Source organism: Sturnira hondurensis, unplaced genomic scaffold (assembly GCF_014824575.4).
Source record: "Sturnira hondurensis isolate 20B ecotype Veracruz unplaced genomic scaffold, ASM1482457v3 Scaffold0004751, whole genome shotgun sequence".
NCBI lineage: Eukaryota > Metazoa > Chordata > Mammalia > Chiroptera > Phyllostomidae > Sturnira > Sturnira hondurensis.
In genome coordinates this window covers 202312-274204 of record NW_028077382.1, presented here as the reverse complement: position 1 = coordinate 274204, position 71893 = coordinate 202312, and the positions used below count along the sequence as shown (strand labels likewise).

Genomic DNA, 71893 nt, shown 5'->3' with positions numbered 1-71893 from the left:
CAGCAGCAGAGCCTGAGGCCTTCAGCTAGGGCCTAATGGCCTCTGAGCCTCCGCTGCCACCTCGGAAAGGGTGTAGAGGCTTCCGTCTGCGGCCAGTGTCGAGGGCGTCTGCTATGGAGGACTCATTGAGAACCTGGCACCTGGCAGAGCCTTGGGCCGGCTGCAGGGTCCTTGGAAGAGAGCTGGCTCCCTCCCTCCCCATCTAGGCGGGGCTGGGTGGCAGAGACCTGTATGCCTAGGTTTGCAGGGAGGGTGGCAAGGACAGGGGGCCCGTATTCAGTTGTGAAATCTGTTGTCGCCAGCCCTCTGGCCTGCCAGCCCGCCGGCCCGCCAGCCCGGGAAATTTGAGAGAATTGTCTTAACTGGTCAGTTTGGGGATTGGACTGGACTGAGAGGCAGGCTTTCTGGAGAAGTTTTTATTGGAAAGTGGACTGAGTTGTTCTCTTGTGAAGGGAGCTTGACTTGCTTTTCACCCAGCCACAGGACTTGGAAAGACGAGTACCAGACCCCATGGGAGCCAGGCAGCCTGTTGGGTGGGCGGGTGCCCACACCCCAGTCTGGTAGCCTGGCTGGCATGCAGGTATAGCCTGCACCTACAACCCAGCCCACAGAGGGGTCCTGCTGAAACCAGATATACTGGATTGGACAGTTTGAAACCAACAAGGGAGAGTAGGGTAGTTTGTTTTTTCTTTTCTTTTTATTTCCCCTTTTTTTCTTTGTTTTAAACTTTTTTTAGTAATCGTATATTTTCTAAATTTTATTATTCCTTTATCTTTCAATACTTTGTTCCTCTCCTTTCTTTTTTCCTGTTTTAGTCCTTCTCCCTTTCATATCAAACTTATCACTTTTTCCACCCTCCTCCTATCCATATGCACATGGAACATTTTCAAAGATAGACCACGTGATAGGACACAAAACAAGCCTCAACAAATCCAAGAAAATTGAAATCATACCAAGCATTTTCTCTGACCACAAGGGACTGAAATTAGAAACCAACCCCAAAGAAAAAAAACCAAAACACCCAAAATCGTGGAGACTGAACAGTATGCTATTAAACAACAAATGGGTCAAGATTGAAATTACTGAAGAAATCAAAAAGTTTCTGGAAACAAATGAAAATGAACTCACAACAACCCAAAACTTATGGGACACAGCGAAAGCAGTCCTGAGAGGGGAGTTCATACCAATACAGGCCTATCTAAAAAAGATAGAAACATTTCAAACAAACAACCTCACCCTATGCCTGCAAGAACTTGAAGAACAACAACAAAGACAGCCCAGAGCAAGTAGAAGGAAGAAAATAACCAAGATCAGAGCAGAATTCAATGACATAGAGGCTAAAAGCACAATTCTAATGATCAATGAATCCAGGAGTTGGTTTTTTGAAAAGATAAACAAAATAGACAAGCCTTTAAGTAGGCTCATTAAGAAGAGAGAGGACACAAATAAACACAATGAGAAATGAAAGAGGAGAAATTATAACTGATACCACAGAAATAGAAGGGATTGTAAGAAATTACTATGAAGAACTATATGCCAAGAAATTTGAAAACCTAGGTGAAATGGACACATTTCTAGAAAAATATAGTCTTCGAAAACTCAATGAAGAAGAAGTAGAAAGCCTGAACAGACCAATAACAGCAGATGAAGTTGAAGCAGTAATCAAAAAACTCCCATCACATAAAAGCACTGGACCAGATGGTTTCATGGGAGAATTCTGCAAAGCATTTAAGGAAGAGCTAACCCCTATTCTTCAAACAGTATTCAAAAAAATCCAAAATGATGGGAAACTCCCAAACTCTTTTCATGAAGCCAGCATCATCCTAATTCCAATACCAGATAGAGACACAACAAAGAAAGAAAACTTCAGGCCAAAATCGCTGATGAACATAGACGCTAAAATCCTCAACAAAATATTGGCAAATCAAATCCAACAATACATCAAAAAGATCATACACCAAGACCAAGTGGGATTCATCCCAGGGATGCAAGGATGGTTCAATATTCATAAATCAGTAAATGTAATGCATCACATAAACAAAAGCAAAGACAAAAAACACATGGTCATATCAATAGATGTGGAAAAAGCTTTCGATAAGGCACAACACCTATCTATGATAAAGGCACTCAGCAAAGTGGGAATAGAGGAAGCATTCCTCACTATAATAAAGGCCATATATGAAAGACCTACAGCCAACATCTTACTCAATGGTCAAAAACTAAAAGCTTTTCCACTAAGATCAGGAAAAAGACAAGGTTGTCCACTTTTACCACTTCTATTTAATATAGTACTGGAGGTTTTAGCCTCAGCGATCAGGCAAGAAAAGGGAAAAAAAGGCATTCAAATCAGAAAGGAGGAAACAAAACTGTCATTGTTTGCAGATGACATGATAGTGTACATGGAAAATCCTATAGACTCTACCAAAAAACTGCTCAAACTAATAAATGAATTTGGCAAAACAGCGGGATACAAAGTCAATATCCAGAAATCAAAGGCATTTTTGTACACTAACAATGAATCAGCAGAAGCAGAAATCAAGAAAAAAATCTCATTCGATATAGCAAAAACAAAAATAAAATATCTGGGAATAAACCTAACCAAGGAGGTAAAAGACCTGTATGCAGGAAAGTACACAACACTGAAGAAAGAAATCAAGGAAGACGCAAACAAATGGAAACATATACCATGTTCATGGATTGGAAGGATTAACATCATCAAAATGTCCATACTACCCAAAGCAATTTACAGATTTGATGCAATATCTACTAACTTACCAATGGCATATTTCACAGACATAGAACAAACACTTCAAAAATTTATATGAAACCATAAATGACCCCAAATAGCAGCCACAATTTTGAGAAAGAAGAACAAAGTAGGAGGGATCACAATACCTGATATCAAACTGCATTACAAGGCCACTGTAATCAAAACAGCCTGGTACTGCCATAAAAACAGTCATATAGACCAATGGAACAGAATAGAGAGTCCAGATATAAACCCAACTCTCTACAGTCAATTAATATTTCACAAAGGGGGCAGTAACATAAAATGGGGTAACGATAGCCTCTTCAACAAATGGTGTTGGGAGAACTGGACAGCTACATGCAAAAAAATGAAACTCGAGCACCAACTTACACCATACACCAAAATAAATTCAAGGTGGATAAAAGACTTAAATGTAAGCCGTGACACCATTAAAGCTCTAGAGGAGAACATTGGCAGGAAAATCTCAGATATTCCACACAGCAATATTTTTACTGATACATCCCCTAGATGTATAAGAATAAAGAATAAAGAATAAACAAATGGGATCTCATCAAAATAAAAAACCTTCTGCAAGCTAAAGAAAACAGCATTAAAATAAAAATACAACCAACTGTATGGGAAAACATATTTACCAATGATACCTTGGACAAAGGTTTAATCTCCAAAATATACAAAGAACTCACACAACTTCACTCTAAGAAGACAACTAACCCAATTAAAAAATGGAGAAAGAACTTGAACAGACACTTCTCCAAGGAGGACATACAGAGAGGATCCAGAGACACATGAGAAGATGCTCGATATCGCTTGCTATCAGAGAGATGCAAATTAAAACCATAATGAGATACCACTTTACACCGGTGAGAGTGGCTGTCATAAACAAGCCAATAAACAACAAATGTTGGAAAGGGTGTGGGGAAAAGGGGACTCTAGTCCACTGTTGGTGGGATTGCAGACTGGTACAACCATTGTGGAAAAAAGGATGGAATTTTCTAGGAAAATTAAAATTGGACATGCCTTTTGACCCAGCAATTGCACTGCTGGGATTGTATCCTAAGAACCCTAAAACACCAATCCCCAAAAACATATGCACCCCAATGTTCATAGCAGCACAATTTACAATAGCCAAGAGTTGGAAGCAACCTAGGTGCCCATCAGTAAATGAATGGATCAAAAAAGGTGGTACATATACACAATGGAATTTTATGCAGCAGAGAGAAAGAAGGAACTGCTACCTTTTGCAACAGCATGGATGGAACTGGAAAGCATTATGCTGAGTGAAATAAGCCAGGTGTTGAAGGACAAATACCATATGATCTCACCTTTAACAGGAAGCTAAACAACAAAACAAACAAGTAAGCAAAATATAACCAAAGACACTGAAATAAAGAACAGGAGGACTGTGACCAGAGGGGAGAGGGGAGGCAATTTCAGGGGAAATAGGGGAGGGATTTAGAGGAACAAATATAAAGAATACATGGACAACAAATAAGAAGAGTGAAAAAAAAAGAAAAGAAGGGTGGAAATGGGAGGGAGGGGGGAGCATGGGGGGTGGGATGGGATGGGAGTAATAGACAGAAAACTGTACTTGAAAAATAATTAAATAAAAATTTTAAAAACACATAGGGTAGTGAAGTAGATGAGAAAACATGGCCCACATATATGCTATCTACATGAGACCCACCTCACAGCAAAAGATTTACACAGGCTAAAAGCGAAGTGGTGGAAAAAATATTCCATGCAAATGGACATGAAAATAAAAGGCTTAGGTGGCAATACTTATATCAAAATTAATAAACTTCAAAAACAAAAAACCATAAAAAGAAAGACTTCCGCCAAGATGGAGGCATAGGTGGAAACACTGTGCCTTCTCTCACAACCAAGTTTGAATACAACAAAGGTTTGGAGAACAAGGATACACCCAAAGACCAGAAAACTGAATCACACGGAAGTCCCACAACTACGAACCATTCAACGGGGACGATAAGAGAGGCAGAGCCAGCAGCAGAGCTGGGTCGGCAGGACAGATCCCCCGACCTTGGCGCGCAGGCAGCCCAGAACCAGTCGGGGTGTGGGGCAGACTGACCATGGTCGCACATTTGCGCACAGTGAGATGGACCACGCAGGCCCCAGGGGACGAACCCAGTGGTGGAGGGCTGAAGGCGGTGGCACACTCGCATGCAGTGGAACGAAACGCGTGGGCCTGGTGACAGTGGTGGCTGCGGTGCCGGTGGGGGCCTCAGCAGCAGGAGGCAGAGGGAAGCCATTGTCCCTCTTTGACCCCACCCCCACATACAATGTCACAACCCAGCGACTTAGTTGCCCTGCTTTAGTGAACACTTTAGGGCTCCAATCCTGCTACGGAACAGGCACGAACAGCCCAAAAGATGGCGCAAGAAGAACTCAAAGTCCCAGAGCCAATAACTCTAAGCGACCGAGAAATTGCAAGCCTCTCAGAAGCACAATTCAAAACACTATTTATCAGGATGCTCACAGAACTGGTAGATTATAGTCACAAATTAGAGGAACATATGAAGGCTAAACTAATTGAAATGAAGGGAGATGCACAGGAAACCAATAGTGATGGAAAGGAAACTGGGACTCAAATCAATGGAATGGACCAGAAGGAAGAACAAAACATCCCACCAGAAAGGAATGAAGAAATGAGAATTCAAAAAAATGAGGAGAGGCTTAGGAACCTCCAGGACATCTTTAAACGTTCCAACATCCGGATTATAGGGGTACCAGAAGGGGGAAAGAAACAGCCACGAGTGGAAAACTTATTTGAACAAATAATAAAGGAGAACTTCCCCAGTCTGGCAAAGGAAATAGACTTCCAGGAAATCCAGGAAGCTCAGAGAGTGCCAAAGAAGTTGGACCCAAGAAGGAACACACCAAGGCACATCATAATTACATTAGCCAAGACTAAAATGAAGGAGAGAATCCTAGAAGCAGCAAGGGATAAGGGGACAGTCACCTACAAAGGAGTACCCATCAGACTGTCAGCGGATTTCTCAAAAGAGACCTTACAGGCAAGAAGGGGCTGGAAAGAAGTATTCCAAGTCATGAAATCCAAAGACCTACAGCCAAGATTGCTTTATCCAGCAAAACTTTCATTTAGAATGGAAGGACAGATAAAGTGCTTCTCAGATAAGGTCAAGTTCAAGGAGTTCATCATCACCAAGCCCTTATTATATGAAATGCTAAAGGGACTTATATAAGAAAAAGAAGATGAAAAATATGAACAGGGAAAGGACAGCAAACTCACAGTTATTAACAACCACACCTAAAACAAAAGCAAACCAAGAGGACAGCTAGATCAGGAGTGGAACCATAGAAATGAAGAACACATGGAGGGTTAGCAACAGGGGGGTGGGAGGAGGAGAAGGGGGGAGAAGGCACAGAAAATAGCATAGATGGTAAGTAGAAAATAGATAGGGGAGAGGGCGAGAATAGTGGGGGAAATATAGAATCTAAAGAACTTGAGACATGTGGTTATAAACTAAGGGGGGAGAATGGTGGGGGAGGGAGTGTGCGGGTGGAGGGGAATGAAGGGGGGAATAAAACAACTGTAATGGTATAATCAATAAAATTTATTAAATAAATAAATAAATAAAAATAAAAACCATAAAAAGAAACAAAAAAGGTTACTACATACTACTCAAGGAAGCAGTTCAACAAGAGGATATAACCCTTGTAAACATATATGTACCCAATAAGAGCGCCTAAATATATAAAGAAAATACTGTAGGATTTTAAGAAACAGATTGACAGTGATACAGTAATTGTAGGGCATTTTAACACCCCTGTGTCAACAGTGGGTAGATCTCCCAGACAAAAATATCAAAAAAGATGTATCAGCATTAAATGAAACACTATCAAATAGCTTAATTTATATTTGCAAAACTTTTTATGCCAAAGAAACAAAATATACATTCTTCACAAATGTACATGAATCATTTTCAGAGATAGACCACATGGTAGGACACAAAATAAGCCTAACAAATTCCAGAAAATTGAAATCATGTCAAGCATCTTCTCAGATCAGAGGGCTTGAAACTAGAAATCAATTTCAAGAAAGTCAAAAATATTCAAATACATGGAGGCTAAATAGTGTTATTAAGCGATAAATTGATTAACAGTGAAATCAAGGAAAAACTCAAAAATGACCTGGAAATAAATGAAAATAAGCAGACAAAACCCAAAACATATGGGACACAGCAAAAGCAGCCCTAGGAGGAAACTTCATAGCAATTCAGGTCTACCTAAAGAGCTAAGAAAATCTCAAATGAACAGCCTAATTCTATACCTAAAAGAACTACAGGAACAACAAAAAATAGAGCCCAGGATGAGTAAAAGAAAGGAAGTCAATGTCAGAAGAATTAAATGACATAGAGACTAAAAAAATTGCAGTTGCTGTATCAAAAATTCAGAATCTACTTCTTTGAAATTGTAAAGAAATTGACACTTAACCAGACTCATTAAGAAAAAAAGAGAGAGGATCCAAATAAGTCAGAAATGAAAGAGGAGAAGTAAAAACTGATACCACAGAAATACAAAGGATTGTAGGAAATTACTATGAACAACTATATGCCACGAAATTGGACAACCTGGGTGAAATGGATAAATTTCTAGAAACATACAATCTTCCAAAATTGAATCAAGAAGAACTAGAAAAATGGAATAGACTGCTAACAATTAATGAAATTGAATCAGTAATCCAAAAACTTCTGGCAGAAAAAAAATAGACCAGATGGATGCACAGGAGAATTTACCAAACATTCAAAGAAGAACTAACTCCTATCCTTTTCAAACTATCCCCAAATAATTCAAGAGGCAAGACTCCAAAACTCTTTTTATGAGGCAAGTATTATTCTAATGCCAAAACTAGGTAAAGACACAACAAAGAAAGAAAATTACAAGCCAATACCTCTGATGAACATAGATGCTAAAATCCTCAACAAAATATTGGCAATCTGGATCAGATACATTAAAAAGATTATACACCATGATCAAGTGGGTTGTATTCCATGGATGCAAGGATGATAAAATATTTGCAAATCAGTAAATGTGATACTTCACATAAACAAAATGAAAGACAAAAATCATATGATCATATCAATAGATGTGGAAGAAGCATTGGATAAAATCCATCACCCATTTATGGTAAAAAAAAAAAAACACTCAGCAACTTGGAAACAGAGGGAGCATACCTCAATATAATAAAAGCCATATACAAAACACCTACTGTCAACATGCTACTCAATGGGCAACAACTAAAAGCGTTTCCCTTAAGATCAAGAAGACAAAGGTGTTCATTTTCACTGCTCTTATTCAACACGTGGTACTGGAAGTCCTAGCCAAAGAGATCAGACAAAAAGAAGAAATAAAAGGCACCCAGATTGGAAAGGAGGAAGTAAAACTGTCATTATTTGCAGTTGACATGGAAGTGTACTTAGAAAACCTTATAGGCTCCACACAAAAAAACTACTCAACCTGAGAAGTAAATTTGACAAAATAGCAGGATACAAAGTCAATGTTTAGAAATTAATAGCATTTTTGTGCACCTAACAGTGAACTATCAGAAAGAGAAACTAAGAACAAAAATCCCGTTTACTACAGCAACAACAACAAAAAAAATGAATTACCTAGGAAAAAAAATTTAACCAAGGAAGTAAAAGACCTGTACTCAGACAACTGTAGAGCACTGCAGAAAGAAACTGAGAGAGATACAAATAAATGGTACTGTATGCCATTTCATAGATTGGAAGAATTAATATCATTAAAATGTCCATACTACTCAAGGCAATCTATACATTCAATTCAATTCTTATTAAAATACCAATGGCGTGCTTCACTGATCTAGAGAAAATATTCCAAAATTTTATATGGAACCCAAACGGACCCCAAATATCCTCAGCAATCTTGAAAAAAAAGAACATAGTTGGAGGGATTGCAATTCCTGATGTCAAACTATATACTACAAGGTCACCGTAATCAAAACAATCTGATACTGGCACAAGAACAGACACTTAGATCAATGGAACAATGTAGACAACCCAGAAATAAACCCAAGTATTTATGGTCAATTAATATTTGACAATTTTGACTGCATTGTATGCACAAGCATACAATAGAGTAACGTCAGTCTCTTTGATCAGTGGTATTAAGAGAACTGATCAGTGGATTGAGTGCGGGCCTGTGAACCAGATGATCGCAGTTCGATTCCCAGTCAGGGCACATTCCTGGGTTGCAGGCCAGTTTCCGGCAGGGGCCAGTTCCCTACAGGGGATGCACAAGAAGCAACCATACATTGATGTTTCCTTCCTCTCTCCTTCCCTTCCCCTCTAAAGATAAATAAATAAAATATTTTTTAAAAAAAGAGAGAACTGAACTGGTACAAGCAAAAAAAATGAAACTAGACCACCAACTTACTCCATGCACCAGAATAAACTCAAAATGGATAAGACTTAAATATAAGTTGTAACGCCATAAAAGTCCTAGCAAAATTTCAGATATCCCATGTAACAATAGTTTTGCCAATATATCTCCTAGGTCAAGGGAATAAAGAAAAAATAAATAAATAGGACTATATCAGATTAAAAAGCTTTGGCACAGCTAAAGAAATCATCATCAAAAATGAAAAGAGAACTGATTTGTGCTAGAGCATATTTGCCAATGATACATTTTAAAAAGGTTTAATCTCCAAAATATATAAAGAACTCAATATGGCTCAACACCAGGAAGACAAACGATCCAGGTGAAATATGGGCAAAGAACCTGAATAGACACTTCTCCAATGAGGACATACAGATGGCCCATAGACATATGAAAAGGTGCTCAACATCACTGGCCATCATAGAGATGCAAATTAAAATTGCAATGAGATACCACCTCATACCTGCAAAAATGGCCATCATTAATAAGTCAAGAAACAACAAGTGCTGGCAAGGACGAGAAAAGGAAATCCTAGTGCACTGTTGGTGGGAATGCAGACTGGTGCAGCCACTGTGGAAAACAGTATGGAATTTACTCAAAAAGTTAAAGATGGAGCTGCCTTTGATCCAGGATTCCACTGCTGAGTATGTATCCTAAGAATCTCAAAACACCAATTCAAAAGAATTTATACTCCCCTCTGTCCATAGCAGCACTATTTACAATAGCCAAGAATTGGAAACAGCCTAAGTGCTCATCAGTAGCTGAGTGGATGAAACAACTGTAGTAAGGAATGGAATATGTGCAGCAGAGAGAATGAAGGAATTCCTGCCTTTTGGGACAGCAGGGATAGAAGCTTTCATGCTAAGTGAAATAAGTCAGTTGGTTAAAGGCAAATATTATATGATCTCACTTATAAGAGGAATCTAATGAACAAAATGAACTAATGTGCAAAATTGAACAAGAGGCATGGAATCATGGAATAGACTGACAGCTATAAGAGATGAAGGGGATGGTGAGGACTGATCGAAAGAAAGTGAAGTGATTAGTCAAAGAGCATATAGGAAGGACCCATGGACATGGAAAACTGTGTGGGGATTGACTATGGAAGTTGGGGGTGGGCAGAATGAAGGAGGGCAATTGGGAAAAATGGGACAAATGTAATAGCATAAACAATAAAAAGAAAAAAGGTGTTAGTGGGAGGATGGACTTGTTTCTCTTCCTGCTCCTCTTAAGAAAGTGTGCTGCAAGATCCGGTTATAAAATTGGAACAAAGGTGAAGAACTTCCAACTGTGTCTGAAACAAATATTCATTCTTCTGGAAAATCACAAGTAGTGTGGGCAAGGGAATGGGAAAAAAAGAAGGAAACCAAGGCCCAACGGATAAACATTGAGAAAGGACTGGTCACTCCATTGTTCCTGGTTGCTGTCAAGCAGACAGCTGGCAAAATGAGGCATTTTCTTTCATCTTTCTCTTTCTCTCCTAAAACCAATGCCCTGTTAGGAATCCTGCTTCCTATACCCAACCCAAGTGAATCCATAGTAGGAAATATAAAGTAGCAGGAGAGAAAAAGAAAAAAATACCAGAAGAATATACCAGGTAGGTATTCTTGAATTTTTTAGCTTCTAATCAACATTTTGCTAACACAATTTGAGGTAATGTAGCTTCAAACACCAGGAGTCTATGATGGAATAAAGAAAACTTGTGGTTAACAGGAAGGGACTGGGAATAAATAAACTGTTCAGGAAAGAGGATAAAAATGCTCGAGATTGAGATTCAACTAGATCTCATCTCATGGCTGTGTGCCATCACCATTACTCTTGACTTTAACCCCTGAGTAATTTTCTTTTCTGAACCCTGATGGGTCACACACACTCCAAATTCTGTCTGAGGTTACTCCAGCCTTAGAGACTAACAAGGTGGGGATTTCTTTTATATATGTTGGCTTCCCTTTATTCATTGGAGGGTGGGTGGGTATCTCTTAACATGAGCTCAATAAATATAAATTAGAAATAGAATAGACTTATTTCAAAATAATTTAGAATGGAATAAGTTTAACCCCGGCTGGATAGCTCAGTTTGTTGAGCATCTTCCCAATATGCCAAGGCTGTGGGTTTGATCCCCAGTCAGGACATATACAAGAATCAACCATTGAATGCATAAATGAGTGGAACACCAAATCAATGTCTGTCTGCATATCTCTCAAACTGATAAGTAAAAAACAAATTTAAGATTTTATTTATTTATTTTTAGACAGGGGAAGGGACGGAGAAAGAAAGGGAGAGAAACATCAGTGTGTGGTTGCCTCTCATGCACCCCCCCTACTGAGGACCTGGCCTGCTTGGAGATTCCCAGGTAAAGTGAAGCTGTGCCTCTAATCTAGCTGCCACTAGGGCTCACTAAGCCTGCTGTTGCTTGTTTGATAGAATTTAGGAGCTAAGACCAGTCATTCTTGTGGAAAAGCAGCTGCATAGGCCCACAATTGGGTGGGGTAGATTCTCTTTGGATCTCCAAGGTGGGTCACACAACGTTAGCTAGATTGATGGAGTCTCAGATATGGCACCAGCTTACCAGCTTGCGTAGGAATGGTTCAGCAAAAGGACAATGGCCTCTGTTTCCTCCATTGCCAGACACTTCAGTTTCTCCCTGTATAACACTGGTGCCCTTCAAGCTGCTACCCTAGTGCTGGAGCTCCAAGGGAGTGATTCTGAGTAGGTGAGTCCATGTGTAGGTTCCCCAAGAGGAACTGCTTAGGGCTCTAGCAGCCTTCTCTACCAACTCAATCCCCACTGGTTTTTGCAGTCAGAAGTTGTGGGAAATTATCTACCTGGCACTGGAATCCTGGCCTCAGGGACCTGGTGTGGGTCTGGAACTCCTTGCTCCCGAGATATCCCTCCCAAATTTTTATCCACATGGGTGTTGGGCCAGCCCATTATGTGTCCATGCCTTTCCACTAGTCTGGATGGATAAGGTTTCTTCAGTTCCATAGTTGTCAGTCTTCTATTCAACTTGACTTCTGATGTTCCTGAGTTATGGGTGTTCTATATTTTAGTTGTAACTTTGATGTGGTTGTGAAAGAGGGGAGCCATGTCTCCTACACCACCATCTTGACCAGAAGTCTGATTGGCTTTTATTATTGGTATGCTACATACCACCAAGTCCTTAGATGTAAGTTCATTGATGGATTAATATTTCAGTAAGTATAAATTCTGTACAACTCTGGTGAATGACCGTGGTATGTTGTTGACTAAGTACTTTTGCCATCCTGCTAAACTTCAAGGATCTTCCCTGTGCTTGCTGTGTCCAATGGCAGAGCAATAACTTAGTTTGACCATTAGATGACACTAGTTTCAAGGTGAGCTTAGGTCCCTTTGGAAATTGAACACTTCTCCTAGCTAAGGAGCTTTTCTAGGTTTGTTTTGTAACTTAAATATATATATATATATATATATATATATATATATATATATCATTATTAGCCATGGCTGGTGTAGCTCAGTGGATTGAGCTGGCCTGCAATCCAAAGGATTGCTGGTTTAGTTCCCAGTCAGGGCACATGCCTGGGTTGCAGGCCAGGTCAGGTTCCCAATAAGGAGTGCATGAGAGGCAACCACACATTAATGTTTCTCTCCCTCTCTTTCTCCCTCCTTTCCTCTCTGTCTAAAATAAGTAAATAGGCCCTGACTGGTGTAGCTCAGTGGATTTAGCACAGGCCTGCGAACCAGACTATCGAGATTCAATTCCCAGTCAGGGCACATGCCTGGGTTGCAGGCCAGTTCCCGGCAGGGGTCAGTTCCCAGCAGGGGATGCACGAGAAGCAACCATACATTGATGTTTCTCTTCCTCTCTCCTTCCCTTCCCCTCTAAAGATAAATAAATAAAATATAAAAAATAATAAAATAAAATAAGTAAATAAAATCTTTTAAAAAAATCATTGTTATAAAGGCCATATGCTCACTGTGAAAATACAGCAAACAGTATATGTCATAAAAAGGAAATCCCCGAGTCTGGTAAGCCTGCCAGTAGTTTCCTAACCCTGATTTAAATGCAATAGTGTAAGCCCTGGCTGGTATAGCTCAGTGGACTGAGCACAGACCTGCGAACCAGAGGATTGCAGTTCGATTCCCAGTCAGGGCACATGCCTGGGTTGCAGGCCAGTTCCTGGCAGGGGACACACAATACATTGTGTGTCCCCGGCAGAGGCAACCATACATTGATATTTCTCTCCCTCTCTCTTTCCCTTCCCCTCTAAAGATAAATAAATTAAATTAAAAATAATAATAAATGCTAAAATTCCTTTGTAATACAAAAAACAAGTATCTAAGTATCTAAATATAAATAAATAAATAAGTTAATTAAAAATTAAAAAAAATAAAAAATAAATGCAATAATGTATAGCCCTGATTAACCTGCTAGGCACAAAACTGTGCTGGGGTAGTTGAAATCACTGTAATGTCTCAAGGCTGCCCTGAAAGTATAATCACAAAACCACTGTGCCCACACTACCCACCCTCATCCCTGAATAAATACATCTTCACACTCTAAGAATTCTAAAAATTCTCACCAATTTTAAGGCCCTAATCCCCTTTGTAGCTTACTGGCTCCTTATAAAGTCCTCGTTTTTCTCTAGGGAATAGCATTAACCAAGTAAATAAGCTGGTGTTAGTAAGTCAGTAACTGAATAAACAACTTCAAGAAACACATTAAAAATCTTACAGTCGAATATATGAACAATAGCTTTTCCTCATTCACAACATTTTTTCTGCGATGAAACTATAACTACATATAGTTACATATGGTGACTTGGCAATACCAACCATTCAGAATGCTGCTGAGAACCAAGGGCAAATGGGAAACAAAACACTCCAGCTGAGTTGTTTTTTTTCTGATCCTCTATCTGCAGTGGAATCACCCCCAAGATGCAAATTTTTGTGAAAACTGTTACAGGGAAGACCATCACTTTCGAGAATGAATTTGTGGACGTAATAGAAAATGTAAAGGCCAAGATTCAGGATAAGGAAGTAATTCCTCCTGAACAGCAAAGACTGGTCTTTGCTTTCAAGCAACTGAAGGATCAACGTACCTTGTCTGACTTCGACATTCAAAAGGAGTCCATTCTTCATCTTTCACTAAAAAAGAAAGAAGTCTTATATTACTACCCAAAAGAATAAGCATGAGAGAAGGTTAAGTTGGCTCTCCTTAGGTACTACAAAGTAGGTGAGAATGGCAAAATCAGCCACCTTCATTAGGAGTGCCCTTCAGATGAATGTGGTGCTGGAGTTCTTATGGCCAATCACTTTGACAGACATTATTGTGGCAAATGTTCTCTGACCTGTTCCTTCAACAAACCAGAAGACAAGTAATTGTATATGGGTTGGTAAAAGACATCATCAACAACAACAAAAATAAACATTCTGGTTCCTCAAAGAGGTTATTCAACAAGAAAAACTAAGTTTGGTTCACCATGATTACACTTATTATTTTATTTTATTTTTAGATTTTATTTTTTATTTTTAGAGAGGGGAAGGGAGGGAGAAAGAAAGGAAGAGAAGCATCAATGTGTGGTTGCCTCTTGTTCGCCCCCTACTGGGGACCTTGCATGTGCCCTAGACTGGAAATTGAACTGCCAACACTTAGGTTCTCAGGCTGGCACTCAATACACTGAGACACAACAGCTGGGAAGTTTTATTATTTTAAAATCTGGACCTCAGTATCCTTATGTGGCACTTGAAGGGTCCTTGGGCAGCACCTGGGTGGGGTGCTGCAGGTGAGAAGCACCAATGTTCCCTATATATACACAAAGACAAATTTCCACTGGTGGAAAAACTTCCCTGGAACAAGAGGAAAGATGACATGACACAGAGAAAAGGACTCAGGTGCTCTGATTGTGAGCATCTTGGGAGCTGTGGAAGTGGCCATAGTGAATAACATTAAGAGAAGTGAACAGTGAGGGGAAGGGGAGAGAAGACACTGGCTGCAGACAACCCACCACTGGCCACTGAAGAGTGCCAAAAACAGCAATCAATGCCATTTTATCATAGGTTATCCCTGACCCCCAAGAGAGCTCCTGCCAGGCCAGGAGATGTCTGAAGTTCCTCATTAAAGCACAAAGCCGTTAATACAGAAATCCAGATCAAAAGTCAAAATATCTAACCTTTGAGTTAACTTGGTTGACCAAGTGGAAGTATAAATGTTGATCTAAAGGGATTAGAAATTAAGAAACTCCTGAGGGAGACCCTAGAGCCTGAAAGGGTGGAGCATGTAACAGCTGGGGATCTAAAGGTAGAATTGTATTTTGTCACCCAATCTTGTAACAAAGGCATTCTATTATGTATCCCTCACTCTTGCACACTGAGAAAAACCTTCAACAGGTAGCCCTGGCCTTATGGCCTAACTTCCCATGCACAGGCTCCACACAGGAGGTGTTATTTTAGTTTTTGATTGCCAGGCACAGGCCTAAGTATTTTATGTACTTTGTTACGTTTACTTCTCACATCAACCTCATAGTGGGTGGTTTAATCCTTATTTTATAGTTGAAGAAATTGAGGGTTTTTTTTTTTAGAGAAACATGTCTACAAAATTTTTTAAATAATTTTTTATTGTTGTTCAAATACAGTTGTCTCCATTTTCCCCTCACCACACCCCACACCCCACCCATCTCCACCTCCCATCCTCTACCCTTCTGGCTTTGGTTTTGCCCATGTTACTTTATACATGTTCTGTGATGGCTCTTCCCCTATTTCCCCCCATTATCCCTCTCCCTTCTTGCCTCTGGTTACTGTCAGTTTGTTCTATAATACAATGTCTCTGTTATGTTTTGCTTGCCTATTTGTTTTGTTGCTTAGGTTCTTCTTATAGGTGAGATCATTTGGTATTTGTCTTTCACCACCTGGTTTATTTCACTTAGCATAATGCTCTCCAGATCCTTCCATGTTGTAGCAAAGAGTAGGAGCTCCTTTGTTTCTGCTGCGTAGTATTCCACTGTGTAAACGTATCATCTTTTTTTTATCCACTCATTTACTAACGGCCACTTAGGTTGCTTCCAGCACTTGGCTATTGTAAGTTGTACTGCTATGAACTTTGACAGTGGGATGTTAAAATCCCCGAGATTATGTGTGTTGCTGTCTATCTTTCTTGAAGTCCTCCAAGATTTTCCTCATATATTTAGGTGCTCCTATGTTGGGTGCATATTTGTTTACAATGTTTATGTCCTCTTGATGGATTCTCCCCTGGAGTATTGTAAAGTGTCCTTCAGTGTCTCTTTTTATGGCTTTTGTTTTGAAGTCTATTTTGTCTGATATAAGTAGTCTATTTTGCTACCACAGCTTTTTTTTTCCAGTCCATTTGCTTGGAATATTTTTTTCCAACTCTTAACTTTTGGTCTGTGTAGGTTTTTTTTTTCTGAGGTGAGTCTTGTAGGCAGCATATATGTGGGTCATGTTTTCTTATTCATTCAGCTACTCTGTGTATTTTGATTAGAGCATTTAATCCATTTATGTTTAGGGTTATTATTGATAGGTACTGATTAATTGCCTTCGTACCTGTGTTCCTCTCTCACTCTTTTTCTTCCTCTTCTTATAGCAGTCCCTTTAACATACCTTGCAGTGCTGGTTTGGTGGAAGTGTATTCTTTCAGCCTTCTTTTGTCTGGGAAACTCCTTATTTCACCTTTCATTTTAATTGAGAGCCTTGCTGGATAAAGTCATCTTGGTTGCAGACCTTCACTTTTCATTACTTGGTATATTTCTTGCCATTTCCTTCTGGCTTGTAGTGTTTCTGTTGAGAAGTCAACTGCTAGCCTTATCAGGGCTCCCTTGTATGTCACTTGCTATTTCTCTCTTGCTGCCTTTAAGATTCTCTCTTTGTCTTGGAATTTTGCCATTTTAATTATGATATGTCTTGTGGTAGGCCTATTTGGGTTCATATTGATCGGGACCCTCTGTGCTTGAAATAACTGGGGTTTATTTAAGCCATCTGTCCAGAGTCACACATGGGTTTTCACACATCACAGTAAACTAGAGTCTGACATGTGCATTGATCAGTGGGGTGGAGCTGGAATTTGCATCAGAGCTTCTTATTACATGTGAAGATGCAGGGTCCTCCATGTTTTGGAATATAGGTATTACAATTCCTGAAGGAGCCCCAGGAATTCCATACTATGTAATTATTCCTCCATTCCTCCATTGAGCTTTCTCTTCTAGGCAAGAAAAAAAAGACCTTGAGTAAGGGCCTGTATGCATGGAATTAAGCTCTGTTATATAACTAGAAGGTAAGTATTGGCACCTTGCTGGCTTTGTGTACACTTAGTATATAAGAAAGCCGTGGGCTGGGTGTTTCTTACAGGTTCATTAGCTGTGACTGAGATTGCACTTCACCATGCAGCAAGGTTATGAGAGCTATAAGAAGGAGCAGACACCTTGGAGGCTCAGATCCCTGCCCTGGAACAAGACCTCAGGACAGAGGAATTGCAATGGTTCCCCTCCCTGATCTAGTGGACAATTTGGAGATGGGGGAAGAGTAACTGAGTTTCCTGAGGCCCCAGCCAGTAATGATACAGAAAATGAAATTACAGCAGCCTATGGTGCCTTGGTGGAAGCTGGCTAGCCCCTGCCTTGATGGTTGAGCACACAATGTACTGTCCCTATATGCAGTCTGAGCTAGAAGATCTGATGAAGCAGTTTCAGCAGCAGTCTGGGGAACCCTTGGCAGAGTGGGTCTTCTGCCTTTGGGATTTAGAGGTGGATAGTATTATGTGCACTGATAGTAAGATGGAATGGAATGGAATGGAAAGTAAGATGGGAACGTTGACTTCCATCACAATTCACCCCTCCCTATGCCAGCAGCTGCAAAATAACCAGCAGAATGGAAGGGGACAGGAATCTCATTCTTTGTTAGAATGGATCATGACTGCAATTCTAATGGTCTGGGTGAATGCAGGAGATGTGCCAGACACTGTAAGTAGAGGGTAGTCCTATGCAGGGCAGCCCCAGAAGAAAAAGGAGGTGAAGGAGAAACCTGGGGATGTGCCCCAGGAGGCTCATCCTGTGTGCTTGGAAGACCATGTGGCTGTGCCAACCTCCCGAGAAGAGGGAGGAGGTATCCTTTAGAGCTTTGAATAAAAGGAGGGCCAAGGAACCCATCTACGGGGGATGGACAGGGACCAGAGGCTGCATGTGGAATTGGCTGTGCATTGGTTCTCCACTAATGTCCAGTAGGCCCTGGCTCCAGTAGACACAGGGGCAGAATTTACTCTCCTGTACAGAAACCCTGACAAGTTTCTGGAGCCTGATGGTTACAGGTGCACAGTGTGGAAGTGAAGGTTGTGTGGCTCTTCCTGAACATTGGGTGATTGCCGCTCCCCGCCCTGACCCTGTGAGTATACTGTTTGTGTATATCATTCCTCAGTATATCCTGGGCATTGGGCTGCAAACCACTGCAAGGGAGTTCCACTTGCAAGTGCAAGTGGTAAAAACTATTCTGCAGGAACATGCTTATCATTCCCCCGTTCAGCTGTCATCCCCACAACAGGTGATGGTGGTCAAGCAGTACCAACTGCCCAAGGGACGTGAGGAGATCACAGCAACTATAGGAGAGTTGTGGCGTGTGCTGCCCTGCTGGTCATGGAAGCTCTAAAAGAACCTGCCCCCGTGACAGTAACAGAAGACCATGTAGTCTACTATAAAAACTTTGGAGTTACCTGCCACCTTAGAAAAGGTACAGGAAGCTTGTGAGACCTGTGTTGTCTGCTAACAAAAGCATCTCCAGAGGCCTGCAGGAACCACCAGGCAGATGGTACAGTGACAACTAACGCTAACCCAGTGGCAAGTTGACATGACTGAATCCCTAGCTATTTCAGAGGGGTATAAGTATGCAATCACATATGCGGACACAGCCCCTGGACTCTTGGCTGCATACCCATCACACCACCCGGATTAAAAAGCAGTGATCACTGTGTTGGAGCATTGATATGCTGCTTATGGGCAACACTTGATCATTGAGAGTGATCAAGGGACACATTTACAGGGGCCTAGTGCAACAATGGGCCTGAGACATAAAAATTGACTGGAAGTTCCATGTGGCCTATCAACCCCAAGCTGCTGGGATGATCGAATGGTATAACAGCTTATTAAAGCAGGACCTACAAGCCACAGCTGCCACCCCTATGATGGGGGGATGGACAAAATGCTTATGGACTGTCCTCCAAACTCCGAGAGGAGTCAGAGGAGGGCCATGCTTCAGTGGAAGTGTTACTCCATCAGACCTCAACTTCAGTTCAGCTACAAGTACAGACTAGGGATGCTTTGCTAAAACAAGACATGGGGAAACTAGAAAAATTCTATTGCCTGCACCAGAAGGTCTGGAACATGAACAAACAGCCACTTGGATGTGGCCTTGGGAAATAAAGGCCCCTCCGACATGCATTGGGTAACTCTTATTGCCCCTTGGAGACAAGGAGTAGAGAGAAACTTGCAAATAGTGCCCTGGGTGATTGGGACATGGCCTTCAGTCTTAAAGGTGACATACCTAGGGCCAGTAGACCATGAAACACTTATCTGCAGCTCCTTCTTGATCTCCCTGTGGCCCATTGAGTTCTCCACTCTTGTTGCAAGTAGATGCTGAACCCCCAGTCAAGGCACAAAAGGGTACAAACTAACACCCTAGTTGACTGGGTACATTCCTATGACTCAGTGGCTAGCTAGTCAGCATGCTGGATCTGCACTGAAATCCTCCTTAGTATGGCTGCTGGCCTCCCATGGCACATCTCTCTGGCTTCCATTTCCAATTAGACTTGGTTACATTACCAGTGGAACAGTACACATTCCTTGTGGGATGTGACCTGGACCAACATCTACACTGGGGCAGAGCAGCAGTATGACTGGCCCAGCTGTTAGTTGGCTACTCCATGTGGGATGACTTGGGGTGGCTCACAGCTGAGGCTGTGGAGTTGGGTGGACCAGCCCCACTCTGTATTGAGAACCCTAAAGGACAAGCCCAAGTGGACTGGAGTCCAGTAGGTCTGTGTCAGCAGCATACCCCAAAGCATTACTGGGAGGTGTGGAATGCATCAGCTGTAGTGCTCACTGGGGCCCTCTGAGGGTGTCACTCACATGGGTGGCCTTACTTGCCCAGAAAATGGACTGGTCATTGTACGTGGGAGTGGCCTTATCTTCCTGCTTAGGTTCAGAACACTATCACAATCTATCTAACCAATTGGAAAGCATTTAAGTCATGATACAGCAGAGTAAAGTGTAACCCCTGGTGGTACTACCCATTGGCCATTTTTTCTCCTCAAGCTGCTTTTATAATCACTGAGACTGAGATAACTGCTTTGGCTTTGCACACTGTTCATGCATTTGAATGAAACGCATGATTCATTAAGCCTCTTAAATGAGGAAGTATATCAACTGAGAAAAGTAGCCTTACAAAATTGCATGGCCTTAGACATGCTCACTACATCACAAGGTGGGGTATGTGCGCTAGTTGGGACTGAATGCTGTGTATACCTTCCAGATGTCTGTAGCAATGTTAGCCAAGCTCTACAGGCATTAGCTTCTGAGACCCATGCTATTGAACACCTAACAGGTTATCTATCCCTTGCAGGAATGGTGAGCATCCCTAACTACTGAATGGCAGTGAGTCCTTGCTGTCTAGGGCGACAGTGCTTGTGTCTTGGCGGCTTGCTGCAGCTTGTATTGCTGTTGCAGCATTTGAGTCAGGGCTCTGACCTCCTCACCAAGGGACCCTCAATGGAAGATACCCTCACATAAAATGTGTGGTAAGGAACCCTGAAGGTATGCAATGTAGGGATAGTGGAGTCAGTGAGGTTCCAACCTTGAATAAGGGTCTATATGCATAAATGATGCTCTATTAAATAACCAGAAGGTCAGTATTGGCACCTTGCCAGCTTTGTGTGCACGTAGTATATGAGGGAGTCAGGACTTTGAGGGGCACAAATCCTCGCTTGTGGCACACGTGGATAGTGGTGCACGTGGATCGTCCCACCTGGAATAAAGGCATGTCAGACATCCCAACAAGAATAAAGGCGTGCCAGATACCCTAACAGCTCCTCATATTTTCTTTCGTCTCCCCGAATCCCACGCGAACCTGCCCAGCTTTGATTGCTTGCAGGACATGAGTCTGAATTGAAAAGGATGAGAAAAGATTTGTCTTCGGGAACCTGCTGTCAGGGCGCCTCTCTCAATGGCCTGACTTTTGTGTTCTCCTCTCCGCCTTATCTTCTGCCCCGCCCCTCAAAGGCTCTTGGCGACCAATTCTCGGTGGGGAGCCATAGACATCAGCTGTTGTGGGGAAGAGTAGGAGTGCCTCCTGGACCCTACAAGATCCTAGAAGGATATTGGTGAAAAGTGAAGGTACCAGGGAAACGGAAAGAAGAAGAGGGAGAGCAGGAAAAAGATGGGAAAGAAGATTGTATATTCATACCATCCTAGATACAACTGGAGGGAGAAACCACGTTCGGAACCACGAAGCTCACTCCCAAAATCAGGTAGACTATTGTGATGCAAGGAAGATTTTTTTGTATTGAACTAACCTCCACCATTGAGGGCTTGTACCTAACTCTTCTACTGCACGAAGACCTACAAAAGAGCTAGCATTTTGGTCAAAATCAGAGCAAATTCATTCCATTTCTAGAAGAAAAAAAGAAAATATTCTAAGTGCCCGACTCACCTGGTTCATAACAAGCTGAACGTCGTGGGGGTTTTTTGTGAATGATGACAATATCAGTAAATTTTAGGGCAGTAACAAGAAAGACACAAAGATGGAAAAATGATAGAAAAAAAATTAAACCTGTGGCAGGGTATCATTGGTTTTACGTTGTCTACATTTTCTAGTTTTCTACATTGCATGGTTACTGTTTTGAACCCTGCAGGCCTGGAAGCTTCCTGCAGTGTGGGGGCCCAAAACTGGGTAATGACCTACCCAGCCAATCTATTCAACATCTGGCTAAATGGACAGAAATTAAAACATTTTTCAGTCTGTCCATCATTGAGTCTTCATGGAATATCCAGACAAATTTAAGCACACACATATTGTGAAAACCAGGCCACAAAATAGAAAGGAAAATGTTCAATGCTTCGTGATATTTGGTTATTAGATGGTGTTCCAGAATACAAAACACTGCATGCAAAGGCCAGGGACAGCATTTTCTGAGTGGTTACTGTGTGCCATTGACACTTCACATGCATTCATTCATGCAATTCCCATCACAAGCCTAATGAGATGAAAAGTATTCCCCCACCTTCAGAAGAGAAAGCTGAGGTACACTGACTGTGCAAGGATGAGCAGTGTAGTAATTACAAGTGCCAGTTTTGAAGCTAGAAAGCCTGGTGCCCTAGTGGTGTGACTCTGAGTAAATGTCTGTATAAAGTATACAAGTTTGTATAGGGGAGTTTATCAATATTTATTAAAATTACAAATGCACATGCTCTTTGTGCCAACAATTCCCCCACGTAGAAGGCAGAGTGAACTTCATGGATGTACAACCAGGGCAGTCACGTAGGGTCCCATGCTTAGAAGGGGACACTGTGTTTGGGTTTTTAATGATCTTTGTCACAGTATTGAAATTCTTAATAATTTCATTTTTCAATTTGTGCTTTCTAAGTGAAGTCCAAAGTGACAATAGAACATGTGCTAGGGGCTTGGAGCCTAGGCTCAAGCTTGGTCTTGCTTTTCATACCTCTCAGCCTGCCCAGAATTAATTTTCAGTTGTTCTCCCCACAAACCCCTGTATCCCACAGGAATTATTGCCACCCTCTGTGCTGCCCCCTCTCAGCAGGGACTTGGGCACAGGGGCAGGAACAGTCAGGCATGCATACCTGTATGCCCAGTGGAGGAATACATTAGCTCCCAACTATAGCTCTGCCTGAGGAAGTGAAACATTAGATAGGAAAAACATAAAAATAAACAAGTCACCATGACATTTAGAGAGTGAAATTGCAGAAGAAAGGAAAAGGCTGTTTTCCTACATTTTGCACAAAGGCCTCCATCATTTCATTTTGTACTGAGTCCCTCAAATTGTGTAGCTGGCCCCAGTAGACCAATATTCATTGCCAAATTATATGTAAGAGCAAAATATTTGAAAGTGATGTCTTGAAACTCATTGACTTGTGCCCTCAAGTAATGCATGTAGAATAAAGCTGTGGTAAAACTAGAATGTAACTTTCATAAAGGCAAGAACTTTGCCTTGCTGAAAGTTGTATAATCAAGGCCTAATATAAAGCTTGATACATGGCATTTACTATTAAATATTTATTAATAAAAATTAATACAGTTTCTTTTTTTAAATATATTTTATTGATTATACCATTACAGTTGTTCTATTCCCCCCCTTCATTCCCCACCACCCGCACACTCCCTCCCCCACCATTCTCCCCCCCTTAGTTTATAACCACGTGTCTCAAGTTCTTTAGATTCTATATTTCCCCCACTATTCTCGCCCTCCCCCTATCTATTTTCTACCTACCATCTATGCTATTTTCTGTACCTTCTCCCCCCTTCTCCCTCTCCCACCCCCCTGTTTCTAACCCTCCATGTGTTCTTCATTTCTATGGTTCTACTCCTGATCTAGCTGTCCTCTTGGTTTGCTTTTGTTTTAGGTGTGGTTGTTAATAACTGTGAGTTTGCTGTCCTTTCACTGTTCATATTTTTCATCTTCTTTTTCTTATATAAGTCCCTTTAGCATTTCATATAATAAGGGCTTGGTGATGATGAACTCCTTGAACTTGACCTTATCTGAGAAGCACTTTATCTGTCCTTCCATTCTAAATGAAAGTTTTGCTGGATAAAGCAATCTTGGCTGTAGGTCTTTGGATTTCATGACTTGGAATACTTCTTTCCAGCCCCTTCTTGCCTGTAAGGTCTCTTTTGAGAAATCCGCTGACAGTCTGATGGGTACTCCTTTGTAGGTGACTGTCCCCTTATCCCTTGATGCTTCTAGGATTCTCTCCTTCATTTTGGTCTTGGCTAATGTAATTATGATGTGCCTTGGTGTGTTCCTTCTTGGGTCCAACTTCTTTGGCACTCTCTGAGCTTCCTGGATTTCCTGGAAGTCTATTTCCTTTGCCAGACTGGGGAAGTTCTCCTTTATTATTTGTTCAAATACGTTTTCCACTCGTGGCTGTTTCTTTCCCCCTTCTGGTACCCCTATAATTCGGATGTTGGAACGTTTAAAGATGTCCTGGAGGTTCCTAAGCCTCTCCTCATTTTTTTGAATTCTCATTTCTTCATTCCTTTCTGGTGGGATGTTTTGTTCTTCCTTCTGGTCCATTCCATTGATTTGAGTCCCAGTTTCCTTTCCATCACTATTGGTTTCCTGTGCATCTCCCTTCATTTCAATTAGTTTAGCCTTCATATGTTCCTCTAATTTGTGACTTTGTTCCTCTAATTTGTGACTATAATCTACCAGTTCTGTGAGCATCCTGATAAATAGTGTCTTGAATTGTGCTTCTGAGAGGCTTGCAATTTCTCGGTCGCTTAGAGTTATTGGCTCTGGGACTTTGAGTTCTTCTTGTGCCATCTTTCGGGTTGTTCGTGCCTGTTCCATAGCAGGATCAGAGCCCTAAAGTGTTCACTAGCGCCGGGCAACTAGTTCGCTGGGTTGTGACGTTGTATGTGGGGGTGGGGTCAAAGAGGGACAATGGCTCTCACTGGTATTGCAGGGCAACTAAGTCGCTGGGTTGTGACGCTGTATGTGGGGGCGGGGTCAAAGAGGGACTATGGCGTCCTGTCTGCCGCCTGCCGCCAAGGCCCTCACCGGTGCTGCAGTTGCTGCCATCACCTGGGCCCACGCCTTTCGTCCCACTGCACGCGAGTGTGCCACCGCCATCAGCCCTTGCCCCCTGGGGCCTGCGTGGTCTGTCTCACTATGCGCGAATATGCGCCCGCGGTCTGCCCCGCACCCCAACTGGTTCCCGTCTGCCTGCGCGCCTGGGTCGCCTGGGTCGCCTGGGTCGGGGGCCCTGTCCTGCCCGACCCTGCTCACTGCTGGCTCCGCCCCTCTTACCGTCCCTGTTGAACGGTTAGATGTAGTCGGACTTCTGTATAATTCAATTTTCTGTCCTTTGGTTGTGTCTTTGTTTCTCCAAACCTTTGTTGTATTCAAACTTGGTTGTGGGAGAAGGGACAGTGTTTTCACCTATGCCTCCATCTTGGCGGAAGTCTAATAGTCAAATTAATACAGTTTCAACCCACTAAAATAGGTACTTAAAAATTAAAACAACCTAAGTATCCTGTGAAACTAGTTAAATAAGTGATTCATTAATGCCATAAAATATTATGTAGTTCTATAAAATAATAAGTATGTTCTTTAGGCACTGATATGGGAAGATGTCCAACAGGAAATATTACCATGTTTTTTAAAGAAAAGGAGGAGGTTTTGGGGAATGCTATCATTAGTTCTTACTTGCTCCATTTTCTCCTGTCATTCCTTTTAGTTGCACATAAGTGCAGGGATTCAGAGGTAGCATAAATATGGTCCAGATGGCTGGGAGGTATATTTTCTTCTTTTTATTTTCACATATTTCATATTATTATTAATACACTTTTCACCTTTGGCATGTTTTCCAATTTTTCTTTTCTATAAAAACATTCACATGTCTGTTGTTCCCTTTTCATTTTTTATTTTTATTTTTTATTGTTATTCTATTACAATTGTCTCAATTTTCCCCCTTTGCCCTTCTCTGCCCAGCCCACCCCCCACTACCACAATCAATCCCCACACCATTGTATATGTCCACGGGTCATTCATACATGTCCTTCAGTTAATGCCTACCCCTACAATTTTGCACCCCCACCTGTCCACTGTAAGTCTGTTCCATGTTTCCATGCCTATGGTTCTATTTTGCTCATTGGTTTATTTTGTCCATCAGATTCTTCTTATAAATAAGATCATATGATATTTGTCTTTCACAGACTGGCTTATTTCACTTAACATATAAGATTCCAGTTCCATTTATGCTGTCTCAAAAGGCAAGAATTCCTTCATTCTTTCTGCTGCATGGTATTCCATTCTGTAAATGTACCATAGTTTTTTGATCCACTCATCTCCTGACGATCACTTAGGCTGTTTCAAATTCTTGGCTATTGTAAATAACACTGCTATGAATATAAGGGTGCATAAGTTCTTTTGAATTGGTGTTTTGGGATTCTTAGAGTTCATTCCCAGCAGTGGAATCACTGGGTCAAATTCTATACTGTTTTCTACAGTGGCTGCACCAGTCTGTATTCCCACCAACAGTGCACTAGGGTTTCCTTTTCTCATCCTTGCCAGCACTTGTTGTTTCTTGGTTTATTAATGATGGCCATTTTGGCAGGCATGAAATGGTGTCTCATTGCAGTTTTAACTTGCTGTCTCTATGATGGCTAGTGATCTTGAGCATCTTTTCTAATATGTCTGTGGGCCATCTGTATGTGCTCCTTGGAAAAGTATTTACTCAGTCCTTTGCCCATTTTTTAATTGAAATTTTAAAGATTTTATTTATTTATTTTTAGAGAGAAGATAGGAGAGGTAGAAAGAGAGGGAGAGAAACTTCAATGTGTGATTGCCTCTAGCATGCCACCACCTGGGGACCTGGCCTACAACCTGAGCATGTGCCCTGACTGGGAATTGAGCCTGTGTCCCTTTGGTTCACAGGCCAGTGCTCAATCCACTGAACCAGTCAGGGCTTTTAATTGAATTTTTTGTCTTCCTGTTGTTAGTTATATGAGTTCTTTATATGTTTTGGAGATCAGACCCTTGTCCCATGTATCATTGGCAAATATGTTCTCACATAAGTCAGTTTTCATTTTGATGATGGCTTCCTTAGCCGTGCAGAAGCTTTTAAACTTGATGTAGTCCCATCTGTTTATTCTTACCTTTATATCCCTTGTTCTAGGGGACATATTGGTGAAAATATTGCTGGGTGGAATATCTGAAACTTTCCTACCTATATTCTCCTCTAGGACTTTTATGGTGTCATGACTTATACTTAAGTCTTTCATTCATTTTGAGTTTATTCTGGTGCATGGAGTAAGTTGGTGATCTAGTTTCATTTTTTTTTGCATGTACTATTCTAGTTTTCCCAACACCATTGATTGAAGAGGTTGTCTTTACTCCATTGTATGCTCATGCTCCCTTAGTCAAATATTAATTGAACATGAAGACATGGGTTTATTTTTAGACTCTCTATTCTGTTCCATTTATCTAAGTGACTGTTCTTATGCCAGTATCAGACTGTTTTGATTACAGTGGCCTTGTAGTATAGTTTGATATTAGATATTGTGATGCCTCCAACTTTTTTCTTCTTTTTCAAGATTGCTGGGGCTATTTGGGATCTTTTTATTTCCATATAAATTTTTGGAGTATTTTTTCTAGGTCATTGAAATATGCCAGGAGTATTTTAATGGAATTGACTTGAATCTGTAGATTGCTTTGGGTATTATGGACACTTTAATGATTTTAATTCTTCCAATGCATGAGCATGGTATTTACTTCCATTTATTTGTATCGTCCTCAATTTCTTTCCCCAGAACTCTATACTTTTCTGAGTACAGATATTTTACCTTCTTGGTTAAATTTATTTCTACATACTTTATTTTTCAGTGTTGCTATAGTAAATGGAATTTCTTTTCTAGTTTCTCTTTCTAATAGTTCAAAAATGTCATTGATTTCTAAATATTGACTTTGTATCACACTACTTTGCCAAATTCACTATTTGGTCAGTAGTGTTTTGGTGGACTCAATGGGGTTTTCTATGTACACTATCATGTCCTCTGCAAATAATGACAGTCTTACTTCCCCCTTTCCAATTTGGATGCCTTTTATTTCTTCTTATCTGATTGCTGTGGCTGGAACTTCCAGTCCTATGTTGAGTAAGACTGGTGAGAGCAAACACCTTGTCTTGTTCCTGATCTTAAGAAAAAGTTTTAGTTTTTGCCCACTGAGTGTGATGTTAGCAGTAGGTTTTTCGTGTATGGCCTTTATTAGGTTGAGGTATGCTCCCTCTAGTCCCACTTTGCTGAGCATTTATATCATAATTGGGTGCTGGATTTTATCAAATGCTTTTTCACCATCTATTAATACAATCATGTGGTTTTGTCCTTCATCTTATTTATGTGGTGTATTACGTTTATTGATTTGTGAATATTGTATCACCCATGGATCCTCAGGATAAATCCCACTTGATCGTGGTATATGATCTTTTTAATGTATTAATTTAATGGATCCAGATTGCCAATATTTTTTTTAGGATTCTAGCATCTGTGTTCATCAGAAATACTGGCCTGTAATTTTCTTTCTTAGTTGCATCTTTACATGATTTTGTAATTAGGACAATACTGGCCTCATGAAAAGAGTTTGGGAGTCTCTTCTCTTCTTGAAATTTTTGGAATAGTTTGAAGAGAATAGGAGTTAGTTCTTCTTTGAATGTTTGGTGAATTCTTCTATGAAGCCATGTGGTCTAGGGCTTTTTTCTGTTGGAAGTTTTTGGATTATTGATTCAATTACATTAGTTGTTATCAGTCCATTCAGATTTTCTGCTTCTTCCTCATTCAGTTTTGGAAGATTGTATGTTTCTAAAAATGTATCCATTTCACCCAGGTTGTCCAATTACTTGATATACAATTGTTCATAGTAATTTCTTCCAATCCTTTGTATTTCTGTGGTATCAGTTTTTACTTCTCCTCTTTCATTTCTGATTTAATTTATTTGAGTCCTCTCTCTTTTTTTTCTTGATGTGTCTGGTTAAAATTGATGTGTCAATTTTGTTTATGTTTTCAAAGAACCAGCTCCTGGATTTGTTGATCTTTTGAATTGTTTCTTAGTCTCTATGTCACTTAATTCTTCTGATATTGACTATTTCCTTCCTTCTACTCTTCTGATAGTGACTATTTCTTCTGATATTGACTATTTCCTTCCTTCTACTCTTCTGATATTGACTATATTCTTCTGATATTGACTATTTCCTTTCTTCTACTCTGGGCTTTGCTTGTTGTTTTTCATCTAGTTCTTTTAGGTATAAAGTTAGGTTGTTTACTTCAGATTTTTCTATCTGCTTTAGGTAGGTCTGTATTGCTGTGAACTTCCCTCTCAGGACTGTCTTCAAAGTGTCCCATAGGTTTTTGGTTGTCATTTGTTCATTTTCATTTGTTTCCAGACAAATCTTTTTTATTTCTTTCTTGATCTCATTGCTAACCCATTCATTATTTAATAACATATTATTCAGTATCCATGTATTTGAATATTTTTGAGTTTTTTCCTTGAGGTTGGTTTCTAGTTTCAAGGCATTATAATCCAAGAAGATGCTTAATATGATTTCAATTTTCTTGCATTTATTGAGGCTTGTTTTGTGTCCTACTGTGTGGTCTATCTTTGAAAATGATCCATGTGTGTTTGAAAAGAATATATTTCTGCTTCTTTGGGGTGAAATGCTCTGTAAATATAAATTAAGCCCATTTGATCTAGGGTGTCATTCAATGCCACAATATCCTTGTTGATTTTTTGTTTGGAAGATCTATCCATTATTGACAATGAAGTGTTAAATCCTCTGCGATGACTGTATTGCTGTTGATCTTCTTAAAGTCCTCCAAGATTTTCCTTACATATTTCAGTGTTCCAATGTTGGGTGCATCTGTGTTTACAAGGGTTATACCTTCTTACTGGACAGCTCCCTTAGGAATTATGTAGTGACTTTCTTTGCCTTTGTTCTGAAGTCTATTTTGTTTGATATAACCATTGCTACCCCAGCTTTTTTTCATATTCATTTGCTTGGAATATTTTGCTTCATCTGGGAGTGGTGTTTTCAAATTATGTTACTTTATACCTTTAAATTTTGAAACAGGGACTTCTGGCCAAGATGGAGGCATAGGTGGGAATACTGTGCCTCCTTGCACAGCCAAAATTAAGGAAAACAAAGATTTAGAAACAAAAACACAACCAGGACAGAAAATTGAACTGTACGGAAGTCCATTTGACCAGATGGAATGGTTGACCAGTCAACCGTTCAACCAGACCGGTAAGAGGGGCAGAGTCGGCGACCAATGGAAAGGGATTGTGGCAGGAAAAGATGTTGGCTGCCAGACCCAGCAGTGCAAGAGGCACAGGGCTATCAGACCCCAGGTGTGGGGAGGAAATGAGCAGAGTGTGCAAGGCTGACTGTGGTCATACATTCACATACAGATAAACTAGACAAAAAAAAAATGGGCAGTAAGACAGACCATGCCACTCAGGGCCCCAGCTATAGGAAATAAAGCTTAAAAGCACCAATTGAAAAGGTGCCGGGAAAGACTCCCAGCCTCACAGGAGAGTTCGTTGGAGAGACCCACAGGGTCCTAGAATGTACACAAGCCCACCCACCCAGGAACCAGCACCAGAAGAGGCCAATTTGCTTGTGGGAAGCAGCAGAGGGGACTGAAATTCGAGAGAGAGCAGAACAAGTGCCATTGTTCCCTCTCTGACCCTGCCTCGACATACAGTGTCACAACCCAGTGACTGGGTTGCCCTACCCTGGTGAACACCTAAGGCTTTGCCACTCACACATAACAGGCACAACCTGACCAAAAATGGCTTAATCAGAATAACAAATCAAAGCCCCAGAGCCAATATTTTTAAGCAACCAAGAGATAGCCAACCTAACAGATGCACAGTTCAAAACACTGGTGATCAGGGTGCTCACAGAACTAGTTTATTTTGATTGCAAATTAGATGAAAAAATGAAGGCTACACTAAGTGAAATGGAGGAAAATGCACAGGGAACCAACAGTGATGGGAAGAAAACTGGGACTCAAATCAATGGAGTGGACCAGAAGGAAGAAAGGAACAACCAAACAGAAAAGAATGAAGAAATAAGAATTTTTAAAAATGAGGAGAGGCTTAGGAATCTCCAGAACATCTTTAAACATTCCAACATCCAAATTATAGGGGTACCAGAAGGAGAGAGGAACAGCAACAAGTGGAAAACTTACTTGAACAAATAATAAAGGAGAACTTTAGGATGGAAAGGTCTTTAGGATGGAAAGCCCAGGGTGCCTAGCAACAGGCAATACTGGAAAATAAGGACTTCAATACCCAGGGTGACCTTTCCTCCCTTAGCATATTGCTGGTCATGCAGTTTAGACTCTATTGCCTTTCATATTGCTTGTCCTGTGGTACAGACCCTCCCTTGATTTTTCTACCACTGGCATATTGCTAGTCATGTGAGTTAGACTTCCTTGGAGCAGGTACAAACAAGGAGGATGGAGAACAGCCCTTAAGCATTAAGCTCCAGGACAGGGAGCTTAATGTGGGTCAGAACCCACATCAAATACATCTAGGCCTCAATTGCATTTCAACTCCAGGCCCAGAAAAGCAGCAAAACCAGACAAGTGATGCCAGGACTGACATAAGGACCAGCTGCACTGAATAATGACCCCCTACCTTGGTACCAACCAATCAATGCAGACCACGCCCCTGAAAGAACACACCTGGAAAGCTGATGAATATTATACTGAGATCCTCTCCTAAGATCTGCACCCTTAAAGTCTTTTAGGAGGAACAATCCAGCACTCTCACTCCCAGGAGCATGCCCAAGCCCTTCCCCTAACTCAACTTGCCCCCTGGGGTGCTACCTTTACTCCCCTCTTTTCTAAGCTCCACAGACCCTTCTTTTGCCTTTGTAATTTGTTTCCTGAGCCCATTTCTTCTACTACTCACTTCTTCTACCTCTGTAACTTTCTAAATAAATTTTTTCTTATAGTTAGTCTTGGCTCTGAACTCTTTCCTATCCAGAACTCAAGTACCGAGGTTGCTGAACCAAGATCCAGTGTGACCCTACCAATCTAACACCTGGTGCCATTCTTGCCACTAACACATGTAAACAGCTTAGGATGCTGACACATGGAAGTGTTCAGTCACATGAGTTTTTTTGTGTTTCTTTTCAGAGATGCTGTGATTTCTCCAAATTGACTTTGATTGTCTAGCTCCTGACCCTCTCTGCTTCCCCGACCCTCCCACCCTGATCTCTTACCCAGCTTTTGACAACTGGACTGGCGCTGGATGATTTCGCCACCCCATGACTCCCAAACACTACCCAGGAAAACATCTTGTGCAGAACACTCCTGCCTAAACCTGAACATGCAGCACAGAAGAGCGCTGTAGAACATTTTAAATTCTGGAAGGAGAGAATCTTCTCTACTTTAGAGGAATTCAGGCCTGCACAGAAGCTCCTCTTTCCTCCTGACTCAGCTCTCCTGACCTTGATTTTTACTCTCATACCTTCAGTATCCAACGTGCATGTGCTCAAACTCTAGCTGCTTTGGGAGAAAAAATAAGCAACTCCTAGCAGACTAGGGTCTTTTCTTCTAGCCCCTGGTGCTCATCTCAGACAAAAATCTACATACAGTCATGTTCCTAGCCCTTGAATGGTATTGCCCAATGTAATTTTTTTAAGATTTTATTTATTTATCTTTAGAGGGGAAGAGAAGGAGGGAGGGAGAGAAACATCAATGTATGGTTGCTTCTTGTGAGTCCCCTCCTGGGAACTGGCCTGCAACCCAGGCATGTGCCCTGACTAAGAATCAAACCGCAGATGTTTGGTTCACAGGCCCAGGCTCAATCCACTGAGCTACACCAGTCAGGGCTGCCCGATGTAATTTTTTGTGACGATGGAAATGGTCTATATTTGTGCTGTCCAATGTGGTAACCACTAGTCATATATGTGCTACTGAGCATTTGAAACACAGCTAGTGTAATCAAGGAACTGAATTTTTTATTTTATTTCATTTTAATTTAAAATGGACACTGTGGCTAGTGATTACTATATTATACTATATTAGACAGCATGGTTTAAATGGTCTGTCTGACACATTATATTATTATTTTTGTTGTCATTTAATGAGACAGTCTTGTCTTAAGATTAGGAAATCTATTTTTCAAGCTTAGTACTAATTCTGGTCTCATCCTTCAGTAATCAGCTGATCTCAGAAGGTGAGAAAAAAACTTCTATTTCCATTCCAGATCTCACTTTCCCCTTTGACACCGAGGAAATCAGAGTGGTGCCAAGGCTAAAGGGTGTATCTGGTTACTGGCTTTGTCCTCATTGGCTATGTTGTCTGACAGCTGCTGACCTTGCTAGTCTTCTATGCTTTTGTCTCTAAGCATAGGTGGCCATCAACTTCTGATGTTCAACTTGTAGAGGATGAGGAGTCACTGTAACCAAACGCAAGTCTAGCTGCCTGTTGTTTCAAAGGCTAATACTTGAGAGACAGGAGCTGCTGTAAAGGAAAGTGGTTTTATTCAGGTGCCAGCAACATGGAAGATGGACTCCCATCTCAAAGCCCATTTTAACATCTCAATGCAGGCGGGGGTTTTTATAAGGAGGGAGAGGGACAAGGAGAAGAAAGAGATCAGGGAGGAGGCTGTGGACATGCAGGCAGTGTCCTTGCAGGTCCCAATATGAGTCTTTAATGCCAGCATACTGGAGCGGGTCAGTCCCAGCCAGATTCCTGCAGCTGGGTGATCTGTGTTGACAGAAGTTGTGGTCAAGGCCATTTCTTGTATTGAGTACGTGCAGGAACTGGAACTGCTGGTGCTTGCAACGTGCTTTAAAAAAACTGTCAGGATGTGAGTTGTTTTTATCAGTTTGTTAGTACATCTTATTCTAATTCTATTTCATGATAAGCCACAGTAATATAAAGTTCTTACTCCCTGTTACATCACCACCAGATGTGCCTCTAGTGTGTGTGGACTGTTTTGACCTAGAGGCAACCAAGACTCTGTGGGCTCAAGAGAAACTTCTGTCCTCCCCCTTAACTACCTAGAAGTATTTGAATTAGGGGTTGTGTCCAAAATAACAGATTATCAAAGATAACCTTTTTTACCTATCTATAGGGCAGGGTAAATTTCTGATTACTAAATATTTGCTGTTCTTACCATCCTGCCATAACCCTTTAAAGTCCCAGAGGCACCTTACCTCAGCCCTAGCTCAGAATGCCATACACGTCTCATTTTAACTTTTTGCCCCTGAACCTGTCACATATACAGGGTCTCTGGCTCTCTCATGTATACAGGATTCCCATACCTGTGAATGTAATTAAACTTTGTCATTTTCTCTTGCTAATCTTCTCATGTTGATTTGATTATTAGCCCAGCTGAAAGAACCTTGAGGGTAAAGTTTACTCCTCCCTACAAACCCATGACTTTCCTAAATGTATTCTTTGGAATCAAGAAAGCTACTAAGCTTATGTGGCCCATCATGCATCTGAACATAAAGAAGGGAAGTTGGACTTAGGAGACCTAAATTCCAAGTTAGGGGAAAGGAAAGATAGACATGAAGAAGAATGACTGGGCAGTTACAGTTATGTGGCAGTAGAAAGAAGAAAGCAAGAATAAAGGTTCTTTCTCTTTTAAAGGCCAACAATGCTCCCTCTCCCTTGGGTAATACTGAGAGGACAGGGGTTGAAGCAGCCTTACACACCACCTGGACAAGTCTGAAATCCAATGAGTCCTGATTCCAAATGGTCAGATCCTAGGAGCCCCTTCAAAGACTGGGTCACTGGGAGGGAGTAGGGGAGGAAGGCCTGGTACCAGGCAGCCTCTTCTCTGTAGCTCTGAGGGGGTGGGAAGGCAAACCCTGGTCATTGCCTAGGTCTGTAGCCCTTTTGTGTAAGTGCCTGGCAAGGATGACATGGGAGTGTTCCTCTGAGCACAGCTGCAGCATGTCAGGAGGAGGCGAGGCCAGAGCACTGCCCACCCAGATCCTTCCTCAGGTTTTTCAGCAGTGGGGAACATGTACCCCAAAGTCTCTGCTTGTCTTGACCCTGCTGCAGGGGGTCTGTGTACCCAGTGAGAGTGGAAATGGCAAGTTTCTTGAGCTCCTCTCTGCCCAACTGCCTCCCCTGCCTCCTCCTCTTCCTCCAGTTGTCTTCTAGTGATGCAGGTAAGGTTGATCTTTATTCCTGCCCTGGGAGTCCCTGAGAATAGAAAGGCTAGTTTGCCTAGACTCACCTCCTTCAATTTACCTCAAGTTACCATGCAAATTATCTTTCTGAAACACAGATGTGCTGACATTGATCCCCTCCACAGAAAACTTCCATGGTTACCTATAGCTTTCAGAGTAGAACCCTAATTTAACTCCAGGCTCTCCTCGAATTCATTCTTACCCATTTTTTAGCTTTGATTTCTCACCTACCAAATAGGGATATAATAACAATTTCTTGGAGTTGCTGACAGGGTTCAGTGAGATGAGGTACATAACATGCTTAGCAATGCCTATCTCACAATAAATTTGCAATTTATGTTTATTGGATTATAATATCTTCTCACATTTGAGAGGTCTGTTCCACATGATCAGGCACTAATAAGTTTTTGGAGAGGTACCCTGTGCTCATGTGCTGGGGAGAAATAAAAGAAACAGAGGACAGATTTCCAACTTCAGAGAGCCCCTAACAGATGAGGCCCAGTCCCTGCACTCCTCCCCAAGGGAATATTTGCAGGTGAATGGGGAAACTAGCCTTATCTTCCAGTAGCCCTGAATCTAACTGAGGAGACACATTCCATGTCAGATGAGACTGGGAGTGTGTACAGGGTGGGGTCCAGGAGCTGTAGCGAGGGCTGGAGGTACAGAAGAGAAAAATAAAGAAATGGAGCCACAGCCAGGGTGCAAGGTCTCTGTGGAGAAGAATTTGGAAATACGTTGGGAGCAAGGACAGAGGCCTGAGAAGTGGTAGAGAGGCACCAGTAGAGGAATGACAAAAGTAAAACCTCTAGCAGAGAGTAGGGATCAATTTGGCCAAGTCCAAGCAGAAAGGCCCACAAAGAATTAAACTGTTAGAAACTAGACCATGGTTCAAGGCTGGGTTGAAGAACAGGGATGGACACAGTTGGCAGAGAGGTAAGCAGCAACTGTCAAGGTGACTACATGCTAGAATGTTCTGTTTAGGGCACTCATGATAGCTCTATAACTAGAGATCTTTTATTTATATAAATATTCAAGACGAAAAATCAAGCTCTTTCCTTGTTCTAGAATACCACTTAAAATATTTAGTCAAATTTTAAAAACTAAGTATCTTCTTTTCCTGCTGTGAACCAGTCCTTCCCATGACAGGCTTGTCAACGTTCCTGCTGATGCTCAGTTTCTTTTCTTTGATGTCTTGGACAGGACAGTTCAGAGTAATAGGACCAGGGTATCCCATCTGGGCTCTGGTGGGGCATGAAGTGGAATTGCCATGTCACTTATCTCCTGGAAGGAATGCTACAGGCATGGAGGTGGGATGGTACCGGCCCCCCTTCTCTCGGGTGGTTCATCTCTACCGAAACGGCAAGGATCAGGATGGAGAGCAAGCACCTGAATATCGGGGCCGGACGGAGTTGCTGAAAGACAGAATCGGTGAGGGGAAAGTGACCCTCAGGATCAGGAATGTAAGGTTCTCAGATGAAGGAGGTTTTACCTGCTTTTTCCGAGATCATTCTTATCAAGAGGAAGCAGCAATGGAATTGAAAGTGGAAGGTAAGTAGTGCCATATATACTACTGGGTATCATCTGTTGGGTGGCCAAGACCTGCTTCTGAGATTTTAATCATTCTCTTACTTGATATGAACTCCTTCAACCCAAACATCTCTCTCCTGACAGTCAACTTTATAGAAATATGTACATCAGAACAGAAGCATTAATGTACTCACAGATGTATGCTGAGTTATTATTCAAAATGGTAGAGGACCCCAGGATGAAAGTCAATTCCCACAAGTAGGGAAGTAACTGAATAAATGTTCTTATCCATACTGAGAATATTATGCAGCTGTTAAAAAGATTGTTTTAGGTCTATAACAGATGGCTCACAGGCATTCCACAAGGTATTGTTGAGTGACAAGAGCAAGCTACAGATATAGGGAACAAAAACAAAACCTTATGTTTGTGAATATATTTTGTATATTTCAGAGAAAAATATGAGGAGAGATCCATAAGAAAGTTAACATGGTTCACTTTAGGGAAAGAGAGGAGAAGAAAATGGGGTGTGGTCCAATCAAAGATCATAAAAGAAAAGACCATAATTATCCTTATGATCATATTTATCCACTCATATAAAATGTATATAAATGTACATTTGTGGGTACATATAAGAAAAATTAAAGAAAATATTTTAAAGAAACAAAAACAAAAATAGAAAAAAGTGATAAATAGAAGCAACAAAATCCAAAATAATTAATTCCTGATTAGTGTGTGCTATTAGAGGGGAATATGAATAACCTGAAAGTTAATCAAAATTCACCAATGGACTTTTTTCTTTCTTATTCGCTTTGTTTATTTGTTATAAACAAGAGGATTATTCCTGAAGAGTCAAATTGACCAAATCTATTACAGTGAATTCCAAAGTTGATGTGTTTTGTTAGATGAGAAACATTATTGAAAAATATGTTCTTGGTAAACATAGTTGAACTGAATAAACAAGTAAAACAAATATCTGAATATAATTTGATACATATAAATATATCACCTATAGATTTTACTCCCATACTCCCTTTATCCAAATTTCATTTTCAGTATGTTTTGTGTGATGGATGACTTTGCAATATTTCTTGTTTGTTTGTTTTATCCCAGGATGATTAAGTTATGGACAAGGTGAAGTGGGTGAAAGGGGAGCTTTCAAAGTTAATTACTATTTTTAAAAATTGTATTTATTGACTTTAAAAAGAGAGGGGAAGATAGAGGAAAAAAACATTGATTTGATAATCCACTTGTTTATACATTGACTGGTCAATTCTTGCATGTGTCCTGACCTAAAATCAAACCCACAACCTTGGCTATTTGGGTGAAGCTCTAACCAACTGAACTACCAGCCAGGGAGAAAGTTAATTGCCATTTAACTGAAGGACAAAAATGTTCTGAGGGCCCATACAAAACATCAGACAATAGGCCAGTTTTGTATCTCAAGGCTGACTGCTACAGCCTGGAACCAGATGATGGCATTGTATGCAGGATAACAAAGCACTATTTCTAGAGATAGACTGCAGGGATATGAATAGCTTTGTGTGTCACAGAATGTTCTTCATACAGCAATTTTTTCTAGAGGGGAGGAGGGTGTGGATTTTTACCTGCAAAGAAGTGTAATACTGAAGACCTCTCTAGTTTGCAGATTTTCCTCCTTCCTGTTCAATAACTTCCTAGTTCAATAACTGCCCCCCAGGACACCCTCATTTCCAGCACACCAAAAAAAAAAAGTAATGTAAAAACTGTGCCTCAGGGGAGAAATTTTTCCTTTGAATTGGTTTCCACATTCCAGCCCTCTCCTCCCATCTCATAGTCTGCATGTCCAAGAGCCTATAAAAAAGAGTGTTTCACAAGTAAACAATGGACCACCTAACCTGGGAAGCCAGAAAACTGAGGCAAATTTAGGACTAAAATGCAATAACTGTATTATTGCAAGTTTCAGATGTCATTACCTCCCCCCCTTCACCAAAGAGTTTTGTTGTCTCTCTGACCTTATTTTTTCTTTTTTGTGATTTTATTAATAGTTTTCTCTAATCCTTTCTTTAAATTCTTCATTATGAAACTTTAAAACATATACAGAAGTGGAGAGAATAGCAATAATGAGCTTCCAAGTACCCATCACTGCCTGCAACAGTTATGACCAAAAGACAAATTGTTTCACCTGACCCCTCTCATTACCTACCACCCTCCCCAACTGAATTACTGAGGAAAATCCTAGGCAGCATTATCATTTCATTGCTAAATCCTTAAGTGTGTATCACTCAAATATAAGAATACTTTACTGGTGTGGGGGCAGGTAGGAGAGAGTAAAGGGGTGAGATAAATGGTGACAGGAAGAGCCCCGGCTGGGTAGCTCAACTGGTTGGAATATCCTTCTGATACATCAAGGTTGCGGGATTCAATCTCTGGTCAGGGCACATGCAACAATCAACTGGTGAATACATGAATAAGTGGAACAAGAAATCAATATTTTGCTCTCTCCCTAAAATCAATAAATAAGTAATGTTAAAAAATGGTGACAGCCCTGGTGGCTCAATTGGTTGGATCATAGTCTCATTCACCAAAGGGTTGCAGGTTTAATTTTGATCAAGGCACATACCCAGTTTGTGGGTTCGACCCCTGATTAAGACACATGCCTAAGATGCAAGTTTGATCCCTGGTTAGGGCTGTATGGGAGATAGCTAATCCATGTTTCTCTCTCACATTGATGTTTCTCTTTCATTCCTCCTTTCTCTCTCCCTAAAATCAATGGAAATATCCTTGGGTAAGGATTTTAAAAAATGATATAACCACTTAAAAAATACATACATACATACATACATACATACAGAAGGAGACTTGACTTTGTACAATGCAATGTGTAGACCGTGAGAAACACTATGGGGAAAACACCAACTGTGGACCTTGTTTGGACTCAACTCAAGCCAATTATAAAAATATAAAATATAAAAATACTTATGGAACAATCAGAAAAATGTGAACACAGACTGAATATTCATGATATTAAGAAATTTTGTTAATTAAAAATGTGATAATAGTGTCGTGGTTATAATTTTTAACATATTCTTTTTTCTGTTTTACTCTTTTTAAAAACAATTTATTGGGATGACATTGGTTAATAAAATTATACAGGTTTCAAGTGTGCAACACCATAGCACATTATCTGTATCGGGCACATTCAGGGTGGTATGGCCATAGACAAAAAAGGTGTGAGAAAAAAGAACTAATAATGTATATGCTTGCTAACCATGCCATTACAGGTAACTTCAGATAACAACTTGAAAATAGACTTTGCTGCATTGTCTTCTATGCTTGTATTTATTTATTTTTTTAAGATTTTATTTATTTATCTTTAGAGGGGAAGGGAAGGAGAGAGGGAGAGAAATATCAATGTTTGGTTGCCTCCAATATCAATGCGTCCCCTCCCTGCTGGGAACTGGCCTACAACCCAGGCATGTGCCCTGACTTGGAATCCAACCATGATCCTTTGGTTCCGCAGGCCTGCGCTCAATCCACTGAGCTATGCCAGTCAGGGCATGTGCTTGTATTTATATTTAAGAAAACTACCTGGCCCATTTATTATTTTTTAAACGACCTTTTTTTATTATTGATTTTAGAGAGAGAGAATGGAAAAGAGAAAAAAACATTGATTTGTTAGTTGTTTCTCATGTTTCCTGATCAGAGATCAAACCCACAACCTTGTTGTATCCAGACAATGCTCTAACCAACTCAGCTACCTGGCCAGAGCCCTCCTAACCCATTTAATGTTGCTTACTGTGACTTAATTCTTAACTTTGATGGCAGTATTTTATCCAGCCCCCCTAAAGTAGAAAGCAAGATGAGAAAGTTTGGACTGCAGTAAGGCCCATTGAGACCAGCAGCTGGGGGCGCTGCTGAGCAGACTCTAGAATGGGAAGAAGGCAGGGACTATAGATCCGAACTGTCTCTCTCATTATCCATCCCACTCCACATATGCTCAGTTACTAAATTCTGTGGATCTTCCTTTCTCAAAAGCTCTGGAAAAGAGGTTCTTAATCCTTGTGTGTACATTGCACCCTTTTGGCAGACTGCGATGATGGACCCTTCATAGTAGGATGTCTTGAATGTGTAAAATAAAACACATTTGTACTAAAATAGTTACCAAAATATTAAAATAACAAGATATGAGATGGCTCTGATAATTAGTGCAATTTCAAAGTGATGATGAACATAGATGATATTTTGAGATTTCTATAACTCAATGTGATTTGAAAATATTTGTGGTTTTTGTTCATATTATTGTAGTGTGTTGCTTATAATCGAAAGAAACACTTAATTTCAGCTTAAATGTTACTAAAAGTAAGGTTTTTTTTCTTATTTAAGTTCACAGACCCCTTTACTTCCTCCACCTCCACCACTGCCCTAGTTCAGGCTCTGGTTTTTACTGTTACTATTACCACGCCCTCTTAACTGACTTCCCTGGGGTCTCCCCTCCTTCTGTACTCAGTAACCAGGTCTTATCACTCCTCAGCTTGGAATCTGTCAGTTTACTCCCTAGGCCTTAACAATTAGCTGCAAATCCCTTAGCTTGTTCTCAAAACTCTCCAAGACTAACACAATATGAAACCTTGAATGCTGTTGTTCTAACCTCCAGCCCTTCTTAGAAACCCTCTTTTCCTTTGGAACTAAGCCCAGGTATCAATTTTATGCCATCTTCTTTGAATCTTGGTGACAGTCATTCCTTTATTCAACTTGATTTATCTCACTGTGGGCACTGTACTGGGGGCGGGGGGGGTGGGGATGCAGCACTGGGCCATGCACTTCTGCTTTCAGATCCCTTCTATTGGATCAGTCCTGGAGTGCTGGTTGCCATGGCAGTCCTTCCTGCGTTCCTCCTACAGCTGGCTGCAGGCCTGCTCTTCCTCTGCCTGCAGCATAGACTGAGAGGTACAGGTTGGTGGGGACAGCTTGGGGCCCATTCCTGAAATGAGCTGGCCTCTTAGAGCTTGATCAGCTAACATTTACTTTTAATGACTTCTTGGTTTAGAATTCCATAATGACAGGTTTTACACAGTACAGAATACTTCTGTGTAAATAATAGGACCTTGCATCTCCCTATGAGGTAGGATGACATATAATAGCCCCATTTGACAGAGAAGGCAACTGAGGCCTAGAGTGGTTCCCTGATTTACTCAACCTGACAGCTTGTAAGTAGCAGAGCTCAGGCCTAAGCTCCATCTTTTGCCCCCAGCACCATGTGGAGCATTTTCACATACCTGGAGGAGTAAGCTTCAGAGTCAGACAGGTCTAGGCTATTAGGGGGTTAAATAAAAATACTGAGTAAAAATCCTTACCACATACTAGGTTTTCACCAGTTCCTCCTTCTTTATTCACTGAAAACTCTGTTTAGCTCTCAGTGAAGCTCCTCTTATGTGCCCAAAACTTCCATTCCCAGCCTTATCCCCACCCCCCGACCCCAGAAATGTTCTCAAAGCCAAAGGGCGCCAGGACCCTGAATTCTTCTTTCCCCTCCCACTCCTAAGAGCACGAAGCAGCAAGGGGGGCTTGAAGTGAGGGGGAGAGGGGATATTGGTGGCATCAAAAATGGGGGCTCTTTTCTTCCCTTGAATTCATCCCACATATAAAAGGCCTTCAGTCCACGTCCTGAGCAGAAAGAACCTGATCAATGACTTGTGCAGCCTGGGTTTGAATCCTAGCTCAGTTGTCCCACCAAGTACACTCACATCCTCCCTCCTAAACGGTAAGGGAGGATTAAAGGGGGCAATGTTATGTAAAGTGCCTAGAAAAGAGCCAGTCAAAAGTAGCTCTTCAACTAAATGTTTAGTTCCTCACTTCCTTGTTCAAATGGGAAGTGGCTTTACATTTACAAAGTGACACCCCAGCAGGGAGGAGTGGCAACGAAAACTGAAAAAAAAACAAGAAAAGGAGCAAAGAGGGGTGGGGAAGATAATAAAACCTTGTTGATTTGCCACTCTGCTGTCCACCTAAGGCTCTCCACATTCTTTATCCCAATATCTAATCCAGACAATAGCTAGGAAAACAACCTGAACTCGTGGCTCCAAGTCCGGTGCTCTTTCCATCCAAAGGATGCTCCTGAGCGAGGCAGAGCCTGCACAAAGGCCCAGGGCACTGGGTATGTAAGGGCCCAACTTGTGCCAGAGCAAGAACTAAAAATGTTGCCTTTTTCTATTTTAGGAAAACTTCGAGCAGAGATAGGTGAGTTCCAGGCATTTCCCTCCTCTTCGTTTTTGGGGATGACAAAAATGGTCATTTTCTTGGAACTCTTTTGCCTCTGTCCCAACACTGTGAGTTTCCTTCAGGCAAACTATTTACTATTTAAAAATACCAAAGCAACTCAGAATGGTAGAAAATTTCATTTATCTTCCCTGCTGAGCCAGGATAGACACAAAATCCTAGTTTGCCTCGTATTACATAGTGCCAGCTAGTAACAATTTTAAGTGATTAAAAAACAAAGACTCGGGGGAAAAGGTATCACTTTTGAATGCTTTCTAAATCTCTTTCCATTTGTTCCTTTCAGAGAATCTTCACAGGACTTTTGGTAAGTGCTGGGGTACCTCGTTTTCCCAGGTCAGCTATTTCACTGGTTCCAGTCACCTGGGGAAGTAAGGATCCCGGGTTCCTGGTTGGTCTTCTGCCACTCTTTCTTTGAATAAGTCACCTGCATCTAGGATAATAGTAAATATGTACACCACACTTGTGTTCCAGTGTACTAACTGCTTCACCTGTTAATTCACTCTGTAGGGATAACATTGTGTACACAACTTCTCTCAGGAAATACAAAGGAGAGATAAACAGGTCCTTTGAACAAATACTTGATGTTTAGTTGGGAGGTGATACATATACATGAATTAACTGGAGAACGAAGTAGACGTATATAACCAACTGAACTCTTGGGGTGGTGTTATTAGTACAGAAAGAACTGTACATGATTAATCAGGGAAGGCTTCTTGGAGGAAAAGTGAGGACACCAAGCCCCACTAGAATGTTGCTCAAGTTGATAAACATATGCAAAACTTTGAGATTTATGCAATGTCTCGAGAAACCCAATATGTTATGGAGAGGGGTGTGCAGGGCATAGGAGAGTGGTTAATCCTGTTTGTTTTCGGTGGACAATTCAGATCCCCACTTTCTGAGGGTGCCCTGCTGGAAGATAACCCTGTTTGTAATCGTGCCAATTCTTGGACCCCTGGCTGCCTTGATCATCTGCTACAACTGGCTACATCGAAGACTAGCAGGTGCAGTGGTGGGGTGACAAACAGGACCATTAAACTGTGGGGCATCTAGTCAGTCCAGAATGGGAAACAGAAAGATGAACTAGGGCTCCAGATGCAGGGATTTCCTTCCTTTCTACCCAGGGCCAACTGCAGGCTTCTCAGAGAATCCAGTCTGTTGGTGAAAAGGGAAGGGTGGGTCCTTGTGGATCTGCACAGGGAGGGTGTAGAGAAAGAGCTAGTCATCTTCCACCAGTCACCTATTTCTCTTTGTTTTCAGGGCAATTTCTTGAAGAACTAAGTAAGTTTTCTCCTCCTTCCTATTAAGCTGAACAACACACGCGCGCGCGCGCACACACACACACACACACACACACACACACAGAAAAGCAGCAAGAGGGGGCTATGGAGGGATACAAATCCCAGAGGAAAGGGGGGTCTGGGCTGCATGGGTGGATGGGGGATTCCTGTGAGGTAGGAGCCACCTTTGCCAGCCTTACAGGTGGCAGGCATGGAAGCTGGGGGCACTGCCATCTTTAGTGCCCCTGGGCAAAAATTTCACTCCTTGGGCCAGCTACCCTATGCCTTGGCTCCAAGATCACCCATTGAGGCAGACAAGAGAGGATGATCCCAGGATTTTTCCTTGGTTTAATGGTTTCATTATAGAAACTACTAACAGATTTTTCAAGTTATTTTCTCCTTCTAGGAAACCCCTTCTGAGTGATTTCACATCTTGGCAAAAGTGGAGAAAAGCCTGGCTGGTCCAAAGATTGATCTTTGAGGATGTTGCACTCGCACTTCCAAGAATGGTCTAAATTCCAAATAGGGTGTCGTTCTTTCTAAACATTTTTTTAGATAAACACTGATCTGTTGTTTCACCTTATCTATGCACTCATGGGTTTCTCTTTTGTCATCTACCCTTTCCCAGCTGCTTTCTTTCCCCATTTTTTTTTCTACCTGCATCTTTCCAACTCCTCTGTCTTCCATCTGGAAGTCAGGCAGATGCTCTTCATCAGAGGACAACTGTGATGGGGAATAATGAACAGGAGGGTCTCTGACACTGACTGAAGACCAAGAACTTCCTCTGTGGAAATAGAGCATGGCAACTTTGCAAATGGTGGTTGTTACTTCCAAGACCTCAGCCCCAGAGGGCTGAGTAGAGGGTAGAAGAAAAGAAACGTGATGAGCCCCAAACATCAAAGAGCTGTGTAAGCTGTAGAGTGAGGACGTAGGGAGAAATCCACAGACACTGGCCAGAGCTTCATCTTGTCCCTGAAGCCCAGAGGAGCTGGAACAAAGAATGCAACCTGGGCTACCCACCTGCTTTAGAAGGCTTCTCTTTTGCTCCCACAACTTGTACAGATAAGTCCCTCAGACCTCCCTTCTCTCACCCCTTTCCTCCCATTTTCATACCTACCAGGGTACCCAGTTTTATTCAACAATGACTGCTTGATCTTTTTTGAGACACAAATAAACAAGCAAGGTGCTAATGTACATTTCCATGTGCCACTTCCTGTCCCCTTTCCTTTGTGCATGTCCTTTACTGTTCTCTCTTCCTCTACACCAGCCTCCATACTCTATAGGTCATCAGGAAAACCAAACACAAGGAAAGGCCTCAGTCAGAAAGGCCATTTATTTATGTTCTGAGACCCTGCCTGCCTCGTTTCCTTTTTTTCCTCTGTGTACATTCTCCCTTCCTTCCTGCCCCTCTCCTGGGGGTATGGATCCTAGGAGATCCATTTCCTTTCCTGCCATAAGGGAGCCATTGTGATAAAGGCCAAGCCACTGGCCCAGGATAGCCCAGCATTTATGTGGACTTGCCAAGCACAGCCCCTTGCCTTTGTACGTCCCCCAGTGACCCACAAGATCCTCCCTCTCCCCAAAGCAAACGTCGCAGATAGGGCAACGGTATATCTTCTGCTTCCAGTGAGTCTGCTGGTGTATGACCAACCCAGATAATGAGCTGAAGGACTTGCCACAGTAGAAGCAGCAGTTTGATTGTTCTGTGAGGTGGGCCTTCTGGTGCCTAGAGAGATAGGCCTTCTTACTAAAAGTCAAAGGACAATAAGGGCAAGAGAAGACCTTGAGTCTTGAAGGCTTTGGTAGGTGAGACTTGGACCTGGTATTCAGGCAGAGGACCCTACAGTTGGCTGCCTGAGTCCTGGTCACAGGCCCTGGGGTTGTAGTAACTGGTGTCTGACTTCTCACAGTGATCACCTGGTTCTTGGCTGCAGGTTCCTGGTTTCTATTTATGGATGGCTGGGGGTGAGCTACAGGATCCTTGGTTTTAAACATGGGTTCTTGGTCCCTGGTCGCTGACGTGTGGAGCCCAGCCACAGGCCCCTGGCTCCTGTTAGTGGATTCCTGGAATCCAGCTGTGGTACCTAGAATCGTCACAAAATGCTTCTGGTTTCCAGACACTAGCTCCTGGTTTTGATGTGTCTTCTGGTGGCGTTTGAGCTCAGATTGGTCCCGGAAGCCCTTCCCACAGAAGGAACATGAATGGGGCCGGTAACCCAGATGGACACGGCGATGACGACTCAGTCCAGAAGCATCACAGTAGGTCTTGTCACAAAGTGAACAACAGAAGGGCCTCTCCCCAAGATGTATGCGTCTGTGGTAGCCGAGGGCCTTGGGGTTCCGAAATGACTTCCCACACTGGCTGCAGTTGTTTGTCCCCTTAAGATTGTGGACAAACTGATGGTAATGGAGGTTGGAGCGCTTACTGAAACACCTACCACAGATGTGGCAGGGAAAGGGTGGCCCAGCCCAGGATGCTGGAGACTCTGGGGTCCTGCCCATGGACCCAGCCAGAACAGATGATAGGCCTGACCCCTTGTATCTGATGTCCTCATCTCTCAAACTCTGACTGTATTCTTGAAGTTCCTCCTTCTTGCTTCCTATAATGAATAAGGAAGAATAGTACAATAAGATTCACCCTGAGAACCCCAACATACCATTCAGTCCAAGCTCTTTCCCTTTTCCTGCCCTCACTCTTCTAACGAGCACATTCAGCCTCACTCTTGGATCTCATGGGCTAGAGTTAAGAGTAATTTTTTGTGCTTTTCAAATTAAAAGCAAATAAAAATTTAACTGCGATTTTTCAACAATATCAGATTAAAATTTTAACCTATTACCACATATTTTGAAAACCATTTCCTCTCATTTTCATAACATATCATGTAAACAAGGGCATGCGTGAAAGGAGGTGCTATTAAAAATCAAGCTAAGATGAGAGGTGTAAACTTGGGTGTCCTGGCATCCAGGAGGTAATCAGCCTGGCATTCATTCAGTTTCTCTCAAGTCCTTACTCAACTCTCAGGAACAAGTCTCCTCTACTCCAGCTTGGCATCAACTTCATCCCTCTTTCTTTCCTTTTCTCTTGGAAAGGACTTTCAACAAAAGAGTATCACTGACCTAAGCAACCTACATGTAGTGCCTCAATCTCTAGAAACTGGAGATAATTCACTTGTCTTGATGGCTTATATATTCATCTTCTTGAAGCCAAGGGACTCAAGCAGATGATCTCTTTCTTACCTGAAGAAAGGCCCTCTCCATTTGGGGGACAGAGATCTGCTCTCCACTGTTTCTCTTCTTGTTCAAGCTTGGTGATCAGATCTAGATTAGACAGAAAGATTCTAGTGAGTGAGTGGGAAGGAGAAAAGGAACTGAGGTCCCAGGCTTGGCTTCTTTACACTGAATGGGGACAACAGCCTACTTCCCTTTGCATCTTTGGTTTAAGAACCATAATCTGGGACATGTAGATGCAGGGGAAAATACTTGAAAGGCAAGCTCCTAACTAAGTGCCTAACACTTTAAGTGTCTTAACAGGAGTTACTCGGTAAGTATTGATTAGATGAATCAATACTTACTGAGTAAATCTGCACATTTCGAGAACACTGTTATCATGTGACAAGTGTTACCTTGGCCTTCTTCATTTCTTCTCTGACCCAGATCTGTCACACTTGAGAACCAAGGGTCAGTGAGGCTACATGTAAGCTGATTGGTCTGCCCAGGGAAACCAAAGGTCACAAGGTCCTGGGATAAGAAACTTGTTGAGAGAACCCCAGCTGCTTACCCACAGACACCAGATTTTTGAAGATCTCTGACATAACATCCTGGTAGAGGACCCTCTGACGGGCATCCAAACATTCCCACTCTTCCTGGGTGAAATTCACTGCCACATCCTCAAAGGTGACTGGCTTCTGAAAGAGCATAAGAGATTCAAGGAGTCTGTATACATAAAAATAGACATATGGTTTCAAGGTTCAAAAAACAAAGAGAAAAGCAGAACCATGGAAGTAGGGGAGAAATATGAAAAACAGGAATAAAGCCAGCAACTGTGATGCATGTAGAAGAAGGAGAGAAGAAAAATATAGGAGACAAGGGAGAGGTACATACTGAAAATAAATAGGAAGGGGAAGCAAAGGGAAAAAGGTCACCACTCTGACAAATTTCAGGAAGTACTCCATGAAGGATGCCCGGGTGGTGCAGGGGACAGAGAAAGGCCTTGCAGCCCCTTTCTGGGTGTTGTTCAGCTTGAAACAGCCTGAGATTCCATTTCATCTGTAGACAGGGAACAGGGGAACAGATGAAAGAGCTGCTGCCAGGACCTACCCCTTCTCTACAGCTTGGTCTCCTCACCTTTGCCCAGGCTGTCCACCAGCACTCTCTCTTCACAGCTGCCTGCAGGGCCTCCCTGACAGTACCAGTGCTGGGGAGCAGCCTCTGCACAGGTTCCATCTGTTTCAGCTGGCCAAGCACCTTCTCTTCCATGGCGTCTCTTCTTCACTTTATCCACTTCTGTCCTCGTTCTCAGGGCAGACTGGAACCTCCCTTGGCTATCTACCACCCTGGGACAGCACAGAAAAGAAAGAGAAGTTTTATAAAGGCCCAAAGTTTGAGAAAGCTTCCTGTGACAGATGTATCTGCTTCAAGGGGTTGTCTTCCTTTGGTTCCCTCAAAGCCTCGGCTAGAGTTCAGGGACCTGGTCACCCCTGGCTCAGCTGCCCTTGTCCAGTAAAGCCAGGTTGGGTCTAGGAAGGCATCTGTATTTCTCCCTGCTTCTAACCACCAGCTTATGCATACCTCTAGGAGCCTGAGGTAAGAAAGAAATAAAACATATCAGTAACAGATGGGAGTAAGGAACAACAGCTTCCTTATTTGGTCAAGGAACTTCAAAAGTTATCCAACTCCTGCTCTGTGCCCTGGAATCCTCTCAGTACTGACTCGCCGGGCAACAATTGACTACAATTTTAAACAAGCTAAACTGTAGAGATGTTAAGTTGCTTAAGGATACTTTTGGTCCACAGTAGAATCAGTGTTCCAAGCCTAGGTTCTGTATCACTGAAGACACAACACCCACTGTCCCAAAGCACTCTCTAGAGCAGCATGTGCCTAGGCAACCAGCCCTGGGCTGGCACAACCACCTGCACAATTCTCTTCATTCTGATCTGGTTTCATTAGAAAATGAGGTTAACGGAGACACTATCAAAGATCCCATCTAGAAGCAAAACAGTATGATTCTTTGAATTTTTAATGTATACAAAACTTTGTGAAGAAGAATAGTGATAACGACCCCAAATCAAGCACTTACTCAGGACTCAGAATGAGCCCAGCACAGGGTTGCCTGCCCACCCAGAATCTCCTGTTCTGAGCAAACCTGGCTGAATTCCCCTCTGCCTGTTGACAGTCACTCACTCCACTTCTTTTCCCTCTTGAGATGGGATGAAAAGAATAAAGACATAAAAATCTGTTGACCTTTTTTCCTTTCAATTTTTTGGACTGGTGATAGAACTGAAAATACCAGCAAGGAAAAGGGCATTTCACAACAGAGTTAATAAATCACCAAGAAGAAAGCTGACAGGAAAGGCGCATTTCTAGGATCTGAAGTTGAATCCGTCTCTCCTTCCTTTAAGACTATCCACAGTCACTCTGTGAGGTGTGTAGATCTGGATTATTCACCTACCCCAGCGATTTTCAACCTGTGTGCTGCAAGAATTTTTAAAACATGCAATATCTGACCATTTAGTCAGGGGTACTGACTTCTTTTCCCTTAGATTGTCAAAAAAACGTCAACAGTCAATACAACAATAGAAGTCTGGTGTAAATTAATCAAAATTATACTTTGTTTTTTGTCAGACAATTGGTGGGCCACAGAATTTTAGAAATTAGCCTATGTGTGCCATGAGATGAAAAAGGTTGAAAATCATTGTTCTGCTCTCCCAGAGAACACATTAAAGGTAACATGTCCAAAAAGTACCAATAGTATCCTCAAGGTTCTGGCTTCCCTGTTCTCCAGCAAGAAAGACCCGTCACTAGTCCTCAAAATCGCATTTGCTGGGGCTGGTGCAGACTGAACGAACTCTGGTAGGGGCAGCGGGGAGGTGGCTGTGAAGCTGGCTGGCACAGGTTCTGCACCCACGGCCGGTCAGTGCAGGCAAAATGGGGAAACTCCGGAGATTGTTCCCGGCTTGTCCCGCCCTTCCAGTATGTCAGTCCCTGAGGGAATGTGTCGCCATTTTCCAGTCCTGAGTCCACCCAGTCTTTCTCCAACCCGAAACCGACCAACGGTTTCCCAGGGCACAGCCGTGGGATCCGCCCTCCTGCCCCCACCCGGTGTTCCAGCCACTAGTTTTCTGTTCTTCAGACGAACAGAACTGTCTTCAGGTCTCTGCTCTGTCCCTCAACGGCCCAGCCCTGCCCTCCAGATCTTCGCCCCTGCTGGGTGCGGGCCCGACCCTGGTCCCCACCTCCAGTGCTCTCAGTGCTGGTGGCTCCGGCACTCCGCCCTGAGGCGTCGGGCAGGCAGGTAACTGGAATGCCCACTGGGTGGGGCTTCTGCGCTCAGAATGCCGGTCTGCCCCCAAAACCTTCCTTTTTGGGACCCCCCACTTTCCCAACACGTGCCAGGACCGGTCCTCAGCGCCGGGCCACACCGCGGCCGGAGTGCGCAGCTCACTGGACCACAACCTTGACTCACCCAGGTCGTCCTAAGCTGCCCCAGGGATCCGACGCTCCTCCAAGATGAGAAGCGCAAGCGCTCTCCCAGCGGCCAGAGCTCAGAGGCGGAGGCGTGCAGGACAGAAGCCATCCGTTGGCCTAGAGCACGGCGAACCCAACGTCCCTGTGCCTACTCACCTGCCACGAAGAACCCACCCGGGGCCTGCGGCGAGCAGCTCCACCAATGCGCTCGGTCCTGGGCGCCCAGCCACTGGCCCCGGCGACCCCGCCCACCCACCGCCTCTGTAGAGGCCGTGGGCGTAAGGTTCGTAGGTCTTAGAAGCCTGAAGCAAGAGATCCGCCCCGCCCCACTAGCCCACCCCTCCCACCAGTTTTAACCGCGGATGCCACCTAGCGCTAGGATCTTTCCTTATTCCCAACCTTAATTTACTCTTGGAAAATGATTACATTTTAAGTTAAAACCTCTGCTTAAAGCAGCCACCGACAGCCATCACCTACAACCCAAAGGACAAAAATGAAACCCTCACAGGCCCCCGGAAGAGACATGGAGCCACATACCATTTTAGAAACGCAAAAGCAAAGGGCAGCATACACAACGATGACTTTCATCCTTGTTACCGTAGATAGTCTTTTGCAGTGGCGGGCTGCTGGGTAGCTGCGCAGAGGGCGCAGTGGGAGCAGAGGGCGCTGGGGGCGCGGAATGCGGAGCTATCCCTGGTCTCCAACTGGCTCCCTTGGGTGTGCGGACACCAAGTCCAGCATAAGGAGGCGGGAGGAGGACTGGGGCATCTCCAGGGTTCCTGATTGAGGTCCTGCAGTTACACAGTGACCGTAACTGTGTAACTGCAGGACCTACCCCCAGTGACCCTGATACAGTAGTCAGGGAACCCCAGGATTCTACCCCATTGACCAAGATGCACAGAAGGAGGTTCTTACACTGAGCCTCTGGGAGGCTTGGAAGATGAATGGACAGGGCCAAACCAGCAAGATAATTGAGTAGGAAAAAAAAAAGCCCTCCCCTCCCTAACCCTATAAGAATCCTGGGCTTGAGCAGGTATGACGGCAGTCCACTATTCTCCCAGGTCCACACCCGAATAACCCTCTTTCCTTTTGCGCCTGCACCAGTCTCACGAGTCTGGCTTTCACTGAGCAGGCAGCTGAACCTGTGTCTCTATTACATGACGACAGATGACAGGCACAGGTAGGGGAGCAGAGAGGACTATACCCCGATAGAGTTCTACTTACCTCAGCCCCTTAGCCAAACCCAGTTCAGCCTTTCTCTGCAACATCTTATTTGTTCAATCAGCCCAATGGAAAGATTTCATACTGGCACAGAGTTTTATGATTTACAAAATGCTTTTGTAAATAAAGCCTTCATTAAAACCTCGCAAATTCCATGGGAGGTAGGAATTGTTATTCCACCTTTGTAGGCCCAGAGATGTTGAGCCTTGACAAAGCCCACATCCTGCTGCTCCAGGAACTAAACCAGATCCTCTGCTTTCAAATCACTACTCTGGGCACGGGCTCCATGGTGAGAGTACTGGATGGCTGGCAGGTACAGGTTTTAAATAAATCTCTGTGTTCCCAAGGTACGTGACAGTGCTCTGCTTTATGGACAAACAATTCATGTTAGTGGACTGAGGATAGTTGGCTGGTGGGAAAACTGGCAGGAAAGCATGAGGTTGAGGTAGTCATGTACATTACCACCATGTTTTAGATCAACATGGAAACACAGGCTGGGGAAGGGGGTGCCAAAAATGCTTCCCATTAACCACGGAGAAACTAAACCAGCCCTTCAAAAAAGACAAGATCTGCCCTGACCAGGTGGCTCATTTGGTTGGAATGGTGTCCCATGCACCAAAACGTTGTGGGTTTGATTCAGGAACATACCTGAGTTTGGGGTTCCATCCCTGATTAGGGTGTATACAGGAGGCAACTGACGGATGTTTCTTAAATTGATGTTTCTCTCTCACATTGATGTCCCCCTTACCACCACCTTCCTCTCTCTCAAATTAATAACATATTGAGTGAGGATTAAAAAAATAAAATAAAATCTGACCCTGCACTGCCATGAAACTGCTTTACTTGTTACTCTGTCAACATAAGAAACATTTAAACATTCAAAGAATTTTTATGAGTTTATTTGAACCAAACTGAAAATTGCCAGGAAATAAAATTTCAAAAGATTGAGAAAATGCTCCATTGGAGTTTTGGAGCTAATTTTATACATTAGAATCAAAGGAAGAGGTGTAAGGGGGTTGGTTACATGAAATCTATTTCTGGTAGATTAGAGAGGTGGAAGAAAACAAAGTGAGGAAACCTCTGGAATTTGATAAAAAGTAAAAGAAATAGATACATACTTCTTTTACATAAGTGGATATAGGATAGTAACAGTTAACAATTAACATGATAATACTAACAATGAGAGGATTTGTGGTCTCAGCTCTTCAGTGCAGTGAGGGGTGTGGAAAAAAGGAAATTACCCTGACTTTCCAAAGGTATGTTATCAGTAGATGCAAAAAGACAATAGACAAGCTCAGTTAAGGTAAAGGTTGACCTTTGCCTGACCTAAAACAGGACTACCTCCCATGACTTGCTTTTAGTTAGAAAGTTTTCATTTCAAACCATCCTATCTGGTTACTTCAGGTCTCGGAGTTTTGTAAAACCCGCCATGCAGGCTTCACCCTGAACTTGTCAGGTTTAGTATGTGACCCTGTTTGCATTCACAACCCTAATCCAAGTCCTGGTTCTGTTGATGGGAGGAACCTGGTTCTTCTTGTTGGTGCACGTGAATAATTGCAGATCAGCAAATCTATTAGCATGCAATCTGTTTATTAGTGATCCATTCCCATGGAAGAGAACTAGCTAGAGTGGGGATGAGAGACAGAGTTTCAGGGCAAAGCAGGCCAGCAAAAGTAAGAACGGCTGAAGACCAGGGTGGCAAGCCCCCAGGTGGCCTGAGAGGCCTGGTGGCTGAAGAGTCAAGAGCAACCCAAGCCTCCAAGAGAGAGAGTCAGTCCTTTGTTCTGAGGACTTATATAGTTGGCGGGAGAGGAGAAAAAGTTACATGTTGATTAACAGGTAATTGCAGTGCCAGCTTTCCCCGGGAATGTGACTACCCAAACTTAGGTATGTGTGGGGGTCTGTTAGCCCGAATCCTTATCTTGCTCCAAACTCCATTTGTTCATCTTGTTATAAAACAAATACGTGACAGGAGGCAGTTAATTAAAATTGGGGCAGTTACCCAAAGTTATTTATGGGCTCTTTCTGTAAGCATCAGGGACTCCCTCGTTAAACAGATAGTGACCAGAGGTAAGCAATTAACCGAAGTTGTTTTATGGGCTCTTTCTTTGGGCACCAGGGACCCTCTCCTGCATTGAGATCCTGGGATTAAAGCACAGTTTCAAGGCTTTCTTTCCCAGGCAGTGGAAATGCTACATAGAATTTCAAGGACTTCCCTTCTTTCTTGCTAACATAGTGTTTCTTGTGATGTTGGAACACCTGGCAATATTATCAGACCAGGCTCAGGACTGCTGACTTAGTGGGTGAGACTTGTCTCCTTACTCCTCCCTGCCTCGGTTTACTACTCATTCTATCTAAGTGGTAAAATGTGTTGTCTGACAACCAGGATGCTAGCTGTTGGTCAGTAACAGCAGTGCAATCTCAGAGTTCTTCTTATGCTGTCTTCTGCCTCAGTTCCAAATCACTTTATTTACAAAACTAGGCAGCTGGCCCCTGGGCCTTAGTTTCCTGATTTGATCCTCAAATCTTGAGGGCCAGCAAAGAGACATGGGATGAATAAGGCATTTACTCATTCATTCAATAAGCATTACATCATAGGTTTAGAGATAAGAGGGTGTTGGGAACTGCTCTGCCTGGTTTCAGGAATTGCACCTGTTTAAGGCTGAGTGTTCGACCTCTGGAATGCGAGCCACTAAGGAGACAAGGCTGGTCTCTGGCAGCAGATGCTGCCCCTGCTTCATCCCCCTGCCCCCAAAGCATGATCAGAAATAGTGGTGGTAAGACCCCCTGGGGGCAAACTAAGCCAGACTGGATCACTTGGGAGGCCATTCGTGGCAGGACTGGGCGGGGGCGGGCTGCGACAAGGAGAGAGTGATGGGCCCTCACCGCCTGCCCCTGGCTACTATAACATAACCCAGTCCCCATGTCCTCTGGGAGAAGTGCTTCCTGGCTCTAATCCACTTAAGCCTGAAAACCTGTGATGGAAAAATGGTACAACCTTTCACCAGCTAGTGCAGGGCCCGGGTAATCTGGCAAGATAAAGAATTCTTAACAAACCTGTGAGATCTGCTCTGCTAAGAATGGTTTTAGTTAAATGTTTCTATTTTCTTATATTTTATAGCCTTTTAATTGATAGACCTTGATTTAAGGACAAGCCCTAATGGATTTTTGTATTACTATCTGCTGTTTACTGTCTATTCATTATTCAGCTTGTACCTGAACACCTGCGCAAAAAGAACAATAAAAGCCTGTCAAAGCAAGAGGTAGGGGGCATTCTCCACTAGAGAGTGTGTCCTGCCCTTTTCCTCCATAGGACTTGGTAGTCTGTGTGAATTTGTCTTAATCAGCCATAACTACGCGGGCACTGCTGGTCAGTGCACGCGTCAAGAGGGACTGGGATAGATTCAGTTTTATTCATCTCTGCATGTCTCAACAGCACTCAGCACACTGTTTGCTTTGCAGTAGACTCTCAACCGAGTTACAGAAGTTTATATTCAAGACAGGAAAGCAATGTCATATGCACTACAAAGCAGTGCAAAGTCCTAAGATGGAGAAAAAACCAGGTTAAGGAAACTGATTCAACTCTGATGACAGAGACTGAGGAGCAGTCTAAAGTGTGAGGTGGGGATGGTGGCAAGGGGACTATGCTCCGGTTGAACAAGATATAAGATAGATATTGGGGACAGTGAAGACAATGAGCTGGAGGAGAGCTGGCTATTGTGGGAAATCTTGCATATGGAGCCTGAAGTTTGATAGAACTGAGGGCTAATGAGAAGGGGAAAATGGAGAAGCCCTCCTGGTTCCAATCTACATGGTTCCAAATACTGACACAAACCCTGGAGCTAACCACCAGATTGGTGACAAAGACCCTGGTCTGAAGTTTAGCAACAGCCAGAACACCATCTGGGCAACTATCTTTGAATCAACTTCCTGGGTCTGGGTCTTTAACTATTGCCCCAATTGCTTCTAATTAATAGGCAATAAAATGGAAGACCTCCACCCTATTGTCTCAAGCTAGCAAGCTATGGCAAGTTTTCTACCTCTAAAGATTAAAAAAAAACTTTGAGCTACTGTTTGGGGAATTCATTGAGAGGACATGACAGTCAGTAGACTCATCAACTGGACTGGGTAATCAGAGCCTCCGTAACACCTCCCCTGTATGTTCCACTCACCATTCCCACACTAGGAGCTGTTTTAAGGACACAGCCTTGAGAATAAGGTGATATTGAAACCATCAGGACTGAATATGTGACTGAACCCAATTAAAACCTATAAACAAACTTTTAAGATTCTGATGAGTCTGTGTGTGTGTGTGTGTGTGTAAATCTACCTGTCTTGCAGCCACCAAAGACAAGCTTCATACAAAAGTTACTTTGCTTATTTTTTAAACATATTTTATTTATTTTTAGAGGGGGGAAGCAAGGGAGAGAGGGAGAGAAACATCAATATGTGGTTACCTCTCGTGCACCCCCTAATGGGGACCTGGACCACAACCCAGGTATGTGCCCTGACTGGGAACTGGACCAACCTTCCTTTGGTTTGCAGGAAGGCTCTCAATCCACTGAGCCACACCAGCCCGGGTAGTCCCACTGCTTATTAAACTCTCCAACTACCAATCTGTAGTAGCCTGCCTCTCAATCTCTGTGCCAGTATGCAGAACCAAAAATGGATTCTGCCACTCTACTTGGTGGGCAGAACTTAAGGCCATTTTCATAATTCTTACCAATACTCCCTTTGATCAATCTTCCTATAATTTTACTGACTTTTGTGCTGTTGGCCAATGGCCTAGCTACTTGGTCTGAACACTTGAAATACTAGACTTATTAGACATCTCTCTTTGGAGCTTAAACTATGGAAATAAACCATAGCTGCTGATCTAACATGTGGGTCACTCAGGTGAATGCCCACAGGAACAGTCTGCTGTCTGATGAGACTGACTGGAATCAAGTTACTGATGGAGCCTATGTTGTGCAGATTGCCCCTACCAATGCCCAGGTCCATTACCATACCAGGCGTGGCAAGAAGTGCACTATCTGAGCACAAAGTAAAGGACTCAGTTTGATTTATAATTGTCACTACTGCCAATTTTTGTCAATTTTTACAAGGGAGGCCACATAGTATTACCAGACAGGGACCAGTGTGGAATGAGTCTGCCTCAGGCCAGCCTGAAGTGTGTGCATTCTTCCTATAGGGAAAATTTCACAACAAGAGTCCCAGTGATTTTGAGAGGACATTTATTATAGCTGGGGATGATGAAACAAAGGAAGGACTTAGGGTAGAAGTAGTAACAGGAGAAAGTCTAGGCAGTGCTCTGCTTTGGCTCCCCAGAAACATTATAGGAAAGCAGTGAGTCAAGGTAGGGCTGCTGTTAACTCCCGGGGAAGTGAAGGTCACAGTGACAGAAGTGAGCCAAGGCAGGGTTGCTTTTAGCCCTGAGAAGTCAGAGAAAAAGGAGGCCTTGGAGACAGGGTCAGGGGGTAAGCCCAAGTCAAGCTATCACTGTCCTCAGCTCACCTGGCTGCAAGTCTTATACAGACCCTTAGGGTTTAGGAGGAATAAAAAGTTTATGGCCAGGAAGGAGCACAGGCATGCTAGCAAGCCTACACTGCATCTTTGTCCTGAGGGCTTTTTATCTTTCTACTGTGGGTGACAATATTAGAGGAGGGTTTCAGCCAAATATTTATCAGCTTTATAGGTGCATTTTTAAAATGCTGATGTCAAAATGAGCGTATGGGGGGGGTGGAGAGTTGGGATTATTCTTTGATCTGCTATACTGTTTTATGTTTATCTGGTTCTAATGGGGTTTTTATTATTTGTTGCCCGGACTTAATCTGGCCTTGGATTTAGCTGGTACAAATAGCATTAACTGGGTCTCTGTTCTCTATTTCCCAGAACAGGGAGATTTAAGCTATGTATTTTTGGGTTGGGAGAGAGGTATAAACCATTTGCTCTAAAGTGTCCTTGGTTAGGGGAGATAAGGTCTTGCAATTCACCAGCTGGCTATAAGTTATTCAAATTGTTTGGCCTTGTTTGATTTTGTCTCAGTTTCCCCACTCCACTTGCCTAGGAATTTTCCTAACTTTTTACTATCCTCTGACAATAGCAGGGGACATTGGTCACACCTGCTCCAGGAAATGAACTGCAGTGGATCTTTGACGCCCTCTCAGGGATATCAGTGGTGTCTCACCACTGCTGGCACCTTTTTAGGGCACAGTGCTATTGTTTCAGTTCAATCTGCCTACTGCAGAAAACACTTCGTGTCACGTTCTTGGCTTTCTGGACTATTTTAATTCTGACATTGGTGTCCCTTTTATTGCAAAGCCTCATGTGTCCTACGACCCTTCTTTCCTGCAGGCTGAAACAGCCTTATTAAAAGTTGACTAGAAAGGATTTTTTACATTTTCTCTCTCATCTCCTCCAGGCTCAGCTTAGTCACTGAATGCTGTGGTCCACTGGGCCCACCGGCCTCCACCCTGGGAGAAACCCTGTGCCTCAGAGTCTTTCTGGTCTCAGATGAAAGGAATTGGCCCGGACACAATCTGTCTGGGGGGAAAGGGGCTGGCGATTCCCTCTAGCAAAGAATGCCCTAAACTGTTCCCCAAATGGCTTTTATTGAGACTGGTGTGTGCAGGGGTATACAGCATAAATGCATAGCTCATCAATTAATGTCAAAAAGCTATACATATATAGAAAACAGGTATTATTGGTTGATAACAACTGAAGGAACACAGAGCTCTGCCTCAGGTCAGAGTCTGTTACACATACTCACGCCAGATGGTCATTAAGGCGAGGTTCATGAGTTCGGGAGTTCATTCCCTATGCTTTGAACTTAAATATCTGGTTTATACCAACAGGGATATACAAAACAAAACAAGCTTCAGAGGGTACAGTGCATTCTTCAGGCCTGATTTCCCATAGGAACCCTCGGTGCTAACATCGGGTCATGCCTGCCTCCTGCATTCCCAGCTTTTCAGTCAAGACTTACAGACCTCTTTTAAGGCCTTGCTTGCACATGGCTATAGTCTCTGATACCACACACAAAGTGGTCCCCAACATCATCCCCGACAAAGGATCATCTCCTCATGGCCATTTCCTGTGTAATAATCAGGATGAAAGGGATAGGAGGTTATATAACATATTTTGGAAATTTCAAGACACGATACTCCTATCTTTTCCCTAAAAGCCTAACAACAACCCCTGATTGGCCTGGCTGTTACATCCTCTGGGTGGGACAGCCCAACCAAAAGGGGGTGCCTAACAGGTTCAAACTTAATTCTGTCCCAGCTACTTGGATTTTCTTATTGGATTTGCTTGGTCCTAGGTTATAAAGATGTACTCAACCACTTGGTTGAGTACATTTAGCTACATGGAACTCTCAACCACTTGGTTGAGTACATTGCTCACTAAATCCCAAGTCCCACACAGACCAAAGAGAAGGGCATAATGTAGGTTTTATAGAAACATTTTTGGTCCCTTTTGCTGAAACAGGGAAGAATTCTAATTGGTGCCATTAGGGTCACATCCTAATCCCTGTAGCCAACCACTAGCTACACTGATACTAATCATTATAGCCAAGATAATAGGGTATTATGATTGGCTGGGACTTGGGGGGGTGGCAGTTCTCTGAAAGGAGGGTGAGATTTTGTTTACCAGAAAAAGGGACATTGGCAAGAACTACCAAAAAAACCCCCACTCATACTTACAGAACACAGCTTTAAGTACATAAAATATTTTTTAAAAAATATCTGGATATGTAACATTCACATCCCAGAAAATTTGAGAAATTCATTGGCTAAATTTCTTAATCCTTTCAATAGAATTTTCTGTTAATATGGGAGACTTTTGACGATTCATTCTCAACTAAGTCAGGATATATTAATTTCCCTGGAACAAGATGTATTGATAATTAAATGAGAAAACAAATGGTGTTCTGACACATGGCAGACTCTTAGGTTTTATTTTCTTCCTTTACACCTTCTTTCTGCTATTGGGTTATCAACAGAAAATACGAGTTATGACAGGTGAGGAACAGTTTATTCCCTTTAATGGCAGTAGGTAATAGGTAAATTTTATTGATTTATTTTTAAATTTTAAATTATCTTTAAAATTGATTTTAGGGAGAGGGAGAAATGCTGATTCGTTATTCTACTTACTGATGCATTCATTGGTTATTTTATGTGCCCTGACCAGAGTTTGAACCCACAACCCTTGGTGTTTGGGGACAACTGTCTAACCAACTGAGCTACCCAGCCAGGAGCAGTAACAGGTGACTTTTAGAAAGCCTATGCTATCCTGGCAAGGTTGAACTGCTTACCACCCATCTTCAGGGATAAAATGTACTCTTATTCAGTCTTATTATTCGTGATGATAATCCAATAAAAGACTTTATAGTTAGATCCATTTAAACACCACCCTAACTGGTATAGCTCAGTGGATTGAGTACAGGCCTATAAACCAAAGGGCCACCAGTTCTATTCCCAGTCAGGGCACTTGCCTGGGCTGCAGGCCAGGTCTCCAATAGGGGGTTGAGTAAGAGGCAACCACACATTAATCTTTCTCTCCCTCTCTCCTTCCCTTCTCCTCTCTCTAAAAATAAATAAAATCTTAAAAAACAAAACACCAATCCTGTACACTTTACATCCTGAGGCTCAATTTTCAAACACTTCAGCATTCATGGCTAAAGATAGTATCAGGCATATTTTAATGAGTTCACTTTTATCTCATGTACCTGATTTAGTATAAGGGTTATAATAACTATCTTTTGTCTCCTGTCCCTGTAACCTGATAAATGTTCCCATTTGGGGCTTTCTTAACCCTCAACAACTGGTTCAGCTCAGCCTAAGACTAAGACTTGTCCCATTCCTAGTGGAACCCAATTCAATAATTCTATGGCCTGCTTTTATCAGCATTTCTATTCCTACTCTAGCCTTTCATCTGAATCCTATAACTGCTTGCTCATCTTGTTCCCTTGTTCCAGCTCCTTAAATGGGTTCCATTGGTCTCCTGCCTGATCTCCAGATCCTCAGGACTATTGACTTCCTTGCCTTCTTATTTTTTAAGGACTAGATTCCTACCCTTGAACTGTTGACCCATCTCCCATGCTGCCTCTGCTGCCACATTCCTATCGAGTCTTCTGTCTGTCCTTTCCGCAGCCCACCCTAAGTGTCCATTGAATTTAGCTACATGGAACTCTCTTATGACCCAGTGAAAGAGGATTTGGTGGATTGATGAGCACTGAAGCCAGAATACAAGCCACTGGTACATAGACTTTCTAAGATACCTGACTTTGAAGGAATGCAAAGAAATAGCATCATAGCCTATTTTAATGGGAAAAAAACTTGAGAATATTTATAGGTCAGTAGAAATGATCGAGTTGAGAGGGAGCAGTTGGATATAGAAAGAGAAAGAATAGATGATAGCCTGAGGTTATGAGAAAGCAGAGAGGTTGCCATCTTCTGCTTTGAGAACAAAGAGACAAAGAAGTGAGCAAAAGAAGGGAATGAGCAGATGCAAGGACAGATGCAGAAATAAGAGTTGGTAGGTTACTGACTGCCTGGGCTTCAATCTCCTATGAGGCACAATAATGTGAAATATCCTTAAGATACTACATACTAATTTTTCTTTTTCTTTATATTAGCCCAAGCAAGTTTGGGTTGCAAACAAAAAAAAATGACTACAATGTCACTGTATTTCAACTCATCAAACTTTTCATTGTTATTTTTATTTCTTTACTTGTAAAAGGATATTATTTATTTATTTTCTAGAGACACAGGTAGAGAGAGGGGGAGAGAAACACCAATGTGAGAGAAACATTGATTGGTTGCCTCTCATATGAGTTCTGACTGAGGACTGAACCTGCGACACAGGCATGTGCCCTGATTGGGACTCAAACCAGTGACCTTTTACTTTGCAGTACAAAATCCAACCAATGAGCCACACCAGTCAGGGTTCAATGTTATTTTTTAAAGTTATATTTTTAAGTATATTATAAGAAATTCCAGCATTCCCAGTACATTTGGAACTGACAACTCGACTTGTTTTTCCTCTATCTCACCTCCTGCTTTACAGAGAATATAGGAAGCATATGAACAAAACTCTTTCCTTCCTCTTCTTAATCTTCTTAAGTTATAACCTACCAATCATTTGATAGTTTGCAAGGCATATTTCATTTTGAATAGGTGTCATCATTGTAAAAACATATTCAAATGGAAAAATCCCAACAGTTTGCAGCTACATTGTTTTTACAATCAATCACCAAGTTTGCATCTTGGGATAAAGTTACCAAAATATTTGAAAATGCCAATACTTACAATTATTTAGCAGCATTCTCTTCAATTGCTTATAAAATAAAAAACAAAAAGCCCTGGCTGTTGTGGGTCAGTGGATCGAGCATAGGCCTGCAAAACAAAAGGTCGATAGTTTGATTCTCAATCAGGTCACATGCCTCGGTTGCAGGCCAGGTCCCCAGTAGGGGGCGCATGAAAGGCAACCACACATTGATGTTTCCCTCCTTCTCTTTCTCCCTCCCTTCCCCTCTGTCTAAAAATAATCTTTAAAAAATTTTTGTTTAATCTGAAACCATTAAGTATAGGCCACCTCAACATTTAAGTCCACCATTCTTCCTTATTCTTCAAACAAAATATTTTCATTGAAATCAAGTGCAAATGACCGTTAAAGTTATCTCTAAGGTAACACCTCACAATGACACCAGTGTGGGGCATACGTGGTGTCTAGGTAGGCTTCTCAATCAGCTGCACTTAGATCCAGGTGAGGCAGGTTTAATGTAAGAGATGTTTTGGTATATCACTCTAAACATTTTTTGGCTGTTTTCATCTTTTAAAAACTCAACTTTCTAGAATTCAATTTCCAAACCTATTTTAATAAAGGGTTGATGCCACTTGTACAACTACAAACACTGAATTTCAATCCAAATGGAAACTTCTTAGTGCTGTTTTAATTCAGTAATTTTCACTTCCTTTTACCCATCTGTCTTGTTTCCTGTCACTCCCAATTGTCTGAGTCAAACTGCAGTCACAGAAGATCCCATTTGTTCTGACCCTTACAATTTTTTTCGACTTCATCTACTGCCACTCCCCTAGCCCTGACCCAGTCACTTGCAGGTCATTTTACGGGCTGTTCCCTGACCCATTTCCTTTCTCATCTGCTTATCAAATGCTCCATCCTTCAGTCCAAAAAGTGTCCACCTCTTCTCCAAAGCTTCTCCAAGAGGTTCTTTAGCTCTATTCCAAAGGACTTAGTGGTCTTTCTCCATTGTTTCTGAAGCACTTAGAACATTTCTATTAGGCTTTCCTTCCTGTAATATATGTATCTATCTCTGTCTTACTACTAGATTTTGCTCTCACAGTGTGGGGATCCTGCCTTACCCACCCTTATATCCCTGGCAATCAGCAGAGTGCTTAACAAGCAGGATTGTATATCTATGAAATGTGTGAATGAATGTGCTTTATATCTAAATAAAACATGTTTTCACCTCCTGGGTAATCACTTGCCATGGTCTCTATTATGCCTACTTACCCCAGATTCTGCCTATCATGGTATCCTGTGCTGGGGTATTTCAAACAAGTTTACATAATAAACACTTGGGAAAACTTGCTTAATTATCAGACTAAATTTTCAATTCGTTTTTTTTTTTATCTACAAACTGGCCTCTTTTCATTTATATCTTTCTTTTTAAAAAAAAAGATTTTATAGGGGTGAGTTGAGTAGAGGAAAGTGGTGGTGGGAAAATGGAGACAACTGTACTTGAACAACAATAAAAAATTAAAGCTAAAAAGATTTTAATTAATTTTTTATTTATTTGTAAAGATTTTATTTATTTATTTTTAGAGAGAGGGGAAGGCAGGGAGAGAAACAAATGTGTGGTTGCCTCTCATGCACCTCCTACTGGGGACCTGGCTCAAAACCCAGGCATGTGCTCTGACTGGGAATAGAACCAGTGACCCTTTGGTCCGCAGGCCGGCACTCAATCCACTGAGCCACTCCAGGGCAGATTTTAATAATTGTTTCAAAGAGAGGGAAAGAAAGAAAGAAAGAGAGGAAGAGAAAATGATGCAAGAAAAATAGGTATATTGACTCTAGTAGGTGCCCTGACAGGGGACCAAACCTGCAACCCAGGCATGTGCCCTGACTGGGAATCAAATCAGCAAACTTTCGCTTTGCAAACAATGCAATACCAACTGAGCCAAACCAGTCATGCCTCTTATCTTTCTTATTTGTTTATTTATTTTTAAATTTCATTAAATTTATTGGGTTGACATTATTTAGTAAGATTATATAAGTTTCAAGTTACAGCCCCATAATACATCATCTGTATATTGCACTGTGTGTTCACCACCCAAGTCTAGTTTCCTCTCATCTATACATTTGGCCTGAAACAATAAATTACACAGAAGAAAAAAATGCCACTAAACCTATGGACCTTGGTCTCAGAGAGACTTTTGTGAGCTTGACCCCAAATGCTAGCTAAGTAAAAGCAAAAATAAATGATGAGACTACATCAAACTAAAATAATGCTACACAGCCAAACAAACCACCAACAAAACAAAATGGCAACCAACTGAATGAGAGAAGATATTGGCAAATAATGCCTCCAATAAGGGTCTACTATCTAATAAAGAACTCATACAACTCAACAACAACAAAAAACATTCACCTTCTTTAGCATTTTCAACTTAAACTATGGAGTTTCCATGCTTTTGTTTGAGTAGAAATGTATAGCACAGCATAAAAGAGGGGAATAAAACTGACAGCAGGACAATAATTCATATTGTGGCATTTTATGCTTATAAAGCACTTTATTTCTTACCTCATGGGAACAATTTGATAAGAAAGGTTTTATTAACCCAATTGTGAACCTAAGGGTAAGGGCTTCCTCACATCAGCCAGCCAATATGTGGTGAGTTTAAACCCAAAACAAATCTCCAAATTCCAAATTCAATATTCTATTGGGGCTAAGTCATAGAATGCTTCAGGGCTAAGAAACTTAGACTTTTGTCCAGCAGACCCCAAGGGACTGTTAGAGTCCTTGAATCTCCAGGGATTTTAGCACCTTGGTATTAAAAGGAGACTCCTGGTACTCCTTCTCTAGGAACCCTTTTATTAAGACTTTAGGGAAACTCCCTGGCCGGTGTGGGTCAGTGGATTGGGCGCAGGCCTGAGAACCACATGATCAGAGTTTGTTTCCCAGTCGGGGCACATGCCTGGGCTGCAGGCCAGTTCCCGGTGGGGGACTCACGAGAGGCAACCATACATTGATGTTTCTCTCCTTCTCTCCTTCCCTTCCCCTCTAAAGATAAATAAATTAAAAAATAAAAAAAAGACTTTAGGGAAATGTTATGATGCTGCCAGATATCTCAAGAGGACACATGGGTGACCTTGTCAAAAAGGCAGTGAAGAAAGAGTTCCGGGCCCTGGTGGGGTGCCTCAGCTGGTTGGAGCTTCATCCCATACACCAAAAGTTTCAATTCCTGGTCAGGGCACATACCTAGGTTGAAAGTTTGATCCCCAGTCAGGGTGCCTATGGGAGGCAACCAGTCAATGCTTCTCTTTCTCTCTTTCCCCTTTCCTCTCCCAAATCAATAAATATATCCTCAAGGGAGGATTTTTTTAAAAGAGAGGAAGTTCTAGAGTCCTAGGAAAGGGGATAGAGGAAGAAACAAATCCTGAATTTATTGAAAGGATATTAAAAAGTAAATTAAGTAAATAAATATATTTTAGTACCTCAACTGAAATATAAGATTATTAAAAAAGTTGACTATGATTGTGCACAGACAGAAAGGCATAGTGGTATATTATCGGCTGTTTTTGTATTTTGGGGCTGGATCTCTTGGACACAGTTCTGTTTCCAGCAGCTAACAAATGTCCTCCCCCCACAACTAATATTTACTAAGTATAATATGTGCCGGACTCTACTGAACAGACCTATGATTTGGGAAAACCACAATGGGATAAAAGTCTAACAAACTCCAAGGCTGTAATAACAGATGTACCACAACTTATATACCTTGGAGAAACACTTACACGCATGCACCAGAAACAAGTTAAAGGAATGTTTACAAAAGTACCATTTGTAGAAGATAACAAACCAAAAGCTGGAAACAACCCAAATGGCATCAACAGTAGAAAAGGTCATTAAGCTATGGCATATTTTTATGTCATGAAAATGAACTACACTGGAAATATGCATTTGGATTACTGGTGTATTAGGGTATAGATGATGTTAAAGCCTTAAGACTCACTGAGATTAATGAGAAAACAAGTGAAGGGAAAAGGTCTAAGACTCAGCTCTGAAGCACTCCAACAGACTGGGAGGTTGAGAAAAAAAAATGAACTAGTGTGCCACATGTTAACATGAATGAACTGAAAAACGTTAATGAGCAAAGGAAGTAAATCAGACACAATATATTTTCATTTACATGAAGGCTATAAACAGGCAACTATTTAGCAATTACGTCAGGAATATAGCTGACCTATGAACAACATGGTTTTGACCTGCATGGGTCATCTCATATGTGATTTTTTTCAATAAATACATACAGTACTATAAATGTATTTTCCTTATGATTTTAATAACACTTTTTTATCTTTAGCTTACTTTATTGTAAGAATACAGTATATAATACATACAAAGTACGAAATATGTATTATTCAACTGTTTATACTATTGGTAAGGTCAACAGTACACTATTAATAGTTAAGTTTTGGGGGAGTGAAAAGTAATATGCGGCTCCTTGTTGTAGACCATTCTGCCTGGTTTTAGGAATTGTATCTGTACCCCTTGTGGCTAAGGGCAAGGGACGACTTTTGGAGTGCCAGCTGCAGGAGACGAAGCCTGTCTCTGGTAGCAAATGCTGCCTCAGTTCCTCTCCCTGCCCCCTTGGTCGGAAGTCAATGACGGGTAAGACCCCTCACAGCGGGGGCAACCTAAGCCAGACTCGATCACTTGGGAGGCCTTCATGGAAGGACTCGGGGGGCTGCAACAAAGACCAATGGACACTTGCCCCCCAGCTTTGACATAGCCCGAGTCCCCATGTTCTCTGGGAGAAGCGCTCCCTGGCTCTAATCCCCTTAAGCCTGAATACCTGATGTGGAGAGAGGTGCAGCTCCTTGCCTTGCTAGAGCGTGTCTTGGGGAAAATCTGGCACCACAAAGACTTGCCGATAAACCTGTGAAATCTGCTCTGCTAAGAGTCCTTTCATTCATATGATAAGGGTCCGAGAGGAAATGAGTATGTCTCCCAAAGTTTCTGCAACTCTCTTTCTGACAGACACTGACTCAGACTCTGAAGCCCTCAGATACCTTTGAAATGTTATCTACTGTTTGATCCTTGCCACCCTGCATTCCTGTGTATTACAACCCAATAAAAGGGTGTGGAGAAAGGGGCTCGGGACCTTTTTCTCCTCGGAGAGACTGGCCGCTGCTGGCCTTTGTCTCCCAGGAGAAACTGGCCACAGCCCACTCCTCCTCCCCAAACAGATCACATCATGTCTCAGCCATTATTCACTTTCATCCGTGGCACGAAGGGGGACTCGGGAGAGAAGTTGCCCCCGCATCTGGCACCCCAACAGGGACCAGAATGGACCTCCTTCAAGCCAGAGGCCTAGAGCCACGCCACGGACTCGCATAAGAAGGTAATAGACGCAGGACTCTCATCCCTGGCGGTAGGGGGAACTTACGAAAGTCGCTCCCACATCTGGCGCCTTCAAGCCAGAGGCCTTGAGCCACCCCGCCTGGGTCGCATGCCTAAGTAGACGGAAATGACTCTCATCCGTGGCGGTCGGGGGGACTCAAGAGGAGAAGTCCCTCCCACAGCCCCTGACCAGCATGGCTCAGTTGGTTGGGTGTTGTCCTGTAAATGGAAAGGTTACTAGTTTGATTCCCGATCAGGGTACATGCCTAGATTGCGGGTATGGTCCCTGTTCAGGGTACATATGCGAGGCAACCAAACGATGTTTCTCTCCCTCTTTCTCTTCCCTTCCCCTCTCTCTAAAAATAATAAAATCCTTTTTAAAAAAAGGTTTTAAAAATTTATATGCAGATTTGGCAGCTTTGGAGAGTCAGTGCCCCTAATCCCTGCATTGTGTAAGGGTCAATTGTACATGCATATATGGTAAAAACTATTAAAAGTTGACAATTACTACAAAATTCAGGACAGTGATTGCCTCTATGGCTGAGGAGAGGGATGTGAATGGGGCAAGCACAGAGCTCTGGAGTGTGGTAATGTTCCACTTCTCAGCCTGAGCAGTGGAAACCTGGACATTTTTTACTATTCCTCCAAATACACATATGCAACAGGGTGCAGCCAAGGGGTGGGGGGGCCAAATATGGATTTTTAATGGGGTCCAGAACTCAGGGTGTCCAGAAAATATTAGAGAAAAATATAAATATATAGGATGCCTGCACTCCCATCAGTCTGAGCTGGGGGATAGGACACATGGAGCAGGACCATTGAGGGCTGTTTTGCATAGCAACAGCTTTGCAGCTAACCTCAGGCATAGTCATTTAACATATATATAGCCTTTAACTGGTTTCATGGATATGTTAACTACCTGTGGCCCTGCTTTGAGCCAGGGAGATGGCAGTGATTTCAACCCATAATGTAACTGGGAGGCAACTCCCTCTGGTTACAGTGCCTGCATGAGAGCTTGGAGATGATTGGCTCCACTCTTACCCGTACTTACTATGGTAGCCCAGTAAAGCTGGTAGGATACAGGAATGCTGGCAGGTGTAACTAATTGTAGGAGCAGTCTGAAATGGGACTGCAGAAAAAGATTGGCGCTGGGATTTAAACCCAGGCATGGCAGCCATGCTGGTTGTTTTGTTTTGGGTTTTTTTTTTTTTTTTGGAAAAAACGCAGCTTTGAGGTGGACCCTTTTGCCACGTGGCTTAGGCAGCAGGAGAGACCTTGCTGGGAAGAAAAGGGGTGAAAGGATTCTTGCTGGTGGGCCATGACAAGGTGCTACATGGTTTTGAATTAACTGGAGATCGTAGCAGCAACACACCTGATGGTGCCAGGAACTGAGGGGCTGTCTGAACCACACACTCCTACTACTTTTCCTAAGATATGGTACCCCAGACTGGGCAGAGGGAGAAGGAAGTGTTACAGAACAGGCTGCGGTGGGGGGAATGAAGGACATATTATTACCAAAATGACCCCTCCTTTTTCCCAGGGGGTTCCCCCTCCATACTAGGTTTGCTTTGCCCTCCTCCACCAGAGGAAAGATATTTCCCAATGCCAGAGATTGGTGAAAAGGAATTATTTATTTACAAATTATACAGGCTTAGAGTAATGACTTAATGTCTTCATTAAAATACTAAAATTCTTTACAATATCCACAAATGCATACAGTCCTTCTGTAACAGGGTGCAGCTGGGGGGGCAAATAAAAGTTTGTAATGGGGTCCAGAATTTAGGGTGTTCAGGAAATATTAGAGAAAAATATATAGGTATATGATGTCCTCACTCCCATTAGTCTGAGCAGGGAGATGGGACACATGGAGCAGGGCCATTGAGAGCTGTTTTGCATAGCAACAGCTTTGCAGCTAACCTCTGGCATGGTCATTTAACATATCTATAACCTTTAACTGGTTTCACGGATATGTTAACTACCTGTAGCCATGCTTTGTGCCAGAGGGGTGGGTGTGACTTCAACCCATTACATAACTGGGAAGCAACTCCTGGTTACAGTGCCTGCGTGAGTTCTTGGAAATGATTGGCTCCACACCATGGGGCCGTGCCTGCCCCGACTCACTATGGCAGCCCAGTAAAGCTGGAAGACTACTGGAAGGCTGGCAGGTGTAACTGATGGTGGAGGAGTTGGAAATGGGGCTGTAGTGGAAGACTGGCGCGGGGATCTAAACCCAGAATCAGCAGCCATGAGGGGAATCACCACGCGTGGCTCTGGAGGAGTTGGGTCCACACGGCTGTGGCAGGAGTGGGGACCACGCAGCTTGGGTGAGAGGACCACATGGCTCTGGGGTACTCCCTTTTGCCACATAGCTTGGGCAGCAGGAGAGACTTTACCTGGGAAGAAAGGGGGTGAAAGGACTCCTGCTGGTGGGCCATGAGAAGGTGCCACATAGCTTTGGATTAACTGGAGATCGTGGCAGCAACACAGCAAATAGTGCCGGAACCAAGGGGCTGCCTGAATCACAGACTTCTACTTCATTTCCTGAGATACAGTACCCTGGACTAGGAAAAGGGGAGAAGGAAGGACTGTGTGTTTTTGTGGGTATTCTAAAGAATTTTAGTATTTTAATGAAGACTTTAAGTCATTACTCTAAGCCTATATAATTTGTAAATAAATAATTCCTTTCCTTTGTACCAATCTCTAGCATTGAGAGAAGTTTTTCCTCTGGCAGTGGCAAAGTGAACCTAGTATGAAATTGCCCCGAGATCACCAGCTGCTTTTATGCTAGATTTAGAGTCAGAAGAGAGGGTGGCTGAACTCGCAAATTTGTATGCACAGCACTGAAAATTTTCATGGTAAGCAATTACTAACAGTAATGCATTAGGTTACTATAACAGGGAATATCGGGTCCCCAGAATGGGGAAGTTCCCCCACCAAACTGGCTGAGGAAAAGGGAAGCAGAGCAGAGCCACTGAGAGTTATTTTGAACAGCTAAAGAACTTGGCCAGTGTGTTAGTAATGCTAAAAGCTGAGTCTACCCTGGAGCCAGGAAGATGGGTGTGACTCTAATCTGTGATGCAGCTGGGTGGTGGACCCCCAGTAGCTCCAGTTGATGCAAGTGTGCCAGCAGTTTGGAGGTGGTTTGTGTCACAGGATCATGCTTGCCTACACTAACAATGGTGGCCAAGTGTTGCATTCACCATCCGCGAGAACAAATGTCGGAGACTTTCAGGGTTCCAAAGATGTTACTTTATTGGCCAAGTTTAACCTGCGCAGGGGCGAACTCTCCAAAGTGTCCGGAGACACGGTGCCCACAAGGGCTGCAAATGAGAGTCATGCCAAACACTTACAGGCTTAGGGTTTTATGGAGACGCGCAAGCAAGCTGGATACAGAAGCAGATGTGGCGGTTAGCGGTTGGCTCAGGGGCACAATAGGGTTACTGATTATTGGTGAGTTAACTCGTGCACAGGCTCATGCTCCTTTACCTGATTGGTCAGTTGAGCTCGTGCACAGGGGTAAAATTTCCCTCCCTAGTAACTGTCCAGATGGCTATCTGCCTGACTAACCTTGTTGCTCTTACACCACATCCTGGAACACACCCCGCTCTTCAGGTGTGTCCCAGAGCCTCTGCGTTAGTACAACACCTTTTGCTTCCTTACAGCTATGTTCTGGCTAGTTCCCCTTTGCCCTCAACACCAAGAAAGGTAGAATAGATGAGACTACTGGCAGGTGTAACTGAAACTGGAAAAGACACCACTGTTCAGGCAGCCTGTCATTACCAAACTCAATAAGCAGAGACAGAGACTGAATCTTTATGGGCTCTTTATTCAGATGGCCGGTGATCAGAGAAGATGGTGGGTTTGATACAGGGTGCAGCCAAGGAGGGGCCCAGGAAAGATTTGGAATGGTGTCCAGAACTCAAAGTGTACAGGAATATTGGAGGAAATATTATTAAGATGTCCTCGCCACCCCCACCCCCACCCCCACCCCCGGTGTCAGTTGGGGGAAGGGACGAATGGAGCAGGGCCATTGAGAGATGTTTTGCATAGCAACAGTTTTGCAGCTAGCCTCTGGAATGGTCATTTAACATATCTATAACCTTTAACTGGTTTCATAGATATGTTAAATAGCTGTGGCCAAGTTTGA

General features: G+C 42.5%; 2 protein-coding genes and 1 pseudogene across 4 annotated transcripts; 2 read left to right on the top strand and 1 right to left on the bottom strand.

Moving 5' to 3' along the window:
• Positions 1-14125: 14125 nt before the first annotated feature.
• On the top strand, positions 14126-14569 carry LOC118986975 (ubiquitin-40S ribosomal protein S27a-like; annotated as a pseudogene).
• Positions 14570-34932: 20363 nt separating this feature from the next.
• Positions 34933-44673, top strand: MOG (myelin oligodendrocyte glycoprotein). The gene is made up of 8 exons (XM_037046024.1): positions 34933-35112; positions 36334-36681; positions 41473-41586; positions 42856-42876; positions 43199-43219; positions 43800-43916; positions 44173-44193; positions 44599-44673. Exons 1-8 carry the CDS (start codon positions 35031-35033, stop codon positions 44610-44612), a joined length of 738 nt encoding a protein of 245 aa, XP_036901919.1. The 5' UTR covers positions 34933-35030; the 3' UTR covers positions 44613-44673.
• A 65-nt stretch (positions 44674-44738) lies between these two features.
• On the bottom strand, positions 44739-51116 carry ZFP57 (ZFP57 zinc finger protein). Of its 3 annotated transcripts, none has more exons than XM_037046021.1 (5): positions 50875-51116; positions 48537-48745; positions 47971-48097; positions 47430-47510; positions 44739-46792 (listed from the first exon to the last, which is right to left on the bottom strand). In XM_037046021.1, the coding sequence occupies exons 2-5, from the start codon at positions 48666-48668 to the stop codon at positions 45525-45527; spliced, it is 1608 nt and encodes a 535-aa protein (XP_036901916.1). In that variant the 5' UTR covers positions 48669-48745; positions 50875-51116; the 3' UTR covers positions 44739-45524. The 3 variants fall into 3 exon arrangements, with proteins under 3 accessions (XP_036901916.1, XP_036901917.1, XP_036901918.1); XM_037046022.1 differs by having other exon boundaries at positions 51033-51111; XM_037046023.1 differs by having other exon boundaries at positions 48537-48733; positions 50875-50890.
• Positions 51117-71893: the final 20777 nt, after the last annotated feature.

Coding starts and splice junctions, on each gene's coding strand:
- ZFP57 (XM_037046021.1), bottom strand. CDS start 48,668: ATGGAAGAGAAGGTGCTTGGCCAGCTGAAACAGATGGAACCTGTGCAG. Junction 47,511..47,970: donor CAAAAATCTGGTGTCTGTGG/GTAAGCAGCTGG, acceptor TGTCTAATCTAG/ATCTGATCACCAAGCTTGAA. Junction 46,793..47,429: donor TGGAGAGGGCCTTTCTTCAG/GTAAGAAAGAGA, acceptor TATTCATTATAG/GAAGCAAGAAGGAGGAACTT.
- MOG (XM_037046024.1), top strand. CDS start 35,031: ATGGCAAGTTTCTTGAGCTCCTCTCTGCCCAACTGCCTCCCCTGCCTC. Junction 41,587..42,855: donor CCTGCAGCATAGACTGAGAG/GTACAGGTTGGT, acceptor TTTCTATTTTAG/GAAAACTTCGAGCAGAGATA. Junction 42,877..43,198: donor AAAACTTCGAGCAGAGATAG/GTGAGTTCCAGG, acceptor TGTTCCTTTCAG/AGAATCTTCACAGGACTTTT.